Source organism: Schistosoma mansoni (genome assembly GCF_000237925.1).
Source record: "Schistosoma mansoni, WGS project CABG00000000 data, supercontig 0013, strain Puerto Rico, whole genome shotgun sequence".
NCBI lineage: Eukaryota > Metazoa > Platyhelminthes > Trematoda > Strigeidida > Schistosomatidae > Schistosoma > Schistosoma mansoni.
Window position 1 is genome coordinate 2510779 of NW_017386025.1, and position 60948 is coordinate 2571726.

General features: G+C 36.4%; 4 protein-coding genes across 4 annotated transcripts; 1 reads left to right on the forward strand and 3 right to left on the reverse strand.

The window, feature by feature from the left end:
* Positions 1–1272: 1272 nt before the first annotated feature.
* On the reverse strand, positions 1273–11790 carry Smp_097740 (hypothetical protein; the record flags this gene model as incomplete). The annotated part of the gene is made up of 2 exons (XM_018790899.1): positions 1273–1435; positions 11624–11790. The coding sequence occupies 2 exons, from the start codon at positions 11788–11790 to the stop codon at positions 1273–1275; spliced, it is 330 nt and encodes a 109-aa protein (XP_018645912.1).
* Positions 11791–27313: 15523 nt separating this feature from the next.
* On the forward strand, positions 27314–29465 carry Smp_097750 (cold shock domain protein A, putative). Its single transcript, XM_018790900.1, has 3 exons — positions 27314–27675; positions 27713–27856; positions 29231–29465. The coding sequence occupies exons 1-3, from the start codon at positions 27397–27399 to the stop codon at positions 29333–29335; spliced, it is 528 nt and encodes a 175-aa protein (XP_018645913.1). The 5' UTR covers positions 27314–27396; the 3' UTR covers positions 29336–29465.
* Positions 29466–30353: 888 nt separating this feature from the next.
* Smp_175840 (nuclease-related) lies at positions 30354–46582 on the reverse strand (the record flags this gene model as incomplete). Its single annotated transcript, XM_018790901.1, has 8 exons — positions 30354–30517; positions 31487–31632; positions 34815–34992; positions 37815–37992; positions 39693–39867; positions 41869–41970; positions 46003–46201; positions 46526–46582. 8 exons carry the CDS (start codon positions 46580–46582, stop codon positions 30392–30394), a joined length of 1161 nt encoding a protein of 386 aa, XP_018645914.1. The 3' UTR covers positions 30354–30391.
* Positions 46583–50998: 4416 nt separating this feature from the next.
* Positions 50999–58583, reverse strand: Smp_175850 (nuclease-related; the record flags this gene model as incomplete). Its single annotated transcript, XM_018790902.1, has 8 exons — positions 50999–51199; positions 52296–52396; positions 56460–56542; positions 58059–58158; positions 58206–58324; positions 58360–58434; positions 58469–58535; positions 58571–58583. The coding sequence occupies 8 exons, from the start codon at positions 58581–58583 to the stop codon at positions 50999–51001; spliced, it is 759 nt and encodes a 252-aa protein (XP_018645915.1).
* Positions 58584–60948: the final 2365 nt, after the last annotated feature.

The window sequence follows — 60948 nt, forward strand, 5'->3', positions numbered from 1 at the left end:
GCTAGGCGGACAAGGGACCAATAAGGACGCTAGACTGCTCACACCGGTCGAAGTCATTGGTTAGCACAGTACTAAGGTTGGAAAAGTTGTATTTTGATTGGTGGATAATTCACGTGATAAAAACTGAGCATAAGATCACAACAAATTGGCAACAGTTTTTCTTTTAAAAAAAACTCATAACAACATGCCTAAGCGAATATAAGCAAAGGCACATGATAATTTACGTGTTTCTTATTATTAACTGATAAATGAATCACTGGTAAAGAGTATGGTGAATATTTCACATGCTTATGAATAATTTATGAGAACAAAAACTTTTCGTTTCATACTGCAGGATAAATGTATGTCTTATAGTCGCAGTTTATCATCATCACATATTACAATAAGTCAAGTGTAAGCACTGTTAAAAAGACTACTCTGATGTAATTAATATTTGTTAAATAACTGATCATCACAGACTTACCAGTATTAGAAGTAGTAATATCAACATCTACTAGATAGTTACTTATAAATGAAAATGTGAAATTTCAGACATGCTATTAGAATAATAGAGATAATCTATACTGTCAAATTATTACCATTTGCTTACAGATATAGGTCAACTGATTACGATACGCATGTTGTCAAAATCGTGTCAATCTAATGTTCGATAACAAGTGCAATGATAGATTATAATAACCTCATTGGTAGTTTTACAAATTCTCAAGTAGTATCATGGTGTATGCTACTTATGTCGACAGACATAAGTAGAAGCGGAAACATTGGCAGTAAAAGGCTAAGAAGATCAAGTTGAAGAGAATGGAAAGGGATAGCGAATGGGAAGAATCATATAGAATGTGAAGGATAAATGATGGAAACTCGCAAATGAAGTATTCAATGTATGGTTCTCATATTTTGTCAAGAAATTCTGTGGTAAAATACATTGGTTGTCGTCACCTATGTTCTCCTTCACAACTATATTAATAAGCACGAAATTGTCTCAGTAAATTGCATGCTTGTTCGATCTTTGCTACCTATATCCAAATTCGATGCCTTAGCACTGTTTAACTTCGTGCAGTTTTATACAGGCCAGACAAATCTGCTAAAATATCAAATTATTTTTTTGGTGGCCTTTTCTTTGTCTTCCAATTACCGTATGATTAAAATGACAGGTTATTTTCCATGTTATGCCGCTTTGATAATGGTCAATCTATATACACAGATGAAATAAGGAGGCTGATGTTTCGATAATTGACAAGCAGTTTTAGGAACTATAATGCATATCGGTTTAGATTATAAACTTTTTTCGACTGTCCACATTTTTTTGTAAGCATCAAACTTAAAAACAATCGAATAATCTCCAATCGCACCCTCCACTATTTCATTTAAATTTGGACGATTATATTCTTTTAACGAGTCAGATGTATTCAACATGAAAGATGAGAGTTCGGATAAACTTTCGTTATTGATTGAAATATAACAGGAATTGGAATTATAGGGTAGAATTTTTACAATAGATATTGGTACTACTATAGCCAAAATCAAACCGAAATTCAATTGTTGGTTATGTACGTTCCATGAGAAAAAATGCATCCAGGAAACCATCAATCAAATCAATTTGATCAAGAGTGGCGAAGAACTATTGCAGATTATCTTAATCCAGCTAAAGTCCACAAAATCCATCCAAGGACGTTATGTAACATTTGGGTTTCGCGTAGTTCCCCGCACCTCGTTCATATCAATATACACATTGTTTACCAGGAACACACTACTTTCAAAACCATTGCTTAAAGCGGCTAAATTATTCTTGCTCATAATTACCAGAAAACTTGAGTCCACCAATTATTCTCTCACTTTATATCCCCCTCTTAAAACAACAATAATCAGTAACTTCATCTCTAAAACCATGGGCTTCACTTGATGAAAGATTTTTTTAAGACATTGAAAAAATAAAAAGATATCGGCAAAATGTTAGTTGAGACTTGCGTTTATCGTTTCTAGTAAGATTTTGGCGTCGTTACCAAAAATTGAGTGGTGTTGCAAGCGCCTTAGCACGTTAAATACGAATGATATTCAGTTGACTGAAAGTAAATTCTTAAGGGTTTGAAATTGCTAATGTATACTCTTCTACTTCTTACCCTTGTCAACCAACACCAAAGTCAGAGTTTTCAATATAAATGTCAAGATAGTTCTACTGTATGGGGCGGAAACTTGGAGAACTACGAAAGCCATCATCTAGAGGATACAAGTCTTTATTAAGTTGTCTACGCAAAGTACTTCGGACCCATTGGCCAAACACTATCAGCAACAGCCTACTATGGGAGAGAATAAACCAGATTCCAGCGGAAGTAGCGCTGGAAGTGGATAGGACACACATTGAGGAAAGCACCCAAATGCATCACAAGGCAACCCCCCTTGGAATCCTCGAGACCAAAGAACACATTACGTCAAGAAATGGAGACAAGCATAAGAATGAACAAAAATTGGATAAAACTAGAAAGGAAGTCCCATGACAAAGTGGGTTGTAGAATGCTGGTCGGCGGCCTATTTTCCACTGGGAGTAACAAGCGTAAGTAAACATAGGTAAAATCTTTACCCCTCAACCAGTTAGGAACGTAGTTCCAAACGTCCATCGGAGTACATTTTTGCATGAATAAGATCCGTCAGTCCCAAATTACGATTCTTATTAACACTTCTGTCATTTCAAACAACAAATCTAAGAATATTTTCAGAGATATGCTTGTTAGTATTGCGTTTTCAACTGAAGAGTTTGTCAGACAGCTAACAGAATATCAAAATGAGACTTCCTGTTATTTCATTATTGGTGATAGCAATCATAATGATTTTTACACTAAATACAAGTAGGGATCATCAACACGAAATGCTTCACCAAATATCATATACCTAATAACTTAGGCAGGCTAGTGGATGTAGATACAAGTCCCTTATTCATGTTTGGCTGGTTGAAGGATTGTTTACGGTTACCAAATGGTTGACGAATCATAAATTTGAGTTTCTGCGTAACGTTAGCAAGACAAGCCGATTGTTTCGTGGTTTAACGAAAGACGACACTAGTAACACTCACACTTTATTATTTTCTAGAGCTGCAGCCTCTATATTTTCTGAAGGTATCTCAAACCAGATGCCGAATAATCTCATAATGAATAGTTACATATTGTCCAATATCACCTGTATTTAGTCTGTTTTATAAATGATTGAAAAATGTTTAGTAGATTTCACTTTTATTAACTCTAAAACGCTTAAAAAATGGGTCGTTTTGAAAGTTAAAAGTCATACACGGCATTCTTTATAACACGTATTCCCAAAAACAACTTTTGTGTTGTGCTGCTAAGCTAAATTAACTTTGTTTCACTGATTATCAATGTCCGCAATAATAAAAACCAAACTCTTAAATTATTGATTAGATGAGGGAGTAAAATTAATAGACAGATTTGGTGTAGTTGTTATTATTAAATTCTATATGGTAATCACTTATTTTAACATTGTTATGACTATAAAAAATAGGCCGTATGCCAATTCATTATGATTTTATGTCCGGCTTTTTATCACGTGAACTATCCACCAATCAAAATACAACTTTTCCAACCTTAGTACTGTGCTAACCAATGACTTCGACCGGTGTGAGCAGTCTAGCGTCCTTATTGGTCCCTTGTCCGCCTAGCCCTTCCAATTGAGTGCAGAACACCAATTACAGCTTCTGCTATGCGAATCATTGATTTCAAGCATATTTGGTTTATATACCAGACAGACAGACTACATCAACACCATAAAATAGAAAATAATATTTGTACAAGATCAAACCAAATGTAACTGTGAACGTGAGAGACAGTAATCAATAAACTGAATATAATTTAGGGACAGTAAATCGTATAGTAATAATAATAATCCATGGGTCAAAATGAAGCTTATAATAAGATGAATATAAATATACACAATTTAATTATTCAATAGTTAAACAATAAGAATATATATATAGAATTATAGTCTATTAATAGGTCCTTGTAGTTACCCGTTCTTATGTCTTCACTGGGATATAACAAACATATAGAAGATTGAACTCATAACAATAAATTTCTCGTTTACTAATGAACAGGAGAAGACAAAACTGGATTAAATTTCAGTTTCGCTGCAAATTTCGTCAATTATGTATATATTAATTGTATTAACAATCCCCTGGCAACATTCCTTAGATAATAATAAAATTTCTTACTTTACACTCTATAATAAATCGCTTTCTCACTAAAAGCTTTGAGCTAGAATTATCAAAAGCATACATTTATACATGCCGATGAGATAGCTTGAGACATGCATGACTTACTGAAAATGCCGTAGCTAGTGGTCAACGTTAATATGATTAATGCTTAACTCATTTCACTGTAGTTTAGTGAGTTCGAACGATTTTTTTTCGTATTTTCACCATATAATCGAAAATTTCACATATCGATTATTTTCATCTAAATTTCGTTTATTTTGAGCTTTCTATGGTGCATTTATTGATTACAGCCCTTACATTAGACCAAATCTTCTTCAAATATTACATCCTACTGAACACATAATTTTCAAGTAATTAATGTGTCATTACTGCACTTTGAAGTAGAAAAAAAATATCGTACGACAGTACTTTACATTTATTTACAATACTGTTTTTTATTAATTTTGTGGTATGCTAGATAAAGCTGTCTTTGATCTATAATAAAAAGAGTCATCATATTGGCTCAATTGTCTGAGTAAAAAAAAAACAAGTTAATAAGCAGATTTCGAGCAGACAGAAAAATTTAAATTTTTACCCTCCTTGCATTATCATCATTGATAATTTTACAGTCATCAAAAAACACCGACTTAACAAATTACGTTGTGATCTCACAATGTTATTTTACAAATACTTACACTTTTATTCTTAGTTGCATAGTTGCCAAACAAACAAAAAAAGATGAAAGCGAGGAACTGAAAGCCGTTTGATCAATGTATACAATAAATCATAAATAAATAAAAAAGGGAGATAAAAGACAAGTAGATTTATATACAAATAGAAACGATGCAAAATCAATAATGTACAATTGTCAACAGAATATTTCCATTAAAATTTTATGTAAAAACGTTTCATTATAAGTGTGCACAATATTCAAAATAAAAAAACATTCTGAAAATTGTGTTTTCAGTTTCGCCATTTTTTTCATACCAAATCAGGAATAGACATTTATAACTTTTTTTGTCCTAACAACCAATGATACAAACATAAAACCCAACATGTAAGCGAATTGACAATAAATATATGATGTACCTTCCCAACCATAGATAAATTCGATTAATGTCTGCACTTTTGCAAATGAGACTAAACAATTCCAACTGTGAAAAGTAAAGTTAAAAATCAAGTATGCAATAGATTATAATAATAATTATTGTTATTAATAGTATTGGTTAACTTACTTACTTACGCCTGTTACCCTCAATGGAGCATAGGTCGCCGACCAGAATTCTCCAACCCACTCTGTCCTGGGCCTTCTTTTCTAGTTCTTTCCAGTTCTTGTTCATTCTTCTCATGTCTGTCCCCATTTCTCGGCGTAATGTGTTCTTTGGTCTTCCTCTTCTCCTTCGACCTTCAGGATTCCATGTGAGGGCTTGTCTTGTGACACAATTAGGTGATTTCCTCAAGGTGTGCCCAATCCACTTCCAGCGCTTCTTCCTGATTTCTTACTCTGCTGGAATCTGGTTTGTTGTCTCCCACAGTAACTTGTTGCTGATAGTGTCTGGCCATCGGATCCGCAGAATCTTGCATAGACAGCTGTTAATAAACACTTGTATCTTCTGGATAATGGCTTCTGTAGTTCTCCGCGTCTCCGCCCCATACAGTAGAACTGTCTTCACATTTGTATTGAAAATTCTAACCTTGGTGTTGGTTGACAATTGTTTTGAGCTCCAAATGTTTTTCAGTTGTAAGTATGCTGCTCTTACTTTGCCGATCCGCGCCCTCACATCTGCATCTGATCCACTGTGTTCATCAATGATGCTGCCCAGATATGTAAAGGTTTCCACATCCTCCAAAGCTTCTCCGTCAAGTGTAATTTGATTGGTGCATATTGTATTGTATCGGAGAGTGTTGCTTTTCCCTTTGTTTATATTGAGACCTACTGCTGCTGAGGCTGCTGCTACACTGGTCGTTTTCTCCTGCATTTGTTGTTGCGTTTGTGATAGAAGAGCCAGATCATCCGCGAAGTCTAAATCGTCAAGCTGCATCCTTCCTGTCCACTGTATCCCGTGATTTACTCCAGATGTTGACATTATTGGTTAAGCGTCATTATTGATCTCCCCTATACATGATGGATTCACTTCGCATTCATCCCTCCTTATCACGTCTTACTAATTTTTCACACAATTTAGTCTTCCATTAAACATTTGATCGAATTGCAATTGCACTATAATATTTCTCTCACTCTAACTGACCCTTATTTACTCGGATCACGGATCTTAAATGTTCAAGTTCACTTTCTATATGAGTCATATTAACATTAACAATTTTATTCTATTTTGTTTGACATTCCTAAATACATTTAACTTTGGACAGTGAGGAAGAAATGGAAAAGAAATATACAACATACAATTTATAATATGTAAGATACTCACCTAATCCACTGATTTCAACTAAGATCAGATGAAAGACCAGAGGCAGCATTAATTAGCATAAACATTCCGTCGTTCTCATAACAACCTAATTTCACACTTCAAATACAACAGAAATGGATAAGACGAGATATTAAAACAGTGTACATGTTTTCGAATCATTTTAAGTCATATTTTTACTTCGGAAAGCCAGATAGATTTCACAAATAGTGTGTTGGTCATTAAACTGTTGGATGACTATCTTTTCGTACCCGTGTCTAACTTCAGTTTAGCTTTCACGTATTCCATACTTAGTTTCGTAACAGACCATCGGCACATAACGTTAGAACGTTAAATCAAGAAAACGAAACAAGAGGTGTAATGAGGATAAGTTTATTTCACACATTCAGTTGTAAACAGACAGTTATTTAAGCGAAGGAAGAGCAAAAGTAGCGTAAAGCTGGCAAGTAGCCAAATCATCCTATTTAAGGTGATTCATTGTATATATAAAGTTCAGCCACTAGATAGGCAACAAACCAGGTAACAGAAAAAGTTGGACGTACATACACAGACAAGTATGTAGAAGAAACGCTCAGGTTTAGCGCGTGAATATTTGATAAGATTAAATATGAGTATTCAGAATAACCGAAAAGATTGGAATAACAATTTCACTGAGAAACTAGGATAAATCATGTACATGTCATAATGGAGAAACGGGTACAATCTGGATATATTAACATACAATTTGTTCGTCTGATTACATTAGAAATTGACATATAACGAGAATGTTAGGATGTGATGTTCTAGTAGTTTCAGCACTTAACTTTCAACTAGTTGGTCACAGTTTTGCCTTATGTTCTTCGATTTAGGGGCTGTGTTGCATCGTTAGTTTTTAAGTAAAGTGACTTAAAGCTGAGTGTACAAACCTGTACCTGTTAAAGAAGTTAAATTTACTAAATTACAATAAACTTGATACTAACTAGGACAGATTAATAGTGAGTATGAAATAAGTAAAGTTCAACATCAATATTTTTGAAGTATAATCTTCTGGCAAAATAATGGTGTAAATAGGAATACAAACATTTAGGGTTACTAGTTATAAGTTCTACTAACACCTTACCCCATTATTTTATTCGGGATAGTTTTGAAAAAGTTGTGAAATTTGATTAGACGTGTTTATTATAATATAATATTATACAGGATGTTCGATGCTGTGTAAAAAATAGAGTTCCCTAGCTTTTCTATTATTAAATAGGCTACTCGTTCTTTGTTGTTTATTCATATGACCGCTCTTAATATCCTCCATTTTAGCATTATTCACCGGTATATAATGCTGAAGCTCAAAAATCCAAATGAACCAGCTTTTGATATCATATCATAATACTAGTTGTACAGAGGAATAACTCTATAATGCCCCCAAACGACCTAGTACGATCGCAAGTGGAGAGAGTCAGCTTTCCCTCTCGAAATGCTCTCACATGACCACGCGTATATAGCCTCTGCCAAAGACGTCCCACTCACTGCCTTCTCGTGGCATTACTGTTGTTTACGAAATTGAGAGGACCAAGAACGAATGTCCGGTGCTTTCACCGGGTTGGTGGACACGGAAAGTCCACCTAGGCGGTTGGGAAAACCTGATTCTAAACCAGTAGTGCACATAGGCTCCAGAATACTAAAGGAACAAATGGCGTATGAACCAATCGTTGGTCAACGGCTACCATGGGACTGCATCTCCTTACTATCATTATCATTTTTTATGTAATACGTCACTTATCTTTCTCTATTCCCACTTAATGTACTTCCATTTTTCAACTTATACAGCAGCTCTTCCATGGTGGAAACTCTGTTCTATCTAAACGATCTCCAGTCACTGTCTGGTCGGAAGTCAATGCTTCCACCGAATACGAATACTGAACCAGTCTTTCTGAAACCACGTACGCTGTCTGAAACTGGCTTCCTTCAACGTTCGCACACTAATGCAGATCGGACAACAGATAGGGCTAGTTATGTCTTTGGAAAGTTTTAATGTTGACGTGTGTTGTCTATCCGAGACCCTTATTCAAGACTCTAGTCAAGTACTACAAATTCGCTCTCCATCTGTCGCTTCGAAAAGCCTGTTTTACGTGCGTTTATCTGGGGACCCTGTGGCATCTTCATCTGGTCTTGCTGGCGTTGGTGTCGCACTAAGCGTTAGAGCTGAGACAGCACTAGTCGGTTGGATCCCCATTAACAGTCGGTTATGTGCTGTTAGATTAGAAAGCTCCATCAAAGTTAGAAATCGGAGTGAGAAACGATGTCTTTTTGTCATCTCCGCCTGTGCCCCGACAGATAGCAGCCCGGGTGCGATCAAGGATGGATTTTACCACCAGCTAACCGTTCCTCTTCAGAAAGTGCGTCCAACAGATATTGTAGTACTATCCGGAGACTTGAACGCACAGGTCGGGTGTCTAGGCACAGAAGAGAGTCGTTTAGTTGGCCGATGGGGACTTGTTGGTCGCAGGTTAGATAACAGGAACCGTCTACTGCAACTGTGCGCAAACCGCAACCTGTTTCTGGCTAGCACTAACTACCAGCGCAGTCATTGTCGATGTGCCACCTGACGTCCTTCTTCTGCATCTCAAACCGAGCTAGGTTCTAGACTAGCTACCATCCCACCGAAAAGTATAAGTAAGTAAAGTCGCTTGTGGCTTCGTGAAACGTCCCGCTTATATGCATTGGGTTTCTACAGGTTCCTTACAACTGATCGAGACCCATAGGTCTACTCCGGATGACCATAAGTTTGGCCATAAACGACGACTGTCATGTAGTGAAATTGGGTAAAGCTTACGTAAGGACCAAGAAGTCAGGTGGTCGGAGCGTGCTAATGAGTTAAAAGCAGCATCTGGTAATTGCAGGAAGCTCTTTCAACTCATCCAAGCCACTGGCAGCAAGAAGTCTGGTATGAATAAAACAATCTGCGAAGGTGATGGGATGCCAATCACTAACATCTATCGACGTCTTGGACGATGGGTGGAATTCTTTGAAGGGCAGTTCACCTGGCCGGCTGCTCCGACAACATCGATCAGACTGCCCTGCATTCCGTGGCCTGTGACGACTGATCAACCAAATGAGGCGGACGTCCGCAAGGAACTTCAACTCTTGAAATGCTACAAATCACCGGGCCCAGATGACCTACCTCCGGCTCTTTTTAAAGATGGTGGTCACTTTCTGGTTAAGGAACGGACCGATTTGTTTACAAAGGTTCAGGAGCTAGAGTGTGTTCCAAAATCATGGAACGAGTCGATAGTTGTCCCTATTTTCAAAAAGGGTTCACATCGTTCCTGTGACAACCATCGGGGGATAAGTTTACTTCCGATTGCGTCCAAACTATTGGCTTCTGCCATACATCGTAGATTGTTTAAAACACAAGAAAGATAAACTCGAGAGGAGCTGGCTGGTTTTCATCCTGGTTGAGGATGTATTGATTATATCTTTACCCTACGCCAAATGCTAGAACACCGTCATAATTATCACAAGCCAACAATCGTAGCGTATCTTGACATCAGGGCTGACTTCGATTGGTTGGACAGAACTGTTCCCTGGGACTGTCTATTGAAGAAGGATGTGCCTGAAAAGTTTATCAACATCCTAAAAGTCCTATATACAAACACCTTACACAGAATGAGGACATACAACCACCTCGCTACATTGTCCCATACCAATAATGGGGTTAGGCAGGTTGTCCAATCTCACCATTCCTCTTCAACATTCCCGTCGACAACATTCTGGAAACAGCTCTGATGGATGTAAGTAATGGCCGTGTGGATCTGTTTCCTGGAGAAAGACTTGTCGACCTTGAGTATGCGGATGATATTGTCTTACTGTGCGATGATACCCAAGTCATGCAATCCACACTTAATCAGGTGGCAATCAGTGTCCGTAGGTATGGTATGCGTTTTGCACATTCCAAGTGCAAAGTACTTTTATAAGACTGACAGGACTCTGATCCTGCACTCACCCTGGGTAATGAGCAAATAGAAGTATTCGAGAAGTTCGTGTATCTGGGTAGCTGCTGGTGGTGGCGTGAGTGTTGAGATTAATTCACATATAGTGAAAGCCAGAACGGTTTATTACAATTTAGGCTATCTTTGGCGCCTTCGTGATGTTAGCCTGGCTATAAAAGGTCGGATCTACAATGCGTCAATGAGAGAAATTTTGTTGTTTGTGAAACCCGACCTATCTGAGTTGAGGATGTTAGACAACTGTCTGTGTTTGATCATCGTTGTCTCCGAAGGATTGCTGACATACCGTGGCAACACCATGTTAGTAATGCAGAAGTTCGGCATCGTTTGTTAGGGTACAGTGACGATGATTCAACTGGTGTCATTATCTTAGAAACACCGACTACGGCGACTTGGACATGTTCTACGGATGTCGTTCCAAAGAATTCGTCATCGTGAATTATTTGCCGACGCTGAGACTGGTTGAAAAAGCAGAGAGATGGTCAGTGTTTGATATGGTGTCGTGGTATGGAAGAAAGCTGCACATGACTGGCTTCTGTTGGTCCTTTATGACTCCCTGGTTGGGGTCCAAGAGGTGATGCAACACAATGGCTTGAGACGTCATCAGACATGGCTCAGTATAGAAGCCGGTGGCGAGATCCGGCTGTAACCTTCCCTTACTTTCTTCATAAAAGGTGGTTGTAACTTCCCTAACTGGAAGAATTCTTTCCGGTTGTGCCCTTTTGTTTCTCTATTTACTATTATTTTTCCACTACCATACACCGATTTGTGGTCATCATTGTTCTTTTTTCTTCTATACGCACTTTACACTCTTTATCTCTTCCCATTCTCATTGTTATTGTGTGGCGCATATGTATCTGGTGCCCCCTTGTACCAATTTTTATGTGTTCAAATAGTAAATAAATAAATAGAAACAACTCTATAATTCAAAACCATACCCAAAGCCTGTAGTGAGTACTAAACTCAAGACAGATCTCCAACTAAATTTAAAGAGCTATAAGTTGCTAAAAAATTTATTATCTTACCTGAACGAGGTCGTTTTAGAATCATAGATATCAAAATTCGGAGACGATTTGTACTCATGAAAAACTTCCTCCAAAAAACCAACACGATTTTGTTCAACAGTTTCTATCATACTGTGCAAACTTAAGATGTCAACGTTTTTTTTGGAAAAATCTATCAAAGGTATCATTAGAACAACAGCCACTTTTAATTTGACTACATCCACGTTTGAATATTGTTTTGCTGCTAAAATCAAAGGATTTGTACAACCAGGAACTAATTTTGCTGAATCTGCATACCATTTGATGTAGTCCCATCCAGCTAGATTTTTGTTAGAATAAAAGTGAAAGGCAGTTTCAATATTAAAGTGCTAAGGAATAATAAATTAGAAATTATACAGTTGATAATAGCTAGGTTAATAAAAAAAGTGTTAGACAAACCTTCAAGATGCCAGCCATAAGAGGAAAAAGACAATCCTGATTGATCAAAAAATGTGAGCTAAAATATGTGGCCTTACATATTATTATGTTAGATAGAATGAGTTGGTACTAGTGCAACTAATACGCACCTTGATATTCCCTCCAGTTGGTGTATATGAACTGAAATATCCACAAAATACAATACCAGAAGGAAATATATGTTTAGTGACCCCTAGTAAATCAACTTCAATCACAAGAAACTGAGTTCGATAAGACCGTCGATGTATAAAAAATCTTTTATCTGGACAGTTGCATTAGTCCTAACAAGCTAATGTACAGCAAATTCACACCGGTAAAATAAGCTGGGCTGTCAATCTCCACATTACGACCAATATACCACCAATAATCCATAAACAGATCTATCATGGGAGTAATATACTTCCCATGAGAAAGATGATGTTGGGTAAAATATAAAGATGGCAGGCATTTGATCATCATTTTCAGAGCTCTGACAACATATTACGATTATTTTATTATTATTTATTTGAACACATAAATATTAGTACAAAGGGGCACCAAATACATATGCGCCACACAAATCTTATTTGATTTGTGTGGGGGCTGTGATACTGTCCCGGTGCCCAAACCGAAGCAGGTGGTTTTCTTAGAGGGCCACACCCGGAGATTGACCGAAAGATCTGATCCACAAGGCAGTGGAGCATCGTGAGGAGATGCAATCCCATGGTAGCCGGTCACTAACAATTGTTTCGTACGCCATTTGTTCCTTCAGGATACTGGAGCCTATGTGCACTACTGGTTTAGAATCAGGGTTTTCCAACTCCCCTAGGTGGACTCGCCGTGTCCACCAACCCGGTTAAAGCGCCGGACATTCAATTTTCATCTTCTCAATTTCGTAAACAACACCCTCGCCAAGAGAAGGCAGTGAGTGGGACTTCTCTGGCAGAGGCTATATACGCGTGGCCATATGAGAGTATTTCGAGAGGGAGAGTGGACTCTCCCCACTCTCGGCCGTACCAGGGCATTTGGGGGCACATATTACGATAACATAGAATTAAAGATTTCGGAACCAGAAAAGTATATCTAGTTTATTGATACATAAATGGACCAAATATGATATATGGTATGCATTAAACTAGCTCGAACCTTAATTAATGATACTTCTAGATATACAAAAACGTTTTGGTGTAGCTATAATGCTTTAACAGTGTTACAAACCAGAACCGTTTAGTTCAATCGATGGAAATTCCTGGACTAGTAAAAGAAGTTTGAAATAAAGGAGACTAGCAAGATTACTTTTTTTAATCACTAACCCTACGTATCATCGTGTTCCGTTTCTAACTTGTTCTAGTAGAATATTCTTCTCAATTAGGTTGTAGTGTAATATACCTAGTGATTTGAAACAACACTTATTTTAAAGTAATACTGAAACTTACCATTATTTTTTAAAGTTATATCTATTAAGATAAGGCTACAGATCATAAAAACCAAATTTTACTATTAAGATTTCTAGAGGCTAACTCCAGTTATTATATCAAGCATATTTAGTGCAAAGCAGTGCTTTAACATGTGTATAATGAATAAAAATTAGACGCAATATTTAATATGGGTTTTAAAATTCGATTCAAAAGTTATTTGACAATGTAGTATTTTAATTAAGAATTGTGCGATTGAAATGGGATATATAATCGAGTAATAACTGTGGATTTTGCAAACTGAAGTAGATAGGGTGACATTTAAAATCATGACTTTGAAGTTACCAGTCAAATTCCGAAATTTGTTAGTGTTTGAGTTGATGGATACACCGTGGCATATATCTAAATAAAACATTTTGCTTAGATGGTGTAAAGCCCATGTCAGTCAGTCAGTACGTACGTACATCAGTTCGAGTTGCCATACCACATTAGCACAGAGATGCAGTTGTCGATTCAAATTCCATAGTGGTAGAAGTAGTAAGAGTATAAGAAGTAATCCGAAAGATTAGGGTTTGAAGATGTTATTGAAGGAGTATAATCCAACGAAATGAATTTAAAAAAGAGAAAAAGGAAAAGGACATGAAGAATTCAGAAGATTAGAATTCGGGAGAACACAAACAGTGGATGCACCTTCGCCATTGCAAACGGTTTTGAGCCACGTCATTCAAGGTCTCTAACCATTGATTGCTATCATCTCGCGAATCCCAACCAGGTAGTCTACACCTACCAACATGGCTCAGTCCAATTGTCAGTGACTTCATGGATTTGTGCCACGTTTTGTTCTGGTCGCCCCTAGCTTTCTTCCAACCTACTCCTACACCATAAAACATTGCACGTCGGGGCAGTCGATGGTTGGGCATATGTAACGTGTCCTAGCCATCTCAATTGATGAGGTTTAACTACTTCATTAATCGATTTGCCAACCTTGCCTAATACGCGTTTCGTAACAACTGCATTACTTACTCTGTGGTCCCAGAATATACGAGCAATGCTTCGAAGACACCTATAGTCGAATACTAGTAGCCTACGAATATCCTCTACTTTTATCGGCAATGTTTTACTGCCATAAAGTAGGACGGGACGAACTGCTGCACAGTAAACCCGTTCTTTGGTTGCTAGAGGGATATCTCGCCTACGCCATAAATGACGCAAGTTGGCGAAAGCTAGACGGGCTTTCTGTATCCGTGCTGAGATTTCGTCACACACCAGACCACAAGGGCTAATGAGACTCCCAAGATAAGCCCATGTCAAAAACAACATGAAATTCGAAAATCATAAGCAATGTGAAGAAAACAATTGAGTGGAACATTTTCATATTTTATTTTCCGAAAAACAAAAAAACCTACAAGACTTTAGTTTGTGAAATATAGATTTCTGACAAAAGTCCATGAGTATTGATGATTGTTCTTTGCACCTGGAATAAAAAACAAAAGTGAACACATATGATAAGGTAACGGTTCTACGAAATAGGCTCTGAGGAACAAGTATGTAGATGCAAAAGTGTCAAGTAAAAAAGATCTTAAAAAAATACTGAGCTTTATTGTTGACTAAGTCTCCGTGTCACTTCACCAACTTACCTTCAGCCACACCGTTGAAAATAATTAAAAAGTGATTTGGTGTTATGTTTCACTAGCACTCAGTACTTTCTAGTTTTCCCTGATCACACCACAAATAAGATCACTGTAGATTAAAAAAGTGACCCAATAATTATGCCCTTCGAAGATAGACTAAACTGTACAGCAACTCACTTTGAGGACTTTGTCATAAATCTATATCGATACTTGCGATAAACCCAAGAATCGATCTTTAGTTCTTAGCTTATCTGTTTCACTAGGCCAAATAGAATATCTGACACCTAAGTTTCCGTCCAAAGAACTCTTGAGGCCCCAGGTTTAGTCCTGATCCCCGTCTAAAAGACATACGTAAACTTCGTTTTCTGGTTTAGGAGACCGAACTTCAACGGATATAATCTTAATGAATGCATATTACTTTTAAACCACTGCATCACCATAATGATGGCCTCAAACAGAAACGATAAAACAGTAACCAAAGACATAACTGGAGAATTAACCAGTATGAGAACTAACCTAGTGGCATTTTTACTTACAGAATGCATTTATCGTTCATTAAAAAACGAATCTCCATCAACCTGCAGTGGACAAGAGAATACTAGTCAGCATGAATTTATGGATGCTCTTCCCCTAGCTAAATCAGAAACTAAGATGAAAAAAATACGACTTAGTATAAGGGCCTATTTGTCGCAACAATTCGTTCACACCTGTTCGATCCATCCAAGTATTTCACTAATCGCGTGCATTAATCTCACATTTTCATGTTTTTTCGTACGAAAATTGTCGATTTCCACGCTGTGAGCGAAAGGTTTATTGTCTATATCGTTGTTTTTAAACATGGGTGTCGAGGAAGAAACCTTGAGATAATGAATTTGCTAGTAATGGTGGTGCAGTATCAAGCGATCCCAAAGCATCCATGAATGCAGCTCAGAGCTATTTTAACTGTCTTTACATTTTTCACAGATGCCCAGAGCTCTCTTAACAAACGACCGGATTAAAATGTGTAGAAAGAATCATGTGGATTGAAAAGATTAACAGGGAGGCGATTCTAGAAATTATATACGAATGCTTCCCTTGATTAATTTGGCCCCCAAATACCCTGGTACGGCCGAGAGTGGGGAGAAGCCACCTTCCCTCTCGAAATGCTTTCACATGACCACGCGTATATAGCCTCTGCCAAAGACGTCCCACTCACTGCCTTCTCGTGGCATTACTGTTGTTTACGAAATTGAGAGGACCAAGAACGAATGTCCGGTGCTTTCACCGGGTTGGTGGACACGGAAAGTCCACCTAGGCGGTTGGGAAAACCTGATTCTAAACCAGTAGTGCACATAGGCTCCAGAATACTAAAGGAACAAATAGCGTATGAACCAATCGTTGGTCAACGGCTACCATGGGATTGCATCTCCCCACAATGCTCCACTGCCTTGTGGGTCTGACCTTTAGGTCAAAGGCTCGGGGTGTGGCCCTCTAAGAAAATCACCTGTTTCGGTCTGGGTACCCGGACAGTATCATAGCTTTCACAAAGTAAGATGGAATGACAATTTTTTGTGGGGCGCATATATATCTTGTACCCCTTGTACCAATATTTGTGTTCAAATAAATAAGTAAATGAAACTTTATGAATTTGAGTAAAGCCAAAGCAGCAATTAAGAATATGGTTATCAAAAGCTAACGAGAAACTACGAATTCATATTACTCTGACTCAATTGTAAATTTGGCAAATTTCAACTTCACAACAATAAGCCCTGACATAATTAAATGCGACTAGATTTAACGTAGTGAGCTCAACTGTCCAGCATAACTATCAGTCTCAATCCACTATAATAGTTACAGTTAACTCGATATACAGCCAACCGTAACAAAGTGGCGGTCGTCTTTATTATTATTAATATTATTATTACTACTAATGGCTTTATTCATTATAATCTGGTACAATATAGAATTCTCAGTACGAGTTATTTCAACAAGTTTTTTTGCAAAAAAAACAAAAAAAAAAATTCAAAAAAAGGTTTAAAAAAATCTGAATCCGTACAAATTATCAAATTTGAGACATGCTTAAGAATACAGGTTATTTACTAGGTCAACTCTAACATCCTGTTCGTCACAAAGTACATTTGCTAGGTAAGGTATTACAGAACTTTTATAGATTTGCTTGCGTGCATGGATTTCAATGTATTTACATCTCGTTCTACCAGAAGATATACAAGGAGAAATATATGAATGAAGTGGATGGTTAGTATCTGATAAGATAACACCTGCTAGGAGTTTGCAGGACTTAAGATGTCTATCCACAAGCATATTAATAATGACCTCAAAAGATTCACTACACACCTTGCAAACTGCCTTCAGCACTCTCCGTAAAACAGCAAAGTCTTTTCTCAAAAGCCCGGGAAAGAATAATGGAGAACAGTAAAGAATAATAGGTAATATGCAGGAATTTACAAATTGTAAGAGTAAATGGCGAGTAATCCCAAAAGCATGCAGCCTCTTTATGTAGTAAGTCAAACGGTAAACTTTTTTCGATAACAGTAAAACATGAGAAGACCAAGAAAGATCAGAGGAAAAATTAACACCAAGATATTTGACCCTCGACACTGTGTTTATTAAGGAGTCTCCAATGGCACAAGCATTATGGGACCCAAAAATAAAGTGTAGGTTCTGTCCATGTCTCAGGCTAAAGTTACCAGCTTGATATTTAGATGGATTAAGTAAGAGACCATTACCAACAAACCACCATTCGATACGAGATAAAAACTAGTTCATTTCTATGGGATGTAAGGAGGTAGATATTGGCATACATACAGTGAGGTCGTCCGCATATTTCACAAAAGTGTTTTCTGTGGAAGATAGCAGATCATGCAGAGAACAAGAGAAAAGGAGAGGTGAAAGAACAGCTCCTTGTGGCACACCTACAGTAGAGACGTTGAGCACTTTCCTTCAAACACAGTGTACTGTTCTCTTCCAGAAAGGTAGGAACACAGCTAATTGGTTATCCAGCTGTCAGTGTTGACGCTGATCAGCTTGTTAAGTAAGAGGTGTCTTGGAATAGGATCAAAAGCAGAAGTAAAGTCCAGGAAAGCGCATCTAACATACTTCTTACCCTTTTCCAACCCGAACACTATTGTAATGCAGAACAGCAATGGCATCTAATGTGATTCTTTTGCATTTGTAAGCAAACTGATATGGATCACAGTGCTCTTTTATTTCAGGTTGAAGTGGGAGTATCAGTAATTTTTCCATTATTTTGAGGAAAGGTGAAGTTATTGCTATGGGTCTAAGTTTCACATTTTTATCACCAGATACTTTCTTTGGTATAGGGATTATCCTTATCTTTCTCCACATTTTCGGTAAGATAGTAGTTGAGAAGGATCTGTTAAAGATATTCGTGAATGGATAACATAGAACGTCAGCACATTTTTTAAAAAGGTTTGGGATACCATCAGGTCTTAAACATTGGGATGAATTAAGTGACTGGAGACATTTTGGACATCATTTTCAGTAAAACTAGGAACATAATTATCCTTCAAACCTGTGGATATAGGGAGCATGATGTCAGATGACTGACGTATGAAGGACTTATTTTAGTCACAAGCATTCAGCTGGTTATCGCTTCTAGTCTTCCTGTTCCCTATAATTTCTTTAGAGTTTCCATATACTTGGAGAGCTTTTACAAGATAGGAGTTTTAGAGTAAACACAGAGTTGAGACGTCTAATCTCTAGGTTTATTTGACCATTTAACTTACGAACTTCAATAGTATTTTTCTCCTTGTACATTCTTTTTCCCTCCGTAGTCGTTTTAGTTGTGGAGATGTAAGTCGATCAAAACTTAAAAAGAAAGTTTCGGTAGGACAGCGAATACCAAAACAGAACTTAAGACAACAAGTGATAACATCAGTGGTGTTTTCTAGTGAGTCATCTGTAAATAATTCCCAATTAATCGTAAGAAACATATTTTTCAGATATTGTATATTTTCTTCTAAGTAATTCCTATATATAACTTTTTTGTCTGGTGTAAGTGTGTACTCTAACATTACGACGGAGCCGCACAATCTAAGATCTGAAAAATATGATTATCTAGCTTGATACTGATTGATCAAGTACTGGTTAACCAGATCACCTGGTTACATAATTACGTAACCAGGTGATCTCGCTTTTTCAATACAGTGCTACTGCTGACTTTTGTAGGGGTCCACGTATAGTCAAGAGGTACTTCGTGTATCAGGACAGTACGCGGAGTGACTTCACTTATGCGTAAGGACTGTAAATCGGATCAAGCGAAAAGGTGAGTCGAATTCGACAAGTCTTAAGACTTGGCAAGCGCACACAGTGAGAAAAGTAATAGACAACAATCAGCAATAACACAAGCCTCATATTAAGACAATTTTGGGAAAGAAACTAGAAAACGAAACTAGAAAACGACCCATTGGCATAGTTCACTGATGAAGGCTACTGAGCGCACGAAGGTCAAACTGCCGCAAAACAATTGGTGGGTCACCGACAATTTGTGAGGTCGTGCAGAAGCGGTATAAGATCATTATTAAGGTTATTTGGGTCCAGCCACATTGTCTGATAACCTCAATCCTTCAAGTAGCGAAAGTGATGCCATCGTAGTGATGGACGATACAGAGTGTAGCTGTAAATAATTCCCCAAAATCAATAGCTTTCTAAGTGTTCGACATTGGATGCTGACCACGTTGTTTAAGTGGACTTGTTTAACTGAAGGCTTTCGGTCATGCATCCGCACCAGATCACGTTTCAACTCGGCGTGGGACACTGCTCCTACGTTCACTAGCCAGCTTATAATAAAGGTTCCTCGATATATTGGTAACGTATCAAATATATCTTTCCTACCTCTTCTCGTCTGACTTCTGATTTCCTCTGGCCGAGAACGATCGATTATAGAAGATACTACTGGTTGCTAGTTGTAAAACTAGAATATCCGTCGTATCCTCAGTGGTGAGCCCGACGTGATTTCTAAAATGCAGTCGGCAGATGCAGCCAGCTCGTCTATGGCGTTGTTTTGGAACGAGACGAGCACTGCCTGAACCTGTTTCGGGAGTTTAGACAAGAAAAGTTGTCTGAATAGGCCATCATCGAAAGTTCGTTGGCCGATAACCTCTCTCATTTTTAGCAACATGTCTATCGCAGAACCATGTTGCAGGTCGATATTGTTAAGGAGTTGGTCTAACCGTTGTCGATCAGTTAGGTCTCCGCGTTTTAAAATCGATCGTTTGAGAATTTCGTAAGGTTCCGGAACATCTCTAGTAAACATACTAGGTGTCACGTACCTGTTAAATTCGCGCGGTAATGCCTTAACTACCGCGAGGAATCGTGTGCGCGAGTCCGTGATTCCGTGCATGCAAAAATCAGCTTCTGCGTAGCAGGACCAGGACTCGATATTGTCGGGCCAAAATGGCGTTAACTGAATCGAAATAGGGGGAATAGACTTTAACTTAAAAACTTTAAGTGAGTGTTCCGCCATAGTAATATAAGGAACGAAAAATGTCTATTTAAAATATATCCGGGAAAAACTCGCGAAGAAAAAAAATTTTATCACAATATACAAAAATCAAATAAAGAATAACGATGAATAATAATATTCTAAAATGGAACAGACTCACAGTATATTGGCTTGGTGTACCAGATCACGTTAGGCTCACCACTAGAATATCCATCGTATCCTCAAGAGCGAATCTTCAATGATTCAAAATGGTTCAAATGGTTGTGGACGGAATAGAAGAAGCTTTCGCTTAACGGGCTTCCGTGTCTAGTAGCAGTGGATCGCCAATACCTCCAGGCAAAAACCTAGGTATATTCACGATAATAAGAAAAAAATAAATTGATAAATCATAATAAGATTTCATCCTTAGTCCTTAAGAATAGGTCAAGTTTCCTCCTAAAGGACTCCTGGGAAGTCGCTTGGACTAGCTCAGTCGGCAGCGAATTCAAGCATCTGACAACTCTTACGGAGTAGAAGTTGTGTCTACAGTCAGTTCTGCTGTGTTGGGTCTTCAGTTTCTGGGTGTTACCTCGTAGGTTAGTATTGTGACTAAGCCTAAGAAGATGTTTAAGGGGATGACCAGAAGTGGTAAGGATACTGTAAGTCATAAGAATGTCACCTCTAAGACTCCTGTACTCTAACGGGTAAAGGACAAGTGATTGGAGGCGTTCTTCATAAGGTTTGAATTTGAGTCCCCGAACTGATTTCGTGGCTCGACGTTGGATACGTTTCAGAGTGTCCTTATCCTTTTGGAGTGAGGGAGGAAATACTATGTTTCCGTACTCTAAATGGGGATGAATAAAACTGGTGGAGATTATGTGGAAAGTTCTACCATCAAACTGGCCAAAAATGATCTTCAATGTTACCAGTCTAAGGTTTGCTTGGAAGGCATTTTTGTCACAGTTAGCGTACGACTTCAGGTTGTAGGGTACCAACACTCCCAAATCTTTTTCGACTTGAGATACTTCTAGAGAGGAGTTGTCCAAGTTGTAACTATAGTCTGCAACATGTCGTAGATGGGCTACTTTACGATTTGAAGTGTTAAAGGTAAGTCCGTTGTCGTCTGCCCAACTTTGAAGTCAAGTCATATCCTCCTGAAGTACTAGTATATACTTATGGCTACGTATCTCTCCCTTCAAAGTTTCACATCATCAGCAAAAAGCGATAACTCAGACGATATTTGTTGTGGAAGATCTTTTATATAAATCAAGAAGAGAAGAGGTTCTATTATTGAGTCCTGGGGGACCCCACTAGAACATTCCATAGCCTGGGATAAAGTGAAGTTAACCCTGACCTTAAAATGTCGGTTTTCCAGATATGAAGCGAGCCATTCAATCAGAGGAGGCTTGATACCCAACCATCTAAGCTTATTGATAAGACATATATGGTTGACCCTATCAAAAGCTTTTGAGAAATCCCCTTGCAATCAAGGATACTTGTCCATATGTCCACCGCAGTCAGCAGGTTGGTCATACAAGAATGACCCTTTCTGAAACCATGCTGTTGGGGTGAGAAGAACTTCAGGGATTATAAGTATTCGTGTACACCATCGCATATCATGTCATTGCGACTATTTACCAGTTGGGACAATTCTGAGACCTGCCTGAAAGCAGTACATAAGGTAATAAGACTTTTGTATATTTATTAAGAATTAGTTTCAACTTTTGACGGTGCAGAACGTACAAATAAAGAAAGTAGTGCAAAAATGAGCTACAGTGCTAGTGTCCCTGCCTCGAAACTAATGTAACGGAGTTGAAATCACTATGTATGATGTTAACAGATTCTGTTTTCTTTCTATTGCAGGGCGACAAAGGCTAAACTCTTTGGAAGAAGAAGAGCAAGCCCTGAATACACTGAACTTGCAAGATGATTCATAAGACTATTTTGTAAACTAGCCTTTCTGTACATACCCCGCGAATTTCAATTTTCGAAAATAAAAGACTCGTGGCTTCCACTCCGTGTTCTCTCTTGATGTAAAGTTCTCGAATAACATTGCGTGTTGTGCTAAAATAATTCGGCAGGAGATGACTGCTGATTGTACCTGAAATCCACAATGAATCTAAAATAGAGTTATCACGTCTGACGAATGAGCTAGAAAGTTGTAATCTACAGAAACTGAAGCTAATAATAGCTGTTGACTTTATTGAACGCAGAGTTGTATCATAAAAATAAAAAACTATGGTATAGTTTAAATTGGTATGATTAGATTTGCTACTGTGAAAATATATCTAATTCAAAAGTTGTAAATTTGTATTGATGTGACAGCATATTTTTTCTCACCCACACATCATGTTCCTTAGTAACCCGTCTTATCTTGATGATCAGGAATAGGACGTCTATTACGTCTTAGGAACATATTTGGACATAGTAAAGTGTAATATAGTCAGTACAGAATGCAAGGGACTGAACACAAATAAAGATTTCGAGTAACCCTCACTTATGTGTCTAGAAAACAATGCTTAGGGTAATGTTCAATAAAATGAGAGGCGGTAAGTACTTGGGCCCGTTAGGGATTGAAATCTACTTTGTTCTACTGCCATAAATACAAAAAATATAAGTGGAAACATTTAGTTCCATGAAAAATTTATTCTATGTGGCTTTTTGGCTTACGGAATATAATCAACTAAACGTTGTTCTGAAAAAGCTACATAAACGATTATTGTTCACAAAAAGATTACCGATACATAAGTGTTGTAATGAAACCATTTTGGATTTCTTCAGGAGTGCAGTCACACACAAGTTTCAACAAATTTCGCATAATATTCGTTATATTCGAAAAAAAGTTATGCACATTTTAGACTAATAAGTAGACTCTTGAGAAGGAAATAGGGAAGATTGAAACATGTGAATATTATAATAAGTATGTTCGTGAAACCGAATGAGAATAAACGGTAATCAACGCGATGCAAAATGAATCGAAAAAGATTGCTTGTTAATGTAGTAAGATTTGACGGTCGAACTAAAGTTTGTGCAGTAATGGTTTAGAATGATGCTATGGAACTCTTAGTTAAATGCAAAGAATAATAGTCAAATGTCAAGTTGAAGGGATCATATGAGCGTGATAAATACAAAATACAACCGTAAAGTCAGTTTATTTGAGCATAGCACAAGATAATTTGTTTTTAACTGTAAACTCTAGGTGTTTAGGAATAAAATTTGCTTGGAAGAAAAAGAGGGTGAGAAGAAAAATAAGGGAGGAAAAGAATACCTAACGTGTCAAGGGATCAATCATGGTAATAATAACAGTGAGAATAATAATAAATATATACATAAGCGGGCTTCGGATATTTCGATGAAAAAAAATCAAAAACAAAGTTTTAGAAGTTCCACTTTGTTTCACAGTCAATTAGATAGATGTCTGTAATCACATTCATATTTGTTAGGTTATACAAACCAATTTCGGAAATAAAGTCATCAAGGAGACTTCCGGACCGTGTTATCGTTTCGTTGTAAGAACATTATGATGTCACTCTGTCATGTACGGTTGAATAGCGAATAATGAAGAAATTCTTCTGTAAGTCACTGTAGGTTCTCCTGATTGATAAAATATCTTCCTTATGGTTGTTATTTTACTTAACACTCTACTCTTTATATGCATTTTCTTTTCTAATAAACAGTCTTTCTCATTCCAACCTTGACTTCCTCTCCTTAATTCGAAACTACTCCACTTTGACAAATATCGCAACCCATTGTCGTTTACTACTGAATTCTCTCATCTGGAGCCCCTGATCACATTTCATTCTAGCAACATGAGCTAGTATCAATTTGATCTAATAATTTATCATACCTCCGTCTGTTCCACTACTAAATGTTAAACATTGGTTATCGTTCATATTCAAATGCCTTGCTGCTCCTCGGTTTCTTTGTTTTTAGTCTCTTCAGACTCTTTCTCTGAGGGTGATGCTATGTAACTTTTGACATCTTGAACAGGCTCGACGAACGCGCCTCCCCAAGGTCATAGTTCGAACCAGGCGCTCTACAAGTCTACTTTATAACAACTATAAACTTAAAATTTGCATTACATAAACACTTAGCACGACCAAAATCCTAACACGATTTTGCCGAGATTGGATCTGGTGTGTAACATGGACGCGATGCCCCTTTGGAAAATATTCTGATGAAAGCACATATCTGAACGAATGAACTGCTATCAACTTTTATAGATTATATTTACTGAACAACCCTGCTTGGGATGCCTACTGTTAACCAGTATATGTTGTAACTTGTAGATCATGCCTGTATAAATGGCGTGAACCTGCCCTTGCAGTAATATATTATTATTATTGTCCAGGTTGTCGGATGATACTGAAGATGTCAAAGGTAGTTGGAGTTTGACAACAATTTGACCAGTGACACCTTCTACTATGAATCTTACCCACCTAGTGAACTCAGAAGTCAGGAGCGAGGAGGTTCGAAGATATATTTGACAGACTACCAATATATTGAGGATCGACTGATCCAGACTGGCTGCCGTTTGCAATGGATGTTGAGCACGGCGTTCCCACTTATGATCTGGTACGAATGCATGACCGAGGGCTTTCATCTAAGTGGGTCCATTAAAACTAATGTGGTGAGCATGCAATGTGAAACACTTATAGAGCTACTGATTTTGAGGATTTATTTACTGCTGCAAGACGATAGAGTGTGTAGGGTTGGGTGCTGAAGAGTGGAAAATGTCATGTATAAGCCAATAGATAATGACAGATTTTGATTTAATGAGCGTGATTCAGTTTATAAGTTGAGTTGTTAACATCTTTGGTGTTAATCCTTATTGTTGGAATACCTCAAAACAGATTTAGTGAAACTTCTTTGGACACCTTCGATTTTCGTCGAGTCACTACACCTGCAATAACTGTAAACTAGAATACCATATTCAAAAACCGGTAAAATACATTTTGTATAATAATAACCTAGGTTAGATATTAGTGAAATTTGTCATCATGAATTCAATTAGCTTTCTTGTTTGGATAGTTGAGATGCGATATACTCGAAAAGTTCAAACTGTTGTTATAACTGAAATGCAAGTCATGAACATTGTTGAGAAGTTTCACTGTTTTTGTGTATAGCCAAGGCTGTGGCCATTGTAAATAAATTTACCTTTGTCAACATTCTGGTAGAATTTGAACTTTTGTTAACAGTGTTCTATAAACAGATAAAACAGTTCGTCCTTATATCGTTGCTGAAATATGTAAGATATCCATCTTAATAATGGCTTTTCTTTAACAGAAAAAACCTCGGTGTTGAATGTTCTCATGATCTCAAGAGTCCGGTCGGCGGATGCAACCAGTTCGTCTACAGCGTTATTTTCAACTGAGACGACTGCCTGCACCTTTTGGGGATGCTTAGACAAGAAGAGGTGTGGAAACATGCCATCATCAAGGGGCAGTTGACCAGTGACCTCTATCATACGTAGCCACATTTCATTGGCTGAATCCTGTTGCAAATCGATGTTGCAGGGAAAGTTGGTCTTACTCTGTCAGTCTGTTGGATCCCCACTTTTAGGGATGGTTTTCTTTAGTGCTGTAGGGTTCAGAAACATCACTAGTAAGTATAATATACGTTACATACCTGTTAAATTGCTCGGTACCGCCTTCAATATTGCAAAGAATTGTGCAACTCCATGCTCACGGAAGTCAGTTTCTGCTTGGCAGAACCAGAAACTTATATTGTCGTGTCAGAATGTGAGAGAGGGGAAAGAGTCCTAATCTTAAACAGCTTGAGTGTCTGCTCCGTCGTGATGAAGATAAGGTCTACAAATGAAAGGGATAATATCCGAGAATACCAAAACAATCTCACTTCACGTAAAAACAAAAATTGAAGAAAGGTACCTGACATTCGAACAAAGAACACATCCACAGCTTTTCATTTGGTGTACCAGATCACGTCGGTCTCACCATTAGAGATGCCACATGTACTCGAAGTTTGGCAAGGCCTTCACACGTAACACATTTATAATCGAAGCCTGCCAGCTCAGTGAAAACAGATGTCGGAAATGCAGTGGTATGAAGATATATTTGGAAGGCTATCCGTGTATCGAGAGGCGTTTAGCCTCATCTGGCTATCAATTGCAACGGATGCGTAGCATGGCGTACATATGAGTGGTCTGGTTCGGATGCCTAACTGATTGCCTTCAGCTAGGTGTTTTTAGTAAAACTAATGAAGTCAGTATCAACATCGAGGACTTACGGAACTAATTGTTTTGGAGATTTATTTACTGCGATATGACAATTCTATTTTGGCTTCAGAATTCGTAATTACAGTCTAAAAAGAAGTTAGCTCATTGAGTTTGAAGAATTAGACTTAAAAAAGATAAGTCTATATATGTTCTCTTGTTCGGACATATTCAGAGTTGGGAAAATGGAAGCCGTGATAACCATCAATAAGAAAAATTTAGAACTGATAATTAGCGACCGAGCTTGTTGCAGTTCAAAAGTAGATGAACTTCCAAGTGACTAGAAAATCTCATCATACACAACACAAGCTTTGGATCATCTACTAGAGATAGGTACTTCAGGGTTTTAACACCAACTGGATTATACTGGTTCATCATATAGCTACTAGCGGCACTTACTTGCTAATAACTCAAAAATACAACAGAGAAACTCAATAACCTGTGTTTCTTAGTTCTTATAAGTTCGGGAGATGCTTCATCTACACTTTACAGCCACTTCATACCACACTCTATTTATAAAATTACATTCATTTGTTTGAATGGCGCTCTAAACTCAAAGGAGACACAGACAGTCCATTGAACCGCTGTTTTTGAAGTCCTGCGACAAGGGCTTCTTCGGGATATTTAGTTAGTTTAATATGAGCGACAGGAAAAGTCGCAATGCATCCCGTGGAATGACTGAAGATAGGGTTAGAGGAGTAGTCAAATGGTTTAACGTCAAGGCTGGTTATGGCTTCATTACTCGTTCTGATACCTCTTCCGATATATTCGTGCATCAAACAGCAATTTCGAGAAATAACCCTGGGAAAATGCAGCGCTCACTTCAGGAAAATGAAGAAGTCGAATTTTTCGTTGTTGAGGGAGACAAAGGCGTAGAGGCCTCCGATGTTACTGGGCCTGACAGAAGGCCGGTAAAGGTGCGTTTTATATATCAAATAATCCTAAAATCCTCAGGGTAGTGCTTATGCTGCGGATCGTCCTTATGGGCGAAGCCCCAGGGAATATGGAGCGCGCGGTGATAGAAATGAATCAAATGGTTATAGAAGCAATGGGTTTGGGTCGTATCGTGGAAGAGGCAGGGGTCGCGACGGGCCCAGGGTCAGTACTCTTAGTTATTATGTTTGGTTTACTTTAAGGCATCACGCATGTCAATATGTCATTGCATTGCTAAGGCCTGCTCTAATTAGCAGGTAGAATGAGTAAGGAGGTATTTGGGTAGTGATTATAATTACATTGACACTATGTAGACGCCAAAATGAAAGTAACGGTCGAAATCGATGGTCTAATTGTTTATACCACAGTCCAGTCGCAATAAACGTTAGATAGAGCAAGGCTACTGCTATTTTTGATTACACAATTCTACACACTTGTGCTTCTGTCATGGCGACTAACTCAAAATTGGTATATATGGCGCAGATTCATCTACCCTTCCACTGATAGCAGTATCATTCCTCATATATCTTTCAAATCTGACTTCAAAAATCTCATCCTTAATGTCCAGTCTTCTCCAGCATTATTAATGCCATATTACTCTTCCCTTAGACAATCATCTGATTTAGTCAAACTTTTCTTGCCAATGTTGTGTAACCACCTGGACCAACGCACAAGCAGTAGACTCGACGTTAATCATGAGTAACTGCACTGTATTATAAAGTACGAACAGAATTCCTGAACTATGTCCAACTTTTTCGCACTTATATTAGGGCTGGTTGAAGTACTAGTTTGCAGGTTACTCTGTCCTAGTATTTGTATTCTCGCATCAGACACAACTGACACCTTAAGTATACCGGCTTCCCTACCTCTTTTCTTTTCAGCTCTCAAAATGGCATTGGTACAACGCTCGCTAAGACATCGAACTACCTAGCATCAAGGATGAAATTGTCAACATGCTCGAATCTGCTAAACTGGTGTGCACATAAAAGTGATATTCCTGAAGTTAACAACGTAGCTAACAAACATGCTAAGACAGCATCTGTCAGTATACACTATGCCAACTAGATTATACATCAGCAAATAAAATCGACAGAGAGGACTCGTCCGAGCCGTGTACATTTCCAAATTTTTAAGATTTTATGGATGCATCCATTCCTCGTTCTAGTGACTAGAGCTCAACCACACTAATTGTTCACCTTTGTACGCACGTGTATACGACTTACGTTAATATTTTCATGGGGCTTGATACTGCTATTCTCACTCTGCTAGTTTATTCTATTTCTGTGTTGATGTGATGTGTAAGAACTCGAAATAATACACTTTGCAGAGATGCATTGTGACCTCGATTAGTGTGATTATGACAGTAAGGGGGTCTTGTTGTGTGTTTTTTGCGAACCAACGTGTCTGGGGATCATATTGTTGGCAGGTTCCCAAAATATCGTCTTTATCAGCCTGTATTTCGTTTTCATAATTAGTTTACATTATTTCAAAAGCAAATTGTTCGGAAAAACTAATAATTTTTTTATAATCGGGTATTAGGTTGGTGGTGATTTCTCAAGGAGATTTGAAGAACGCAATCCACGCGATCGCAGCCGAGGATACGGAGTAAAGGACAATGGTGGTTATTACTCTAGCCCATACTAATTTCAATCTATGTTGTACATATTGCATTTTTAATGCCTAATTTGTACATTTTATCTCGAAATATCTTGTTCTAGTTGAAAGTCATTTTTCTGTGGATATCACGATATATGCATTTATATGTATCCAAATTAAACTTGCAATTTTCGTTTGAACCTTGGGAATTAAAAAGCTAGTGACTGCGTCTACCGTCTGGGTAAGCTTCTCTTGAAGCATATGTTTTCTTTGCATCAACGTATTTGCAAGGTAGAATCTACTCGATGGGTCGTTAGGTCACGATATCCTCTCACAAAGAATTCGTAATATACACACACTCAGTGCCAGTGTGACACATTTACTAAGCACAGGTTTGACTGTACATCGCACTATTATGCATCAATCGTGTGCACATCCTTCACGATAAGCGTAGTTGTTAAGTTAAATAGATTCTTCAGTATATGTGCTTCTCGAGCCTCCGACGGTTTGATTACGAAATAAGCACGTGCGTGCTGTGCCCTCTTCATTTTAGGAAGCTAGGGTTAAAATACTGATATAGTTTAGCAGCTATTACAATCTGCATGTTTTCAAATGCCTCCGTTTAATCCTAAACATGCCTATTACTATGTTGAGCGTTTATCTTGGACCCATTACCTGAAACCTTAAATGAAAAATCTAACGGTATTGTCTGAATTGTTAGGTTTGTGGTTATTTCGCCTGGATCAGTCCGCTTACGTATACAATTCAGTTGTGAGCATTTTAGCCCTCAATTAGTGCTGAGATGGTGTGCTTGCACATGATTTCAGGCTCATTCTGGTCGGCAATTTTTTACAGATGTTGACTAGGTCTAGGATTATAGCTTCACACAACTTCTGTGCTAATCTGTCATCGGATTAGTTATGTGATGGTACTTATGTCGGATCGTGCTATTTTCTATTCGGGAAACGATTTTCGTGGTAAAGACATTATTTTAAGTCACTTGGGCAGTTTACCTAAATAATCTTCACAGTTAGGAAAAACAAGACAACGCATGCGTACTCCGATTAAATACGTAAAAATTTTATTAGAAACTAAACATGTCCTTCATACACATAGTTTAGCTAATTCATCCCGGAGTTGTTTTTCACTCGCAATTTTGTCCAGTTGGTTATATGCCAAAGATTTTCCGGATGCTTGTTCTGTTTTCAGTTTCTCAATCTGCGTCAGTTTCTGTTATTAACCAAGGGGGAAATAATGCAAAATATATTTGTATGCCATAGTGTAATTTAGATATGTACTGTTATGATTTGTAATCCGGCTTGCTTTTTACCAATTTTTTAAAAGAAGTTCTGTCAAGACAACTGGAGGTTCCATATTTTCATGCTGTAAGATTGACCACAATGGCTTAGGTGTATATACACCACGTCTCCCCTTAAGTCGTGAGATTGTTTCATATCTTTATTTCTACGAACTAATTCTTCCTTCCTGTATTATACCCTTACACCCAATCTTTCTTCTATATATTACTACCACTGAAGTAACTGCTATGGATTTAGTGTTCATCTTCTTGTGCTAATGAGGTGTGGCATTTCGGACCGATGCATATATGTTTCTCGTCCAACGTTGTAGCTGACTGACTCATAAGATTAAGCTCTAGGGATACGTTTGTACACAGCTAAGAGTAAATCAACTAAATAAATGGCCCTTACTTCATAATCATTTAAAAGTTAGGTTACCAATGTATCACTGTCATTCAGACGCATGTATATGAAATCCGTCGTGCATGTTATAAGCAAGGGATAGAAGTTTATAGGTAAACACCTACACTAATCGAGATTATTGAGTTCATTCACACCCGTAAATGTACGGACGATTGATAAGGGTTATGTATAAGATAAATCATGTGAATCAATTAGTTTGAGGTCGTGAGTGACATATTCCGGAATCAATCTTGATACACATATTTGTCCAAGCCTCAAGGATAATACTGCTACTCATAATTTGCAGTCATCTGAACGGATATATCTGTCAGTTCTTTTTGTTGATTGCGTCTGTTCTAATACAAAGGAAATGTATGAGACACTGTTTAGCCGTTAGGTTACGGACAGTGGCGAATAAGTGTAAGTTGAACGTCGTAAGCATGATATCAGACATATTATGTAAGTCAAGGGATTCGATAGAATGCAACAATGAACTCACTTTATATATCTGATTTACTTGCTTTTGGTTCTTCGGGTCTGATGCAACTGGGTGAGCACATTCATTATTGAATGAAGCTGGATATGTGCCACCAGTCAGGGCAGATTCATTAGAAGATAATGTGGTTTTATGATTTGAACCAATAGCTGAAAGAAGATGCAAAATAACAAGTTAGAAAGTTCTGGGGAACTTGCTTTCATCACGTTTTAATTTTCTATCATTCATTAAAGAACTAACAGTTTTAGATTTAGCGAGTTCACTGAACTCGACAGCAGTTAAGTCCCATGCCTATATCAAATAGAAATTAAAAAATTGTCAGGTAACGAAAATAATTGAGGTGAATTCGCAAATCCAGTTTCACACAGGGACGGAAGATGGTAAACCATAATAAGTCTAGTACTAGACAGTAAACCATTTTTCATAAGCAAGTGAGCTTGCGAGACTCTGTGGCTATATGACAAAAAAACTAGTTGGTTGTTTTTTAATAGGTAGTTTCACCACGAGATAAGGTCATTATTGAAATTACAAACTAAGACAACTACAGGGAACCCAAAAGCACTAGACAGTCGTCTTGTACAAGTCCGGTGCTCTTCAGAAGTACGTGGCTGGGACCTCCAGTCTAGGCCTCAAACGCCTAGTCTCCTGACCACTGGAGTCAGGGTTCAATCTCCGCAACCTAAGTTACTACACCAAATCAATGCGACAACACGAAGTTAAAAAGGTGTGAACACCAAATAGAGTCGAAGTAGTCTTCGTTTCAATAATAATGTTGTTCAAAAACAAGAGATGAATTCGAGTTTGAGACATACGAAATAATGATAAACTCAAGTTTTAGGAGTATAGGGGCAAATAAGTCTCTTAAAATAAATAGCTTTGTAAGTTCTCGACATTGATTTTCCTAAATACGTCTATGGCTGAAGGTACTCAGTCGAGAATTCGCACCAGATCACCTTTGGACCCCCAGTGCTGTGCATAACTAAGCTTACATTTTAAACATTGCGATATTACAACCTATGATTCACGTATGTTTTTGAGCTACATCACTCTTGACTTTTGGTTTGGTTGAATGACTTCGAGATCATTAGTAAGAAGAGATTGAGGACAGCAGTGCTGTTAAACTTTGCGTATCCATGACATCTTTGAAGAGAAATAGACTGTATCAATAATCGGTTCTAAATAATGTATCATTGTGTCTTCACCCACTGGTCGCTTCTACCATGGAGAATTCGAACCATGCAGTTTGCGTCATCCATGATGGCTCGATTCGAGAATCTATGTTTCTAAGGATTGGTCCATCTTATAGATACCAATCTAACCAGGCCAGCATCGTATACTGACTTAAGCGGTGGTTCAGTTCAAGTGATAAATGACGCAACCACCTCAATCAATGGTAAATCACAACCTCATTAATCGATACACCATCATTGGTTAGATTCAACAATGCTTCAGGGAAACCTGTGACCAAACACCTCTAGTCTACGTGTCATCTGCGTTTCACAGTTACAGGATGCAATGAATAGCATTAGTTTTATGAGACTGATATTTAGTGACTAGAAATCTTGATTGGCACTATAGATTTTTCGACCGAGATAGTCAATACACTAGCATGAAGCCTAAACATGTCCTGGGTTTGACCCGTAATGAGATGATGAATGCGCATAGTAGGATGAAACATCTGTCTAACGTTACGAACCATTTACTGTAGTTTTAATTTTGAAATCATGCTTTTCTGAAAATTATTGTCGCAAGAACGTTTAAAAAGGTAGTTACAATGCTTGTTTTGAATAAATTGTGTTGAATAACTGGTTTATTACATTGTTAAGACATTTAATTCACGTAAGCGCACAGGACTTTTGAATACTATCTGTTTAGTCCTCTTATTATAGTAAAAGTAGATTACTATTCGTAAATACAGTTCGATTTGATGTTTAATTTTTTTCTGACTGACATTTGAGTAGTTCAGTCAAGTTTACAAGCATCAATTCCATGTCATACATACAAAGTGACTTAAAACAAGTTTTACGGCTGCCAAGGTTTCTTAATCTTTACAGTTAGTGGTAAATAAATTAAATGTGCCCTTTAACCAGTTCTAGTTGGTTTTTTTTAACAGTATGACCTTCTATTATTGTACTAAATGTTGAAAACAGACTTATTGTTCTAGGTCACATGCTTTGTTTACGATGACTAATATAGACAACATACACACATTTGAGGTCATTAAATGTCCTTTAGTTGGTTACGGCTTTTAATACATGAAAATCAGTCGTATGTGAGAATTATTGATTATTTTCATTTACTTTTGATAAGCGGCTTAGTTGGATTATGATAAGATAGTTATCATTTTTGATTCGTATGGAAATAATTTTCGAAAAAAAACCAATCCTCAAAGTAATAAAATAGATTAGAAATAAGAAAAATTATTTCAGTGAACTTAAACGTTTTCAACTATGATTAATTATTACAGTTGAAATTATGAGTCGATTGAAGCTAGACCACCATGAAAAACCTAGATGCACTGGACGGCCGTTTCGTCCTATTGTGGGACTCAGCAGTGCGCAACCACGATCCCGCCTCGCGAGATTCGATTAATTAATTAAAACAGCTTTGCATTTCCATTCAAAGATTTCTAATTATTCGAGAACTAAATCCACTATATATATACGCCTTTTACTCTTCACAACATAAGTAAATTGATAGGTATCAAAACAAGATGGCTAAGCATACATAAAAAATTAAGAGTTTAATATTGAAACCTATTTTACTATGATCAATATATGTCTAGTTTAGAATTTATTTCCAATTAATATCATGGAAAGATTTCGAATTAAGATTAACAATATGTAATATTAAAAGTTGAATTCATCAGTCAATCTAAGCTAGATTACAACTGAAAACCTGGAGTACTAGTGAGAAGCCGTGACCAGTGGAGTCCAATCCGTGTTGGGTAGAGACAGGTATCTATCCCAGACAATTAATGATTAGTTGCGCAAGATCATGGATCAATTGAAGTTAGACATTAACACCGTTGGATGCCGGCTCAGTGGTTTAGAGGTTAAGCGTTCGCCCGCGAGAATCGAAGGCCCTGGCTTCGAGTTCCGCATGAGGGATTGTGGATTTGCACTGCTGAGTAGTCCTATACCAGGATGAAACGGCCGTCCAGTGCTTTCAGGTTTCCAATAGTTGTCTAGCTTAGATTGGCTCATGAAATCAACTGTTAAAATTGCTACAGTCTCCACAAATTCCCATTCTGATAATAAGAGATCTATCAAAATACCATATTTTTATAACATATCAAAATGAATGAAATGTTATTAAACAACCAACATACTTTTGCTTGGATTCAGTTTTCCAATGTTAGAATTATTATTGTTAACAGAGTGAGTAGAAATTTTACCATGATCAATCATATTAGATGACTTCAATGATTGTACAGCTACTGCAGAACGATTACGAAGAACTGGAGGTACGTAAACCGAAGCACGCTTATTTACCGAATTTTCATTAGCCTTTAGCGAAAAAAAGAATAATGATTAATGCACACAATGAAATAGAATTGAGAATATATTGTTGTGTAAATAAAATGTTTGAGTATGAAATTTATAGGAGGGCGAAACAGTTTTAAGCATTATTTCATTTATGTATCGTTTGTTTGAATCTTTCCATTAATGTTTAGAACTGCGATTGATCAGTCACTTATTGGCACATGTACATACTATGCGAATTGCATCGATATTGCCCTAAGTCACAAGCATTACAAGTAAAGACGGATGGCGGCTAGCAGTGGGATTCAGGAAGCAAGTTTCATTCTATTTGTGACTCGTCAGCTGGATATACCTGCTTACCAGAGTTGATGTACACTCCGCGAATCGAATACAGTACCAATCACTTCAAACACCATTGCGTTATTCACTTAGCATTCTGAAGGAAAATAGTTGTTGATGCTTGTAGAAGCAACGTATATTTCGCAGTGTTCATCTGACCAAATGGATGAACATGTATTTTATTGTTAACAATGAAATTTCAACTCATGATCAATATATTCTCTAAATCTCTATTTAATACAATCGTTAAGTTATGGTAGAATAAGTTAATTTGCGTTGACTTCGATAGAATCAAGTTTTCTGAATTCATCAAATTGATGAGTAAAATAATCGTTACCTTACTTTCATACGTAATTACACCTGTTACCCCTACCTCTCGTGGACATAAGACTGACCACCAGCATTATCCACCCAACTCTGTCCTGGACAATCCTTTCCATTTGTTCCCAGTTGCTATTCATCCTTTTCATTTCTGCTTCAAATTCTCGACACATTGTGTTCTCTGGTCATCCTCTTCTCATTTTCCCTTCAGGATTTAAAGTTAGGGCTTGCCTTGTGATGCAGTTTGATGGTTCCCCTAATGTATGCCCGATCCACTTCCAAGGTCTTTTACTCATTTCCTCTTCAACTCAAAGCTGGTTTGTTCTCTCCTAAAGTCGGTTGTTGCCGATAATATTCGGCAAACTGACATTCGGTATCATGCGTAGACAATTGTTTGTAAACATTTGTACTTTTATGATTATGGTTGTGGTAGTTCCCCAAGTTTCACCTCCTCATAGTAGAACTGCTTGACGTTCGTATTGAAGATTCTGACTTTGATATTGGTCGACAGTTATTTTGAGTTCCATATGTTCTTCAACTGTAGGAATGACGCCCTTACTTTTCCAATCCTTACCTTCACATCTGCATCAGATCCTTCTTGTTCATCGATGATGCTACCCAGGTACGTGAAAGTTCCCATCTCTTCCAGAGTTTCTTCATCAAGTGTAATTGGGTTGGTGTTCTCTGTATTGTATTTGAGAATTTTGGACTTTCCTTTGTGTATGTTGAGGCGTACTGCTGCAGAGGTTTTCGCTACACTGGCTGTGTTCATCTCCATTTGCTTGTGTGTATGAGCTACGTCATAGACGAAGTCCAAATCGTCTAGTTGCATCCAAGTTGTCCATTTCATTTCGTACTTCCCTTGGGATGTGGAGGTATTTAAAATCCAGTCAACCACCAGAAGATAGAGAGAGTAGGCAGTATTGTCTGACTCGGGTCCTCCCTTGGAATGCGTCTGTCAGCTGTCCTCCATGCACGATCATGCAATGTAGTCCGTCGTATGAGTTCCGGATAATGTTGACGATTTTTCCAGCTACTCACACCACAATGTAGAAGGAGGTTCCATAAGGTACCCCTATCCACACTGTCAAATACTTCCTCATAGTCAAGGTAGTTGATGTATGGGAACGAGTTCCATTCAATTGACTGTTCAACAATGATCCGTAGTTCCGCGATTTGGTCTGTGCACGACCGATCCTTACGGAATCCGGCTTGTTGATCTCGAAGCTAGTCGTCCACTGAATCTTTCATCCGATTCAGCAACATTCTGTTAAAGACTTTTCCCGGTACCGATAGTAGTGTGAGATGCCTCTGTAGTTCTCGCACTTGCTCAGATCTTTCTTTGGTATCTTGATGAGGTATTCTTCTTTCCAGTCTGTTGGCACTTGTTCTTCCTCCCAGATCTTCCTGAACAGAACATGGAGCATATTTAAAGTTGTTTCTATGTCTGACTTCAGTGATTTCGGTGTTATATTGCCAGGTTCTGTTGCTTTCCCATTTTTGATTTGTCTGATGGCCATCCTGATATCTCCGATCGTTGGTGAAGTAACGGCTATGGGAAGATCTGTGTGTGCTTCTTCGATGTCCGTTAGGTTCAGTGGGTCTGGTTTATTAAAGAGTTCTTCAAAGTCTTCTACCCTCGTTTTCCTCTGTTCTTAAAACTCAATAATCGACCTCCTCCTGTAGCTCTTCTAGGGTTACTGTCGGTCCCAAGCCCACACAAAGGAAGATAGCTGGGCATGGGGTCAGCAACCTCATCCTGTAGAAAAAAAATCCTGCTTGAAAAACGCTATCATTATCTAGAGGGTAGATATAATCGTAAACGCCGTACCAAGTACAACAACTGCTCTCTCTCTGCTTATCGATGTTTTTATATGCTATTTCAATTGGCTGATTACTAAGTAAATCTTAGTATTCAGAGAAACAAATCACCTGTTAATAACTAATTCATTTACCTGCTTCAGTTTGGGCATCTGGGCAGTATCACAGCCCTCACACAAAGCAAATGAGATTTGTGTGGCGCATATATATCTGGTACCCCCTTGTACCAATATTTATGTGTATAAATAAATAAATAAATAAACTAATTCATTTAAAGTAATACAGCCTTGTTTATTCACTTTTATACTGTTTCATTTTGCGTAAAGTTCTCAACATAATTAAAAATATAAAATTTAAAAACTCACAGATTCAAACTTTTTCGGTTCAGGAGCAGATTCCAGTTTTGTTGGAAATATAACTGAAACTTGATATAATTCATGGTCAACTGCAGCAGGTAAATCTGGTGTAGCTGCTCTAGGAACAGCACGTCGTTCAACGGGTCGATAGGATAATTGTTTACCACTATAATGCCATATTCCAAAGCTATTAAAGTTAAGACAAGAATTATTTAATGAAAGGTTAACTTAAAATTCACTCATGATTAATGAAGAAAAGATCATAATACAAATAATACGTTTATTGATATACAGTGATTCGACATCAAGCTGAAAAAATTCTAACTACATTTTGAATCATGTAATAATAAGACAAACTATCAATAGGGCTGAAAGAATAAGCTATGTTGACGTTACTATAAAACTTATTTGATTACATAACGTAATTAAGTATGGGTTCTTTGAGTTGAGCTTTTTTTCATGAAGGTCAAAAGTATCAAGCGATCATACCAATCGAAGTATGTCATGTGTAATACAAAAGAATCTATTGCAAGGTGAACATTTTAATCCCGATGTTTTCATTTTTTTGGTTGATAACTTTAAAGGGTTCCAGTAGTCAATAATTAATCAATATAATACACAAAATCACACAATTTTCGCAGTCAGTAAATGAATTTAAATACATAAACAAACAAAATTAATCGATTTGACACAATTCCAATTTTACAGAGTTTGCGAACATGATAAATAAATGTTTGGTAAAAATGACAATGAAAACTAAACAAACGGATTTGAATATATATATTAAACAACATACAATTGAGTAATGAAAATTTTGTGAACATTAAAGCTACTATGGTTTAAATTTATTTATCACACTCGTTAGCGCGTATCAGTGAACAAACTTTTACCTCTCCTCACTTTGTACTCTTCAAACGTGTTACTTAATAATAATATGATATAATCGGTTATTATTGTTGTTTTAGGGTGGATAATAAAAGTCAATACATTGTTCAATGACTGCCATTTTAATAAGAGTGAGCTCTAGTAATCATGCTATCATCATTTTAGTTTCAAATTGTTTGGACATGGTTACAACCAGGGATAATTTATTTCTCAGCATGCTATGTCTTTAAATCTTTGGAAGAAAAAAGTAAGTATACACCGGGACACCTAAACTAATCACTATTTTGTTGATGTTTATGGTCATACCGTTGAAATCCATCGTTAGAAGCAAAATAAAAAAAGTGATAGTCGTTTTAAAGTCAGTCACTTCGTTAAATCTAGTCATGATTTTATCATTTTCACAAGGACAAACAACTGTGAAGCAAATCATCGATTGAAAAATTGAGCATAGAAAATCATGCAGTTTCATAAAATAAAAACAGACTGATAATAGTGTTGATAGATTAACGACGAAGCAGTATAGTTGTTGTCCACTGAGACGGCAGCTATTGTAATTGATGGGAACTTCATGTTCGGAAAGTTTATGTTAGATTTAAGCTACGGTGAATTCAATAGACAATGTTCTGGAATGGAATATAGATTGGAGTGATGATAATCATGTAATGCTCGTCTTGATTGGTTACACTCAAGAAGGAATGATAAAAGTTACTTATATGAATCTCGACAAGATAATGAATAAGTAGAACGTCTATTATGATAGTGCAAATCCCTAATTTGGTGAATGAGGTAATACAACCATAACAAGAATGAAAAAGGGCGAAAAGATCTGTGGTGTAAAACGACATTGGAACTAGTAGGGAAATAAGTCTTGAAGACTTAGAAGCTTAACGTCAGTCAGTCTGATGAAGCAACGTCTTTTATTCCGACTTTCGATATTTCATACAATCAAGAATCGATGAATTCTTCGAGCATAAAAAACATACTACAAAAAAAGCAACTAACCCATTATTTACACGTAATCTTGGAGTTGTTGTAGCAAATATTAAGTGTTCACCATCTGGTAACCACTGAACACTTGTCACATCAGTTGTTTTAAATGAAGATAAACGTTCATGAGTTGAAAAATCCCAAACACACATATCGCCTGACAAATTACCTAACCCAGCTAATAACAATAGTAAACTATAAGAAAAATAAATCAATAATGAAACGGTTAAGGTGAAAGCAGAGACTTTCATTACTGTTTCTTACTATTTGAATTTACTCTATTAAATTGGGTTCTTTCAACAATCATACGGGGAGTAAAAGACCGACAGTAACATGGTATTTTGGTTAAATCAAATGATATTTTAGCATAATTTTGTTGTAATGATGGTTCATGAGACTGTAAATAAAGCAAGATAAGTGAGATATTTTCACTAGTAAAACAATATTGAAGTAAAACCTTCAGCTACTCGTCAATCTGAACACATAGGTACTTGAGTTACGTTGACAATGACAAACATTTTAAAACTGTCATAGACATACACTTTGGAAAATTGGTAGATAAGAAAACTAAGACAAAGCTGAAAGAGTTGAAATAACTAGAATATCATTTGACGACCTCATGTATCTCTAAAGTTTATCTTTTACAATCGCTAGTTAAACTTAAACCAATTTTTGACTGAATAAAATTGTCACACATTACCTTCATTTATATGAAGATATAAATTATTGGATAACCATAGAAATGTTTAGTTATACTAGAATATGTTGCAAGTATCAGATACCCCAAACAATGACGGGGTACATTGAAGTTTAACGACTCAATTTAAACAGTTACAAGCTGAATATTTAAGCATATAATAGATTGCCTGAAAGTAAATTTTGGCAAACAACTTACTCACTGATTGCTTGTTGTTCCTTTATTGAACTACAGGTTGTATATATTCGTACTTAAATAATGTTACAACATGTGGTAATTTATTTATTGACAACAACTAACTAATTGAGAAAGTAGTGTGTTCGTGATGTTGTATAAATTGATGGGAAAAATCATCACCACCCTTGCAAACTTTATTTTATACATTACACATGTTTGAAACTATGATGTGAATTAATTATAGCACTTTTGCATTGATTCCAAAATGAGATAACAACAATGGTGACCGTCTGTATGCGTCCGTTTTCCATTTATGCTTGTTAACCCTCATGGAGTACAGGCTTCCGACCGAGACTCTTAAACTAACCCAGCCATGAATCCTCCTTTTGAGTTATTTCGAAGTTCTGCTCATTCATTTGATGTCTACCTCCAATGCCCAACACCATGTGTTCTTTGGTCTGTCTGTTCTCCTTTATCCTTGATGATTCCAAGTTAGAGCTTGCCTGATTATACAGTTTGACGGTTTCTGTAAACTGTATACTACCCACCTCCACTACTTTTTTTTAACTTCCTCCTCAACTACCAGCTTATTTACTCTCTTCCACAGTCGGTTGTTGCTAATGCAATCCGTCCAACAGACATCAAGTATCTTGCGTAGACAATGGTTTATCAATACATGTACCTTTTTGATGATGGTTGTAACAGTTATCCAAGCTTCAGCGACGTACAACACAACTGTCCTAATGTTTGTATTGAAAATTCTGACTTCGATATTGTCTGACAGTTGTTTTGAGTTCCAGATGTTCTTCGTTTGTAGGAATGCTGTACTCGCCTTGCCAGTTTGTACCTTCACATCTGGATAATATTCAGCTTATTTATCAATGATGTCGGTTAAGTATGTGGAAGTCCTCACCTGTTACAGTGTTTCTCCATCAAGTGTGATTGAGTTGGTGTTTTGTGTGTTGTATTTCAGGACCTGGCTTTTCCTCTTGTGTATGTTGAGGGCTAACTGCTGCTACATTGGCTGTTTTCAGCTGTATTTGTTGTCATGTAAGAAATATTAGAGCTAGGTCATCTGGAAAGTCCAAATGTCTGTATGCAAAAGATTTTGAAGTCATTTCCTTAGCAGTGAATACAAACAAAAATTATAAATTGTTTTCTTAATATTGTAAGATAACCAGATAAAAATTATTGTGATATCGTTTGCCATTGCCTATAATAATTATCTGTAGAAAAAGAACTGCAATTACATTTACAATGCACACATGCACATGAAAGTAAATTTATTCACAAAATTAATCAGTAAATAAAGGATATGATTTCCATGAGGATTAAAATGAATTTCATTCCATGAACCTGTTCCAAAATCGTGAACTGGTTCACAGTTCAAATTGAATATTGTCACAGATGCTGGTGTAACTAAAATATTGAATAGAGAAGAATAAAATAATATTAGAACTATTGGTCACATTATATCTATTAATTGAAATGTCCAAAGTGAATTTAATAACTAGTCAAGTTGAAAGAAAAAAATTAGTTTCAATATACAATGGTTAATGACTGAGATTGATACATTAAAAATTATGAATAGTAACTACTTTGTGAAGGCTTATAACATTTACCAGTAATGATTACATTGAATTTTTATTTCTAGATAGAAAAGATCTAATTATCAAAATTTGTAATATAAACAATTGAATTGCTTGGTGAAAACTAAATTGTTTCCTACACATCTGATGATCACTCCGAGATTGAAAGATAAATTGCATAGACTAGTCACTTCTTTCCGTATCTATTAATTTAACTGCTCCTGTGGAGCAAGTTATATTGGCAGGTGTTCTAGGAATTTATTTTTTCGGGCTCGTGAGCATCTCCCAGCGTGGCTAAGCAGAGGTGTAATCAAAAGTTTTAACAGCTGCATTTTAGCTCATTTAGTTCAAACGGGCCAACATGGAGCAATCTTTCATAATAATGTATCATGTTAATAACAGTCTGCCTAAATCTGTCAGACTGAAAATCCTGCAGACGGCTAAAGCAATTGCTATTCGGATCAAAACCCCAGAGCTTTACGCTTAGAAGAAATTTGTTCAACCTTTCATTGTACTTTGGTCAATTTCAGGCCTAATTAGTTAACAGTCAATTCTACAATGTAGAGATGTAAATTGATTAATGTCCAGTTTCATATCTTAAACCTATCTTATCCATATATCTTATCATTGTTATAACACCTGCCAACCATTTTGAGAAATTTATCCAACATTCACCCTTATATACTAATTCGTACTCAATTCACATTATTCTAAATATTACGTAATTTCTGATTTGTAATTACATTATTCACTCTCTCGCCCCATGTTCATTCTGATCATATATCTCACAATTTCATTTAACGTATAAACTTATTCAAGTTAACAATTCATATTATTCCCCCAACATTAACGACTTAGCAACAAAAAGCTTCAATAAACTCATCATTTCAACTATAAAAGCGAAAATATCAGACATCAATATGACATAACGAAGAAACCGGCAGGGAAATATAGTAAACCAGAGAGACCGATCAAGGACAAAGAAGGAAAGACAATCAACGAAATTCAAAAACAGAAGAGCAGGAGAGTAGAAGACTTCAACTCAAAGAACCCATACTTCGTTACGTTATGTAATCAAATGAGTTTTATAGTAACGTCAGCATAGCTTATTCTTTCAGCCTTTGTTAGTGGGATATAGGTTGGATTAAGCATGTTTTATGCATGATGGTGTTGCTGCGCGCTGATTGGTTAATTTTAAACCGATCAGCCCGGGCATATTATTGCAGAAAAATCTATAAGCTTCTTATGTATATACTATAAATATATGAACATTATTTAAACTATTGATTGCTGTTCACTGATCATTATTAATTTGAATACAATTATAACAGCCTTATTGATAGTTTGTCTTTAAAATGATGTACTTTGCCTTAAACCTGGTCAATTTTACGGATTATTAATTTGGATACATAATTGTAGAACCTGATGAGAAATTATTGAATATATTCTTCATTCATATAATTGTGTTTCAATATGAAGAGAATTTCCCAGCGAATAATGATTGTCATGTAAACCGTAGCGAAAATAATACTTATTCTCTCTCAAACAATTCAAAACAAACATCAGTGATTTCACAAATTTATGCATTAGCTTATTTGTAACAAATAGCTTTTAGTCTTTCTTTCTGACATACTACACTAGCGCAACAACACGAATATGTCTTAAAAGAAATATATATATATCAATCAATTTTGACGAATACAATGAACGTTAATGACTTCATTTCACAATTCACCAATTGATTAAGATAAACAACAACTGACAACTGATTTAATTATGATTCTTAATGTTTAGAAAAATTATTTATAATATAACTAGATTTACTGGGTCATAAAACATATTTATTAATAGTCACATGATGAGTACATTGATTTGATATAGAATGTTGAGAATTTCATTATGGATACTTATATATGATAATCAACTTATATACAATAATTTCTAGACCATATTTAACTTGATTGTAAAGTTTCATTGAACAAAAAAAGCGATCTGTGTCTGTTAAATGAATGGACTGATGTTTAATAATCATCCAAGTTACAAAGTGTATTATACTGCAGTAAATGCTAAATTATTTCAAATGTAAACCTCTATGGCTATTAAATAATTCTGGTTGTAGCTCCTTTGGGGTTACTGACGATTCCAAGCTCGAGCAAAAGAGGAGGGTTGGGCATAGGGTCAGCAACCCAATCCCTAAGAAAATAACCTTGCTATAAAATGTTAACCAGAATAAACAAATTAAACCAATTAAACCCTGCCCTCCGAGTTGAACGGTCTTCGTTCAGAAGAATTATGACGGCTCAAGGTGAAAGCCGATATTCTTCAGAAGTCACGAGGACGACGCTCCTTCAAACAACCACAGCAACAATTAATATAGGTACATGGAATGTTCGGACAATGTGGGAGACCAGGAGGACCAGTTAAATAGTTACGGAAGTCAGGAGATATTCTTGGCGGTGCTCGGAATCAGTGAAACCCATTGGACACAAGCATCCAGCTGGAGAGGAAATTAGGAATAGACGTTGGAAGTGTATAATATATACATTGAGGAGATTACCAAACTGAATCAAGAGGCAAGCGCTAACTTGGAATCCTGAAGGGAAAATAAGAAGGAGACCATAGAGCACAATGCACCAGGGCAGAGTTCGATGGAGAATAATGTTGGGCGGCCTATGCTCCTCCACGTGAAGTAGAAGGCGTGAGTAAGTAAGTATGGAACTCCTCAACGGCTACTTCTAGTCCTAGACCAGGGTAAAGGAGGAGGGTTGAGGGCAGGGTTGCCATCCACACCTCCAAAAAGAAGCTCCTATACAAAATTTATAATCAGAAAAAACCAATTAGACTGTTTTCCGAAAGTTGAGGGGTCTTTACATAAAAATGTCAAGATGCTTCGTGATAAAAGCCGAAAGTCTTCAGTAGCAACGAGGCTGATGGCCCTTTAGACATTTACCGTGACAATAAATATAGGTACGTGGAATATACGGACAAGCTGGAAGATTGAGAGGTTCATTGAAATACTGGCGAAAATGAATAGATACAACATAGGTCAACTTGAAAGATATGAGAACCGTCGACTACGACTTAAACAGAAAAGAATAACTTCAGAACACCAATCCAATCAAACCTGATGGAGAAACTCTGTAACAGGTAACGACTTTCACATACTTAACCGGCATCATTGATAAATAAGCTGAATATTATCCAGATGTGAAGGTACAAACTGGCAAGGCGAGTACAGCATTCCTACAAACGAAGAACATCTGGAACTCAAAACAACTGTCAGACAATATCGAAGTCAGAATTTTCAATACAAACATTAGGACAGTTGTGTTGTACGTCGCTGAAGCTTGGATAACTGTTACAACCATCATCAAAAAGGTACATGTATTGATAAACCATTGTCTACGCAAGATACTTGATGTCTGTTGGACGGATTGCATTAGCAACAACCGACTGTGGAAGAGAGTAAATAAGCTGGTAGTTGAGGAGGAAGTTAAAAAAAAGTAGTGGAGGTGGGTAGTATACAGTTTACAGAAACCGTCAAACTGTATAATCAGGCAAGCTCTAACTTGGAATCGTCAAGGATAAAGGAGAACAGACAGACCAAAGAATACATGGTGTTGGGGATTGGACACAGATATCAATATCATGAATAGTAGTTGGTGACAGCTGGAAACAAGAGACCAGGAGAGAGTTGCTTAGAGATCTATGATTCAGCGCCTATATTTCTCCCAAGAGGAGTAACAGGTCTAAGTAAGAAGGTATATGTAGAACTCCATTTTCACTGTTTATTCCGTGAATAAATAATCAATAATATAAACAACCTAGTAGTACACATTTGGAACGAAAAAGAATCACTTACATCCATAACAAACAACAAAATATTCTTCAATTTTATTATTTTTATTCTTTTTTGTAATAGAAGATGAATAATTTGTTGGTTGAAAAGCTATTTGATAGATTGGACCTTTACGTGGCATTGGAACAATCGCACTATCACCGGATCGACTAGCTGATATAAAATAAAGACCTTGGTCCCCATAATAACTTTCATCACTAAGCTAAGAAAAGAAATAAAGAAAACGAAATGAGAATCTGAAAAAAATTGAGAGAAAACCAGATACAACATTCAGCTTAGTGAGTGATCCATTCTGTAACAGATCGAAATCAGTGAGAGAACCATTAAAATCAATAATCACTTGTTAGCTGTATCGTTTTAAATTTATTTTTTGCAGGATTTCTCGAAAGTGTACAATTATGACAGTAAATGGCATGAAAATTGAAACATTTAGGTTTTGTGGCAATATGTAATGGTTGCGTACAAAGTGGCAGGTTTAGTACGAAGCTGAATGACTAGATTTAAAAGTAAAAACAAGTAAAGTTACTGTAGCCAATGCTTGAATATCTGACCAAATAAAGGGTTTATAATCAACTGTGTACATGATAATTACAACTGCGATAATATTTATCTTTTCTGTTTTTGCTCTCATTAAAACTATACAGATCGTAAACATGTGACCATTATTAAACTTTTTAACCTTTACATCATATGACCGTGGACGGAAGACCAATAAGATAAATAAATTGTAAACAAGATACGCAGAATAAATTCTTAATGCTTGAAAATCAGAAAGTACAATGTTTCAACAAGAAGATTAAACAAAATGCTGAAAAAATTTACGGATCCCAAGTTTCATGTAACTGTTTACTGATGGTGGATAGTAAACGATAGTTTGAAAATACTAGTTGATATTTAGCAGAATGTTATAGCAAAGAAATAAAGCATGCTAGATAATGACACTGATCTAGATTATTAGGAGTACCTTGAATAAACAGTAACTTAACATGATAATTAAGATTGAAAACATTGTTATAACTAGCAAATATGGTGATGCATATGAGGTTTTCGCTTGTGGATATCTCTTAGCAATAAACAATAACCTAATGAAAGGCTAGTCATCTTTAAGAATTTTGAGTAGAGAGTCTGATAACATTAATACTATACTACTGTTTCAGTTAAACAGGTTTATGAATATTGTAGTTGCTATACATGATCTGATATAACACTAATAACGTTGGCATAAAATAGAGAAACAAAAATAATATTTAAATTCTTTGATAATTACTGAATTGTATTTTTGAAGTAGGCTTCATCATTTAATCTGATTTAAATAGTGGTGTAATATAACTAGTCTTCATAATGACAGCACAGTTGAAAACCACGTAAAGGACTGTAATCGGATTTCTAATGTCGTATAGAAGCATAAAAGCTTTAATATTTTTTTATATAATAATAGGCAGAAATCTAATGGTTATTACTAATGAAAACAGTTTATATTAACACTTAACATTATTATTAAAAAAACAGAGAGCACTGAATAACTATTTCAATCCCAATCATTTGTTTACTAGTGTGTGATATCACGTTATTTTTACGAGGACAGTGCGACTCCGTAATCTAAGTGTTGTGATCATAGTGAAAACCGAATGTCAGATGTTCGGTTCTGTGAGAGTTAATGGATAAACACTAATGCTCTCAGTGCTTTCTAATTTTCAATGATCTTTAAACTGTTATCAGCAACCAAGTTTATACCTAGTTTACGTTAAAACTATTGAGCGAAAAAAACTCAGACTCTTAGAAAGGAAAAACATCAGTGGATCAAAAGTTCGTCGTATAAACAAATCAATTGCTCAGTGTATAAATATTGATTTCAATGAAAAGATGGAGATTGATTATGAATACAGTGGTCTTGAGTGCTGTTAGAGGTATGAGGGCAGTTATCACTTCCCGGTTGCCCACACCGTGGAAGGGTTCTTCTAGGGGTACCTGAAAAGGAAATTGGGTTAGAAGTGGTCTCAATGACCTGAGAGCGTGACCGCAGTGCCCAAGGGACAACTGCTTGAGGTCGGTCACATACGACCTTTTTTGGGTAGTTTTTGTGTTAGCTCCGTTCTTCAAAGGACCTTACCGCCGGAGACGGAAATCCATGGGATAAGGCGAGGTGTGCACTTTTAGAGTCGACCTTTTCTAACCCCACCCCTTCTTGTGGGAAGGCAGCATCGCTGTCATGCTGGTTGTCTGAAGGAAACACCTTACTGCCGTCACACCTCTGTACAGTCGGCAGTACGACTTCGCCTTCGGACCTTGGGATTGCTGCTTTTAGTCTTACCGCTCTTCAACAGACCTGTCTGGCATGGTAGGACCTCGAGGAACGATTGTTCCAGCCAGCATAGCTCGATTGCTTCATCACGATAGGCAAGCCCGACCACCACGTCAAGGTAGCAGCAACGGTCGGGATTGATTTCAATGACATGTGATCCATTTTATGCGAGAGTATACACCTATGATTGATTGTTGAACACGATGAAAGCATGAACCGAATTGAACAGGTGACTGAGTTATGATATCCAAGAATTTCAAGAGATAAATGGAAAACTGATTTAAATAAAAGTGAAATAAAGTCCTATTTTAAAGTCATTAAGATAATAGAGGCTCAGAGTTGAAGATGGTAAACATCATGGACTGATATCATATAAATTAATCCTAAGAACCATGGAGCATTGAACGCCTGTTTCGTCCTGATATAGGACTTCTCAAAAGTTTTACATCCACGGCAGTAAACCCAAAGTCGAAGTTTGAATATAAATCACTGGATGTCAAATCAGTGGCCTAAATGTTAGGAATTTGTCATGAGATCTGGAGGTCCTGGGTCTGATTCTTCCAGAGTCGTGTATTCACACTGTTGATTTTCATCCTAGGACAGTACAGTCCCTGCAGTACCTCCTGGTTCTCTCACTGTTGTCCTGACAAATACCACATATAGATAAAAATACATCATAAAAATCAAGTGTTATAAAATCAGATTGTTACCTCAATAAATAATTTCACTTCAATTTGAAAAAACCTTTTGCGGTTTATGGAGTCATTTACAAAAAATCGGTAAGAAATTCCGCTGATGACTGAATAGGTAAAATTTTTAGGGTAAATCATTTTAAAAAATGAAGGGGTATTTAGTTACGGGACTAATATTTAATCAACAGTGGAATAATCTATGTCGAATAGATGGAATATTGTCAGCAGTGGGACCCAAAATAAACGTTTCATCCCGCCTGAGATTTATCAGTTGGATGTACCTCGATCTCGCTGGTAGCCACACTTCATCTATTCTACATAAACGTGTATCATGAAAGCAAAATCAAGGCAATTCGCACACGATGCACATAAACTAAGACTGGCCAAAATTCAGTCGACCTATCAAAAACAGAGTGAGTGAAACCATAAAAATCCTGTAGATTAGTCTGTCAACGCTAGATGATAAAACTCCTTAAATTTGCGATGGATAGTAGGTCTAAACTTAAGGCAATTTAATACCTAGGGCTTCACCAACTCGGTAAACATACCAGATAAGTAATATAAACCAGTTGAGTGATAGAGAATATAAGTAAATAATTTTTATTTGGAAATCAAAGTTTTATCGACTGGGGTTGCCCGATAGAAGAAAAATTATCTTCGGCCATTAATCTAGAAGAAAATAAATCCAGAATGATTTAAAGTGGGCACATATATGAGAAAAATCATGAAAAAAGTGGTTTACATACCACAACTTGCCGTTCGTTAGAAAACCATGAAAATCAAATTAACGCTGGACAGCCACTATATTCTAGCATACAATTTCTCGGCAGTGAGTAACCACGATCACACCGGAATCGAAACCATGACCTTAGGGCTTCACGGTGTGGTTAATGTTTAGAATATTGAGTCAAAATATATTGGTTTACATTTATAGGTTCGATTAATTTTCGACATTCCCCAGCTATCGTCTAATGAACATTGTTGGTTACAGCGTCTCACTAAAACTCCAAAGAGCATCTCTTAAAATTAGTTACTGATGAGAACATGATTATTATTAACAGTATAAGCCGATTTGTGATGTAAACTCCAGAATTTCGCATAAACCCCTTACATGTCAAAAGTTAAATAAACAAACAATATGGCATGTGAAAAAGGCACGAATAGTTATAATAATACTTATAAGATGCACTACTTTTGTTGAAGTAAGTATGAGTAAATCAGTTCCTCTATCATTCCATAATAGTCGGACTGTATCAGCACGAAAAAACGATTTGTTTGCAGTATGAATCAGTTGATTATCACGGCATTGATAAACTCTGACAAAAGAAGGTTGGTTCTATAGGAAAAAACAATGAGAAAGCAAAATATTAAAATTTTGAAGATATATTAAATGCTAACATAAGATACAATTCCTAACAAATATACAGTTCAAACTACACCAGATTCTAAGCTCTAGATTAATTATTTATTTAAAGAAGGGATCCATATTTATTGTGAAATTATAAAACCAAACTGCCTTCTCATCTGATCTCCAATTGTTCTATCACTGCCGTGCTTTCACTGTACTGGAACTCTTTACTCCGTCCGACAACTTCGAGGTCACTTTCTGCAACATACTACTTACAAGCAATCTTGTGGGTAGCGTCCACTACACCGAAAAGGGACAAGTTCTGATAATAGCTGGTGACGACCCAATAATGAATGATTATCTAGAGTCATGAACCTAAGAGACCAAATTATTTACTGATTACTATCAATTAGATGACTTTATCTATAAAGCCTTTACATCTTTATATAACTTAGATCAATAGTTAGGGACGAAAGGAAATAATATCATGTTATGGTCTCATCATTTTTAGATGTATTTCGGCATAGAGCTTTACCATCCGGTAATGCTATTAACTTAGTACATTTTTATAACTTCACCGAATGACTAATCACGTTTGATTGAAAAAGAACAGAAACTTAAGATTGTTTTCTTGTTGGTCTCACTATACAATAGAAATCATAAAAATATATCTATGATTAGATAACTACAACGTTTAACTTTAACGACTACGCCTTGCAAATATAGAGTAGGATAAAAAGTACTGATGAACGAAGTAGGCACTCTTGAACAAGCAACGGATGCATAGTTTTTGGTAGAAGTGTTGCCACACTCATCAAGGGGGAAAACATAGCTTCGAGTCAACAGTAGCTTTGCGTTCTGCAAGCAAACAGAATAGTAAAACAAGACAACTGGTATTAAATCTTGTTCTCCGTAAATCCTTCTGGTGAAAGCTTATGGCAGTAGACATTTCTATATCCACCATCGGGATAGACATTTTGCATGTCAAATAAACAGTAAGTCCTAAGCGTAGCCAGTTGGTCACTTCCAAAAGAAAAGCGATAATTAATGAAGTCATATAACAGACTCGGTATTCATGAGTTATGTAAAAGCAAACAGATCTGAAGATTCTTTTTTAACCTACTAGAAGGGTTTCCGAGAGCAGATAAAGTCTATGTATCTCAATTCAGAGGTTAAACACTTTGTTACCGACCACATTAATACAAAAGGTCCACTTGTTAATGCTACACCACTTAGATTAGGTCCGAAGAGGCTACACATAAAGAATTCGGTAAGCTACTGAAAATGAGTAGAATACGTCCTTCGAACAGTCTATGGTCTTCTCCTTTGCATATGGTGCCGTAGAAGAATGGAAAAAATTCGGTCATGTGGTGATTATCGCACAATAGCGGACAGATATTCTGCATCACACATTCACAATTTCAATAGCAACATGCATGTAACTGCTATCTTCTCCAAAAGTGGATTAGTTTAGGCGTACTATCATATTCCGATATCACCAAATATTCCGAAGACAGCAGTGACAATCCCGTATGACCTACACAAATTTTTCAGAATACAAATCGACCACGCCAATGGAGTGAAAATTTTTTAGCGATTTATTGACGAAGTCAGTAGTCGGATTTATTAATAATAAGCAAAACGGATGAGGAACCTATGCTAAACCTTAAATATTTATTTGAAAGTTTGAGTGAATATTTTATAGTGATCAAACTCGAAAAATGTGGATTTTGGTGAAGAATCATTCAAATCCCTCGGATATATAATAGCTTTTCAAGAAGTTACACCGGTACCAACGAAAGTAATGGTGATAGAGGAGTATCCTATGCAAGATTATTTTAAATTATTTACTAAATTCCTTGAATACATTAAAATATGGATCATTTAATTGTTTAGAAACTATCTTATTTAAGGGAAAGTAGATTGCATATGAACGCATCGTTTTGTTATTTACCTTTTCCCCAGGTATATACACTGCAAGATTTGGTTGACTTGAAGTACTCATAGAAAAATGGCGGATACCCTTTAGTGATAATTTAGTATACGGTTTTTCAGCTGAAAAAGAAGTTTAAATTGAACACGTTAAATATGCAAGAACATTTTCAAATTAAACAAGTAGAACTATACGTAGCATTCAAAATTCCTACTTGAAGTTTAACACATTTTAAGAACCCTTATGTAAGGGATTTCAGTTTTTAGCGAAGTTTCGTTCTCTGAGCTGGATGGTTTGATCGTGGAATTTTCATTGTTCTTCTGAACAACATCACCGACACAAACTTTATCCGAGTTACAAATATTCGCCACCACCTCAAAAGATCTCAATCAATAAACCTTACTGAAAAATCTAACTTGATTGGGAATCAGAGAAGTGTACAACGAAACATGTATTCAAGGCTTACAATAAAATTAATCCAATTTTACTACAGAAGCTTTATTTACTTTTTCTAGTTCATCGGTGACTCTTAATTGATTTGATGGATTTGAATTTCGAATAAGTTGAATATGTATAAAATTTGTGACCATATAGTACACTTCTATTATCTTATAAATATATATTACCTTCCAGAAGCCAAGGATACAAAATATAATACACTTTCTTTAAAATAAACGAAAATTCGTATGCATGAAATAAGAGTCAACACAAACTAATTGAAAACTATTGTTGGTTTGACTGTTGGAAATAAAGAAAAGAAAAAAAGTATGAAACGTGCGAAGAATCAGTCTGTATATTTCTAATGGTGATTAATTTAATAACTGAATGATGATAATTGTAAGCTGTCAGTAATTATTTTAATATCTTTTACCCGCTAATATTTACAGTCAGTTAAGTGTGTAGCCAAGACACTCTTGTTATGTATTTAATAAGATTCGTACATTGAGTTATCTTTTATTTTGAAAATTTACTTATATATACTCATGTAAATCATGAATGTTAATAATAAGTGCTTGAAACTACTCAATTGAAATTGTGATAATCTGGTTGGGAATGTAGGAAAGTTGACCGTCAATATGGTTTGTGGAATTAGAGTTTTAGTGATAGATATAAAATGGTAATAAGTATTACCAGATGTTTACATGGAAATAATTCGAAGGAAATTATGTGAAAACAATAAAAAAAATATTGTTTTCTTTTAAATTATCGATTTTGGATGATCACAAAAACAGCATCATCTATGATTTCGGCATTTTTCGCGATTCCAAGACTAATATAACGTAACTCAGTAAGCTCTGAGACACAAATTTTCCTGGAGGTCTAGTAGTACTACATACTGACCTAATAAACCTGTGTAGATAGATAGAATGTGATTCAGTTCATATCCGAGTGTTTTCATCACCACAAGTACTAACCCACTGGTTTGAAGAAATATTTAACTACTTAAATATTAACTGAGGTTAATCTGTGACGAATGTCACCTGTAAATTAAGCGAATCTCCATACGCTAACTGCATCAAAGAATATTCTTAACTATATTTTTAGAACACCACGATCAGATAATTAAGTATAAAATAACACTATTGATAAAGTAACAGCTGAGATGAAGAATGAAATAAAATAGAGGTGAGTGGTAAGGAATGATCAAGACCAATGAATTTAATGCAGTAAGAAGACACCACATGTAAGCTGTTAGAAAGAGTGGAGCCTGTTCACAAAAAAAACATATGTTTGCTTACAAAAATAGATAGCAATGGCATTCACGAAGTATATTCACCAAATTATATTCACAGTAAGAATATGTAAGCCGTGGGTACATTTATTAGTAAGTAGGAGTTTTCTCATACTTTATTTTAACTTAAGTCTAATAAGGTAGGTTAGCGGTTTTCAAGCCGATTGAAAATTTAAAAATAATTTCGCAAAGAAGTGAGAGACAGATGGATCATGTGGAAGACTTGAAGTTCAGATGAGTACTTTTGATAGTGTGATGCTCTCCGATTTTGGATCAGTTGCAAAACTTTCATTGTCATTTTGAACACTAGAGCTGTCTTCGAATGAAAGACAACAAAACCTACAAAGACATTAAAGCGCAGTCAAGCTCGGCAGAAAGAATTATTTTGGCACATGTATGATTATTAAAAAGCTCGCTTGAAGTAAACCCTGACAATGTTGACCAGGATGGTAATTAAAACTCTAAGACTAAATTATGCAGTTCAGATAAAGCAAAAACATAAGAATGGATTATTCGGTGTTGTTGGTATGAGAATCAAAATAAGCTTACATGGTTATCTAGAGAAAACCTCGATATTGCAAGACTAGAAAAAGTAAGAAAGCAAGGATAGCTAGAGTGATTTAAATTGGCAAACTGATGAAGATCAAGAATGAGGGGAATAATAAATTTTGAGAATCGGTGATGGAAATTAGAAGTCATCTATCGATGACTGGTCTTACAAAGGTATAATCAAAAGGATGGAACCCGTTATATTTTCTCAGTTTCTGAATAAATCTTTCAAGACAGACAAACACAATGATTACGTCAAAATATCAGAGATAGCACCAACATGGATGGATTTAAAAGTAGTAGCAGGAAATCAGATACATATTTCAAGTAATATAGTAAGACTAATCAATCAAACGCGCAAACAAAACGAAGATTATGGTCATCATTTGTAACCGCCTTTTACGGTTTTAACTGGATTACAGTAATATTCTACGGATGGGACGAGTAAATGACTTAAGGTGAATGATTTTAATAAACCACCTATCACCCAAATTCTACTCTGGCGTATGAGACGATAGTTGAGATATTTTTTTATTATATTATGTTGATGAAATCTTCCTGAAAAGACAAATATAAACTAAGAATTCCATCTCATTACTCACTTACCTAATCAATCTACAGGTAAAATGTTTATATAAAAACCTTTTCGCCCATAAAAGTCATTTTGCATTATACATTTCCGTGATTCACTATGGTTACATATTAGAAAATATTTGGAATACAATCCAAAGGAACATAAGAAATCATCAATCAAGTATTGATTACTCTATTTTCGAAAAAAATTTTATGTGTATTAATCCGGTTGATAAATCGCCATGTAAAACATTACGCTACTTGCTAGTAATGTAAACAGTATAACTAAAATAAATTGATAGCACACATGGCATGCACATCGACGTGAGAATTTCGGGTTGGAAATGTTTATCGAATTTTTTAAAAAAAACACAATGATTTAAAAGTTAATCCAAATTAGCTAACAAAAATCAGTCGATACTTGTTCGTGAAGGTCGACAGCAACGCTACAATGATGATTAAATCAGAACTAAGCCAATAGCCTGAAACACGTTAACAATAAACATTAAAATAACCGTTGTTTAGAGAAACCTTCGACACGATTTCACAACAAATATTACATCGAGAAAATACTTTAAAATAGAAAACTTTTATCGCCAAGTAAAATTAGCAAGTTACTTTATACCACTCCTAGCCATTTGAGTGAAGCTGTGGCATTTAATTTAATGCTTCAAAAACGTGGGACACTTGATAAAGAATTCGAAAGTATCGCTGACAAATATTGAACCTCAGTTCGGTTGTAGAGAAAAATAAGATATGTTTACCTGTGGATTAATTTAGAACCGTATATCGCAATGCAATACGAAAATAAATTGTTTTACCCAGCAAGTACTTAAGAATAACCCTGCTTACAAAACTTAATTAACTATGAGAAATACTTAAGATGATGATAGATATGATAAGTAAAATTGACAAAATGCCTGGGTAATATGGTGGTTTGTGGAGATTGTTGAAATTTGTAGTTTACATCACGAACTGACCTTAGACAACCACCGAAATCCAGTAAACACAGGTCAGCTTTTCTTTCCAGTATGAAACTCCTCATCAATATGAATGCATGACTCAACCACACTTAGTTTTTAGACTACCAAGTCGACATCCAAAGGTTTACACTTTTAAATCCGATCAATATAGGATACTGTGCAATTACTATACAATGCTATTGGTGAGTAACGGTTTCTCACTCGATGTCTGAGAAGCTACTCTTAAAATCGATCACTAGTTAACGTTTGATCGTCATTCGTTTAAAGGATTAGGGACTATTTTCATTTTCTACTGCAAAAGCCAAGTGATTTAGCAAAATTAAGTACGATTTTTACACGAAAACTCACAAAATAGATTGTTTGAGTACATATGAATTTCTCCATTAACAAAAAGCGAGCAGACTGATGAATCAGAATTCCATTGTGGTTGCCTAGGAAATTTAATAAATGAGGGAATTAAGAAATTATGTCAAATATAGCGAGGTTATCATGCGAACAGATAATTTGGTCATAACACCACAGTCTACTCTTAGTCAACATACCTTTCCGAAAAATTGTAGCCTCATAAACAAAGGTTCACACGATTCGTTCAATTTACATATTTGAATCACTTAGTTTACAAATAGCTCAGTGAAATACCAATAAAAACAATTCAGTTCATGTTACAATAAAGAAACAATTTATATTGGCATGCAATAAAAACTAGAGTAAAAAAAGATGACAGCAAATGAAACTTTTATTAGAATATCTGAAGACAACAATTCTTTCAACATGGGAGTTTCTAGAGGGTATTTGTGGATTACTAAAAGTTGACTACAGATGACCTAGAAGAATAGCTCGTACATGTTGGGATTATTGAATTAGCAATTCTGAAGTTAGACGCAAAGTACTAGATGAGGATGACAAGTCGATTGATAGGGCAGTGGATATTAATCTATTGAGATTGTTTAAACATGTGACGTGTGTCCATCCACTGCCTAACTTGATGTATGACGATAGATAGTAAAGGAATAGGTTGGAAGATGATAGTGAGCAAATCAAGATACGACATCAGTTCATGAAGTCACAGGCTGTTGAAGTGAGTTGTGTGGGTAGGTTCAGACTACCTGGTTGGGGTCCGCGCGATTATCGTAACATATTATCAAAGATTTTAAGTGACACAGTTCAGAACCACTTGAAATAGGGAAGATGAATCCGCCTTTTTCCTCTCTTTAGGTTTCAAGTTTTCAAATTACATGACAAAAACTTTATCATCCCACTTATCCATACTTTATCGAAATATATTCTTGTCCCTAAACATTTTCACTACCACAAGTATTATTGCTACCTCTACTACTCTGAGATTTGCGTTGGCGATTTCCTCTCAATGTGCTTGTAGTGTGCCAACTTAAACCGATGCACACAAGTTGTACGCTGTGTATGGCTGACTGTTTGGTTAACTTTTTATAACGCGACAAACATCTACAATTTCACACACAACTTATGAATAGAATGGAGCAGTAAATAACTATTGCTTATTTGTTGAAAGGTTTAAACTCTACCACTCCCTTTATATATACATATATATAGGCTAAGTATAAATATCAATCCGAAAAATGTGTGATCTATAACCTAGTTGAGATGTTTAAATATTACTAGAAACAAACTTTGTTACAATGTGTTAAATACACGCGAGTGAAGGTAGTTACATTTCTTAGTTAACAATAGTATGCATCACATATAAATTTTCATTATCAGTAATCTAATTATATTAATGCATAAAGGTTGCCTAATGACTGATTTTATGTAAGAAGAATGTCAAACAAAATGTTGTAGCTTATCTAATCATAACAGATGAAAAAGGAAACATAAATTACTGGCTGTATTTTTATTTGCGATAAAGGATGGAAAGGTTGTTTTCAGTTCACTGAATAGTGAGAATAATTCGTATCAATAAAAAAAACTTACCATCCATCACCTCTTCGGAAAATATATTCTTTGAGCTTTGTTTTATTGATCATGTCATACACAAATATATTTGGCGAACCAGATGGATTTTCATTGTCGACTATTTTTCATTAAAAAAATGTTTATAAACTAAAGAATAAAACTTACTTTTAAATGACGTGTAGATGAATCCAAACTTCCCACATGGTGATAGTTGAATCCGTGAGGCTGGCTCAATAGGGATAGTGGAGACGATAGATCGATCATTGACGTCAAGTAGAACCACACTGTGACTTGTAAAGCAAAACTGAGTATTCCTTACCTAGTTTGGTCAAGATAACCCATCCACATGCTTGACTTCGCGATAGATAAACATTTCACAGTAGTAGATGATTTGCTAAAACGTCTTTATGGAAAATATTTAAACGTACTATTCCAATTGAATAATTTCTTTATTTTCATTTAACTCGTATATCCTTAATCCATCACTGGCCCAACCTTGAATACAAGTAAAATTTCAATGGATAACTTACTAACAAATACCATGATTGTGAATGAGTAATAAATATAATCTTCTGAATACCAACTACTACCTGGAAGTTGAATAGGCAAACAAGATTATCAAAAGCTTATCCAGAACAAAAATGATGAGGTGATAAAGAAAACAATGTATGAGAACATAGTGGAGAGTAATTGTAATTTAGTTACTAATAGCCACAGAAAAGTTAACCAAGTCATTCAGTGGTATACAAAATAAATATCATTTAGATCTGAAGATTTTTAATGTCCTAACATATTATAAATAATTTATGTTAGGGTAAAAGTTCTTAGCAACTTGGATGTCAATACGTTTTAAAAGAGTATGAAGATGAAAATAAATGTTAAAGCCAATCGCAGTTTTATGAGTAACTAAGAAATGATTTCCAGTTATTAAATGAATGTAAGAATTGAATAAATCTAAGCCATTCTTAAAAAATTTTATGATTGTATCTATGTTTTAACTCTTTAATTTAAAGCATCCTGAAAACCTCACTTATCAACTATTTACTTCACATACAATCACCCCCAAATGCCCTGGTACGGCCGAGAGGGAGGAGAGTCCTCTCTCCTTCTCGGAATGCTCTCACATGGCCACGCGTATATAGCCTCTGCCAGAGAAGTCCTACTCACTGCCTTCTCGTGGCGGGAGTGTTGCTTACGAAATTGAGAGGAAGAAAAGTGAATGTCCGGCGCTTTAACAGGGTTGGTGGACACTGCGAGTCCACCTACGGGAGTTGGAAAACCCTGATTCTAAACCAATGGTGCACATGGGCTCCAGTATCCTGAGGGAACAAATGGCGTACAAACCAATCGTTGGTCACCGGCTACCATGGGACTGCATCTCCTCACAATGCTCCACTGCCTTGTGGATCAGATCTTTAGGTCAAAGGCTCCGAGTGTGGCCCCCTAAGAAAACCACCTGCTTCAGTTTGGGCACCCGGGCAGTATCACAGCCCTCTGTTGGGATGGCCCTGCATTTTTCTCGCAAGCGACATGACAAGCTCAGGGGTCATCAAGGAGCATTTCAACCAATCAGCGGTTAATTAGAAATCATGTGAAGTTATGTTACTAAAATAACGAAAATGGAAAAGTCACATGTGGAGATCCTGATTGGCTGATTTATACACTGCTACTATGTTTAGCAGTATTCTAAAACTTTCAGTAAAAACTCAAGGACTCTTAAATTACTATAAAATCCCCATATTTTCTGTACATGGATGAACCCTGTAGTAAAGTGCTTCCCTCACACTTTGTGCCTTTTCTCTCGTCTTCAAGTCGCGGAGTAGTTCTAGCTCGGAGGTACGGAACTAGCTTAGGGAAGCGAATATAGCGTTCACAATCGGCCAGACATAACACCCCCACACAAATCAAATGAGATTTGTGAGGCGCATATTTATCCAGTGCTTCCTTGTACCAATATTTATGTGTTTAAATAATAATCACATAGAACCTGGTAAAACCTAGCACCGAAAAATAATCTGCACCATACAAATAAAAAGACATCGTTGTGAGGAAACAAGAGATGGAGGAGGAATGAGATAAGGAAAAGAATGAAGTCAATGCTTTAAGATGGTGACACCATTTGGATCATCGTCACTGTGCTTAAGCAGATGTTGACGTACTTCAGAGTTAATCATATGATGTGTTGGTACTGGATGTCATCAATGATGATCTAACACAGAAAATCATCGGATAAGCTCAACATGGGGGGCCAGGTTTTGTAAGCATAAAGTAGAACTTCCCTCAGTCAGTCAGCTACAACGTAGGACCAGGCACATTTATGCATCGGTCCAAGATGTCATACCTCGTTAGACAACAAGGTGAACACCGGGTTTAGATAAATAGTTAATTTAGTGGTGGTAGTATATAAAATCTAGGTTATATGTAAGGATATAGTATAGGAAGAAAGTTATGAAGCAATTTTAATCTCAAGGTTTAAGGGGAAGATAAAGAGTGTATACACCTACGCCATTGTGATCAATTCTGAGCCATGTCACCTAGAGTCTCCAACCATTGGTTACGATAGTCACGCGGACACCAACCAATTAATCTGCATCTACCAACATGGCTCAAACTAGAAGTTAGTGACTTCAAGCACTGATGCCACGTTTTAGTATGGCCGCCCCTAACTTTCTTCAAACCATCCCCTACACTAGTCAGCATAGCTCGCCATGGTAATCGGTGTTCAGGCATACGTAACACGTGGCCTAACTATCTCAGTCGATGAAGATTCATGACCTCATCAACTGATTTACCATCATTCCCTAATACCCTGTGTCCAAACTCACTATTACTTACTAGATGATCCCAGCAGGACTTCCCTCACTGGCACATTGTTGATCCGACCTTTCACAGGCAGGTTAACATCATG

What these genes read in the sequence shown, in the direction of transcription:
- Smp_097750 (XM_018790900.1), top strand. Translation starts at nt 27,397, where the DNA reads ATGAGCGACAGGAAAAGTCGCAATGCATCCCGTGGAATGACTGAAGAT. An exon ending in CTGACAGAAGGCCGGTAAAG is followed by an intron (nt 27,676 to 27,712) that starts GTGCGTTTTATA and finishes TAAAATCCTCAG; the next exon opens with GGTAGTGCTTATGCTGCGGA. An exon ending in GGGGTCGCGACGGGCCCAGG is followed by an intron (nt 27,857 to 29,230) that starts GTCAGTACTCTT and finishes ATCGGGTATTAG; the next exon opens with GTTGGTGGTGATTTCTCAAG.